The sequence below is a fragment of the Chelon labrosus genome (assembly GCF_963514085.1).
Source record: "Chelon labrosus genome assembly, chromosome: 10".
NCBI classification, from domain to species: domain Eukaryota; kingdom Metazoa; phylum Chordata; class Actinopteri; order Mugiliformes; family Mugilidae; genus Chelon; species Chelon labrosus.
This window is the reverse complement of record NC_140360.1, coordinates 12,185,846-12,246,793: the sequence shown is the minus strand read 5'-3', so window position 1 is coordinate 12,246,793 and position 60,948 is coordinate 12,185,846. Positions and strand designations below refer to the sequence as shown.

At 43.5% G+C, this 60,948-nt stretch overlaps 5 protein-coding genes across 5 annotated transcripts; 3 read left to right on the top strand and 2 right to left on the bottom strand.

Annotated features, from left to right (window-relative positions):
* The first annotated feature begins 1,089 nt into the window (after positions 1–1,089).
* tmem9 (transmembrane protein 9) lies at positions 1,090–5,317 on the top strand. Its single transcript, XM_084552930.1, has 6 exons — positions 1,090–1,305; positions 1,456–1,615; positions 2,255–2,346; positions 2,453–2,561; positions 2,926–3,057; positions 3,169–5,317. The coding sequence occupies exons 2-6, from the start codon at positions 1,526–1,528 to the stop codon at positions 3,307–3,309; spliced, it is 564 nt and encodes a 187-aa protein (XP_084409056.1). The 5' UTR covers positions 1,090–1,305; positions 1,456–1,525; the 3' UTR covers positions 3,310–5,317.
* Positions 3,312–24,009, top strand: LOC311494075 (dihydropyridine-sensitive L-type skeletal muscle calcium channel subunit alpha-1-like). Its single transcript, XM_084552931.1, has 46 exons — positions 3,312–3,330; positions 5,415–6,618; positions 7,902–8,007; positions 10,065–10,204; positions 10,376–10,509; positions 10,608–10,760; positions 10,842–11,047; positions 11,187–11,290; positions 11,378–11,523; positions 11,600–11,681; positions 11,776–11,936; positions 12,028–12,253; positions 12,344–12,551; positions 12,645–12,765; positions 12,863–12,977; positions 13,059–13,158; positions 13,261–13,330; positions 13,655–13,787; positions 13,870–13,999; positions 14,096–14,155; positions 14,665–14,771; positions 14,887–14,974; positions 15,642–15,749; positions 15,873–15,925; positions 16,010–16,156; positions 16,372–16,573; positions 16,692–16,850; positions 17,363–17,473; positions 17,564–17,647; positions 18,304–18,351; positions 18,802–18,828; positions 18,916–19,041; positions 19,155–19,220; positions 19,320–19,411; positions 19,494–19,653; positions 19,769–19,896; positions 20,020–20,116; positions 20,246–20,348; positions 20,451–20,552; positions 20,630–20,763; positions 20,960–21,085; positions 21,303–21,514; positions 21,619–21,683; positions 21,764–21,810; positions 21,909–21,983; positions 22,581–24,009. The coding sequence occupies exons 2-46, from the start codon at positions 6,434–6,436 to the stop codon at positions 22,878–22,880; spliced, it is 5,547 nt and encodes a 1,848-aa protein (XP_084409057.1). The 5' UTR covers positions 3,312–3,330; positions 5,415–6,433; the 3' UTR covers positions 22,881–24,009.
* Positions 24,010–24,447: 438 nt separating this feature from the next.
* Positions 24,448–34,700, bottom strand: smc1a (structural maintenance of chromosomes 1A). The gene is made up of 26 exons (XM_084554327.1): positions 34,285–34,700; positions 33,442–33,630; positions 32,793–32,905; positions 32,334–32,537; positions 31,438–31,676; positions 31,060–31,318; positions 30,781–30,921; positions 30,607–30,689; positions 30,390–30,489; positions 29,919–30,026; positions 29,615–29,800; positions 28,991–29,170; positions 28,724–28,870; positions 28,463–28,600; positions 28,264–28,380; positions 28,078–28,184; positions 27,853–27,994; positions 27,621–27,766; positions 27,378–27,531; positions 27,181–27,288; positions 26,843–26,999; positions 26,571–26,725; positions 26,255–26,406; positions 26,089–26,158; positions 25,883–25,993; positions 24,448–25,340 (listed from the first exon to the last, which is right to left on the bottom strand). The coding sequence occupies exons 1-26, from the start codon at positions 34,391–34,393 to the stop codon at positions 25,260–25,262; spliced, it is 3,696 nt and encodes a 1,231-aa protein (XP_084410453.1). The 5' UTR covers positions 34,394–34,700; the 3' UTR covers positions 24,448–25,259.
* A 375-nt stretch (positions 34,701–35,075) lies between these two features.
* On the top strand, positions 35,076–39,952 carry ribc1 (RIB43A domain with coiled-coils 1). The gene is made up of 7 exons (XM_084553192.1): positions 35,076–35,496; positions 35,864–36,081; positions 36,218–36,332; positions 36,616–36,734; positions 37,326–37,562; positions 37,964–38,130; positions 38,281–39,952. Exons 1-7 carry the CDS (start codon positions 35,163–35,165, stop codon positions 38,360–38,362), a joined length of 1,272 nt encoding a protein of 423 aa, XP_084409318.1. The 5' UTR covers positions 35,076–35,162; the 3' UTR covers positions 38,363–39,952.
* Positions 39,953–40,484: 532 nt separating this feature from the next.
* Positions 40,485–55,572, bottom strand: l1cama (L1 cell adhesion molecule, paralog a). Its single transcript, XM_084552761.1, has 27 exons — positions 55,368–55,572; positions 54,214–54,228; positions 52,645–52,747; positions 51,927–52,129; positions 50,803–50,931; positions 50,319–50,489; positions 49,204–49,318; positions 48,679–48,863; positions 48,182–48,313; positions 47,941–48,087; positions 47,743–47,854; positions 47,261–47,421; positions 46,994–47,153; positions 46,635–46,759; positions 46,435–46,536; positions 46,102–46,299; positions 45,947–46,017; positions 45,632–45,857; positions 45,385–45,500; positions 44,465–44,681; positions 44,231–44,353; positions 43,756–43,926; positions 43,549–43,656; positions 43,254–43,403; positions 42,718–42,849; positions 41,840–41,912; positions 40,485–41,326 (listed from the first exon to the last, which is right to left on the bottom strand). The coding sequence occupies exons 1-27, from the start codon at positions 55,498–55,500 to the stop codon at positions 41,083–41,085; spliced, it is 3,822 nt and encodes a 1,273-aa protein (XP_084408887.1). The 5' UTR covers positions 55,501–55,572; the 3' UTR covers positions 40,485–41,082.
* Positions 55,573–60,948: the final 5,376 nt, after the last annotated feature.

Here is a 60,948-nt window from a genome sequence, read left to right as displayed (position 1 = left end):
CGTTGATATCATTGCTCATTAGAGAAATAACCGTGGTCTCAATTGATGTCTGTGACCACAAGCTCAAGTGGTTCAGGCTGAATTTGTGAGTCATTGATTTCTATTGCTTATTAAAGGTATGGGTATCTTACTACATAGAGAGATGTGGAAGTGGGATTACCAGGAAATAGAGGTATTGATTGGGTCAAGAAGCAGAGGCTTACGTTTCAAATTCCAAGGGGGAGACAGGATTCAAGGCGAGAGCAGTGTTGATTGAGAGATGTGGGAAAATATTCTGATGAGTCATAAATGTATCAGCCACAAAGAATAATGATGCCGTTACGTTAGAGTTATTGTTATTGTTGCAGAGCTGGGCCTTGTTCGTGCAGCCTCAGCAATCACCCACTTTCATAGACAGATTACATTACATAATTTCTGCCACTTTCTGGTACAAAAATGTATTTTTTTTTATCCCCTTTACATAAAACAAGTATGGGAAGTTGTTATATTTGCCATAATAATTAATTCTGTAGCCCAGTTTATTCCTGAAATATAAAAGTCACATAATACAACCAGAGACAGACATACAGGAAGCTCCTGTGTTAAGCTGGTAATGCTCACTCATGACTCTCTGTCTTTTTAAAGTTGAGGTACTGCTGCTAGTTTTCTATCCTGCTCCTGGTTAAATATTGGACCGACAACTTGCGTTATTTGTTTAACTGATCAAGATGGGTTAAATATTCAGTCCAAATGCTGGGTCATATTTAATTACAGTACTGGGTTAATTCTACCAGTTTTTTTCTACCTCACAATAGGCTATTATTATTATTTTCATGTTTCACATTAAATCTGTAAAAAAAAACTACTACTATTAAACAGTAACATTACTTTGATATATGCACTTACATTACAAAGAACATCAACGTTATGCAAATCAGACAAGTATGCAATAATCAACATAGACACAGGTAAGAAATGCTCTGAAGTTCAGCAACATCAACATCATTAATATGCCAGGTTCGCCTTACAAAATCAGCAAATAATTTAAGACAAATTATTTAAAACAATATTGAATGAAACAGAGGAATACAGGTTTAAATGTTTTTTAATCAACATATCGCGGGAGTAACAATAAACGCCACCTGAATGTTGAATCTTTTTTCCAGCAGGGGGCGGTGTCGCTGCATGATTCCTCTGGGCATGCGCGTCACGACAACCCGGAACAAGGAAGTGCCAACTAAAGGTGGCGATCTTCCTTTTAAATGCATCGTTAGTTGTGCGACCTGAATGCACAACAAAGGCAAATACTTGACGTACCGTTACAACGTAAGTCACCTGTGTTGCTAGGCATTTTTAATCATGACTTTGTTTTCAGTTCTTCCGCAGCGATGTGACATCAGTGTCGTTGATTTCCTTAATTGCTAGCTAAGTGCTACATTTGTTTATCTCTCGGGCTGTTGTGTTTTTTTTTTACAGCGCTTTGCTGGTTATTCTCCACCCGTGGCGCAAGTCTTTCCACCTACTGGGTCTTTCCACCTGTGGGGAAATGTCGTCCGGCAGAGAATCCTGGATGTTCGTTGTAGCGGCAGTAGTGACCGTGTTTCTGCTGGATGCTGTTGTTTTTGTACAAGCTAAGGTAATAGATAAATAAATAATGATGTTAAAAACTACATTTACTCTTTTCTTTTGCTTGCAATTAATTATAAATATTGAAAGCGTGTAATACAACGTATTATGAATTTAATCTTATCTATTTAAAATTTATTTTGTGTATGTGTCAGTGTTTAATTCCTACTCTGTGACTTGAACTTCCTGTCAAACATCCTAATATCATAATTATTTTTTTTGATAAAATCGAGCATGATTTCCTGTCATTTTTCAAAGGAGATGTAAATCGAGGGTTAAGGTAATCAGCAAATAATTTCTCCACTGTTGCTGCACCAGGCAAAACCAAGACAAATACCCCAGTGTTTGACCTTTGACCCCCACATAGAGTCCAGTCTTTGATTGGTTACTATCAATAACGATAGACTGGAATAAAACTGTGAAGAATCTTGAAGCGAGTCTGTTTCACCATCCTTCACCTCCAATTTAAAACAGTGTAAACTCTGTATTTCTGTTCCTTTCAAACTGGATCAGCTGGAATTTTTATGAATATGTATACAAGTGTTTATAATGGATTAGTCGGGATAATTCTGTGAGGGCAAAATACAGAGCTGAGCAATAATCCTAAGTAAACACTTTAACCCGATCTTCTTGACAATCATCTTGACAGAACTTTGAAGATGTTCGCTGCAAGTGCATCTGCCCTCCGTACAGAAACTTCACCGGCCACATCTATAACAAAAATGTTACCCAGAAAGATTGGTAAGAGCAACAGTATTTCTGAAAGATATTGAAAGTCTTTTTCCCCCCCCCCAATGTGGTGGTTTGTCTGTGTAGCAATGATGAACACTTTACATGTGTTTTACAGTAACTGCCTCCATGTAGTGGAGCCAATGCCGGTGCCTGGCCGTGATGTGGAAGCTTACTGTTTGTTGTGTGAGTGCAAGTATGAGGAACGGAGCAGCAACACCATCAAGGTACTACTGGCTTTCTTTGGGGATATGGCAGCACATTTCATTTATTTTTTAGTTACAAATCACACATACCAAGAGTAGCAGGTGTAGTGTGAGTCGAGTGTCCCCAGTTTGTCTGCTTAATCAGAGTAAAGTTTGCAATAGTGTCAATGATGATTCATTTATGCAGGCACATATCATCCAGGAAGGAACAGAAAAAGTGACTTTGAATAAACATATTAGGCCCTTTACTGTCTAGAAATTCATCAGCACAATGTCCAAGACGTGGTGTTATGGTCAACAAACAGAACTGCAAGGCCTTGATGGTGGGATGGTGTGTTGTTGGAGGTTTATGCACGCTAACTTCAAATTACGTTACTCTTTCCAGGTGACCATCATCATTTATTTGTCTGTCGTGGGCGCGCTGCTGCTCTACATGTTGTTTCTGCTACTGGTTGATCCACTTATCCGCAAACACGACCCATACACACAGCCACTGCACAACGAGGAGGACTCTGAGGTAACCATTCAAACAAAGAGCATTTCAGTTCAGTTCATCCGTTTATTTCATTAATCTGGAATGTGAAATTCCTGAATTTTAAACTTGCCTGGACTGTGTGTGTGTGTTCAGGAGATGCGTCCACCGGCAGACAGTGCCCAGGCCAGAGGAAACACGGTGCTGGAGCGGGTTGAGGGAGCACAGCAGCGCTGGAAGAAGCAGGTCCAGGAGCAGCGCAAGACTGTTTTTGACCGCCACAAGATGCTCAGTTAAATCCTGACCTCAAACCCGAGAGTAGGTAACCTCCCCGGGCCCGGCGCTATTGCACTGTCACCAGCTGCACTATTAGGAACCTCTTTGTCATTGCTGCACATTGCATCTACTAAATTAGAATTTCCTCACTAAGAAACATTTAAAGGACCAGTGTGTAGGATTTAGAAAATAACATAAATCTAGATAAAATACAGTATTCACAGTTATGTTTCATTTAGTGCTTTGTCACCTGTAACTGTGAAACGTTGCATTTATTTAAAACATGATGAAGCCAAACGGAGGATGAGGGACAAACTTGCTTGTTTCCTACTGGTCGGGTAATTTAACATGAAAGCTATAACCCGTAGCTTTATAGATTTATGACCAAACTTTGGAAATGGCTTTATCGCTTGGAAATGGAGGCGACCTCTGTTGCCATCTTGAGTCTCACTGCTTGATGCCACTGAATCTACACGCTGGTTCTCTAAACAAAATAATCTAAAAAGCAGATATTTAAAATTAAATCTATTCAGTATATGTCACACATTGAGCTACGTTGCAGTTGTGAAAAAAACTGCATGATTTGCGTACTTGTAATGGATTATTTACAGCAATTTGCAATGTTACGGATTTGGAGTGTCATAAAAAAGTACTAACATACTTTTTTATATATCCATTTGCTGTGAATAACTTTTAAGCTTGTGATCCTTTTTGTTAGCTGCTTCTTAATATTAAATATTTTTTTCTTGTAGTAGAACTGTTACCTCAGAAAAGGTAAGCTAAGTTAGCTAGGAGTACTCTGCTCATGTCATTTCACATTCCTAGTTCAGCACCAATAACTTATTGGTATACTTAATTTCCTCAAACAACAGCCAACAACCAGTTGTCAGTTAGAAGCCAGGTCTCTGATAATGGCTCGGGATGTGGTTGACATGAACAAATATAGTCCACAAATACTGTCTGGGAGGGAAAAACAAACAAAAAGTGGATAAACTGTTGGTGCCTGTCCTACAAATTTGCATAAAAATTGAATGTTATGTTCCTTTGTACCACATGAACTTGATAATTCAATATTATAATCATGCTTTTTCAGCACTTGGTTGCTGTGGATTACACATTTTAATAGATTATATTCAGTAAATGTACCCGGTATGTTTTGCACAGTCCGACCTGACAGTGGTGGCGTTTGATACGTTCATCTCAATCCACATTTTCGGTCAATATTTTTAGTATGCAGCTGTTGTTGCATGCAGTATTCCCAGAAAATGTTTCACAATATAAGCACCAGTCAGCTGAAATACTAGAGGGCATTTCATTGGAAATGTTTACAGGAAGTAATAGTAAAAATAAAGGGCCACCGCGAATACAAGCCTGATTGAAATAAAGTCCTGCTACCTTCTGTAGTTAAGGTAAATAAAAGCTAAAAACTGATACGCATTTGAGGAAATACCTGTGTATATCCAGTGTCATTTGCACTAATAGTGTGATTGAATGGGCTTTGTAATTTAACAGCTTTGCTACTGCTGCTTTCCAGAAAGACCCAGTCTGTGCCTTTTTCTGTCTCTCTCTTTGTTTGGGGAAAATGTGTTCCACCAAACTCAGTGATGAAATAGTGGAGCCTGATTGGTAAAGTGATTGGTGTAACATGTTTTCCATTCAAAGAGGGAAATAGCAAATGGGGCTTTTAAACAGAGCTTTAAAGTCATCTCCAAATGAATAAGATAGAGGAGAATGTCCTCAATCATAACATGTCACTGAATTCCTCCTCGCATTCGACTACTGACTCTCCCTTGTTGGGGGATATACGGTAAAGAAGAGTACGCTGACTCACATTACAGCATGCACAGAGTGAACTGCTGAAGCTGAATTGTCTGTAATGGTTTATTTATCACCAAGATGTTTTTGATTCATTTAAGTTTTGTTTCATATCAGTGTTTTGTATGTGTTTCAAATCTCCAGACTAACTGGAGTATCGTTCATGTCTGTACATTTAGCTTGATGAGAAATAAATAAAATACCCTGAGGGAAATATTTCTGTTCATTCTTCCAGGTGTTAGCATGTTTGAAGAGTTCTCTTTGTCTCAGATTTCCCTCTTGGTTTCCTCTCTACTGTTTATTGTCACTAGGGGGCGACAGAGTACACAACATTTGGGCCCTGTCCCTGCGCTGTGCTGAGAGAAGCACTTCTTTGTCATCAAATTACACAGACTTGTCACAACATTAGGTAAAACAGTGAAAAAGAATGCTTTCTAATATAACATGTTCAGTTTACGTTGAAACAGCATCAGAAAGGGGATAATTCAACTGGATGATCATTTACGCGGCTGTAGTTTGGTGCTGTTAAACTGGATTGAATTAAAAACTAAAAAACTTCACCTCCCTCTGGAGCTTTTTAGACATGCATTAATAAATCCATCTGCTTATAACTGCATTATAGTGTATTAGAAACATTTATTAAATATCAGTATAATAATTTATAAGTGCTAAGTAGATGGACATAAGTGAAATGTATCTCTTTGTGTGAAGGATTCACTGCTGATATTTGGGATTGTCAAGCAATAATTGTAATTGTCAATCCTTAGTGAAGGTGGAAGCAACCATGTGCTTTTCTTTCTTCTCACTCTTTTTGTTTTTGTCTACAGTTTAACGTTCAGCTTCAGAATCTGTTTTGAAAGCAAGGGCATGTTCGTGCCCTCCAGAGCCTTCTTTGTGCGTTCGTGTGCCACTGCTGCCCTGCCCCAACCCCCCCTTGATCCCATCTACTCCCTTCTTCCACCTTCCACCCCTCCACCCTCTCTACCGTCCCCAAGCATGGCTTGCCATTGGTTCACAATCTAAATTTAAACTCCAGCAGGGCCAACTGCGCCTTTGGGCTCGTGTTATTTTTCCCTGCCGAGGTGGGCTTTTTCTGTCAGAGGTCCTAAGTCAGGAGGAGAGGCCTGTGGCTCTGTGTCAGGGAGACTGAGCCAGAGGGAGAGTGGAAGAGGGGAGAGAGAGGCCGGCGGGGGAGCCCACGCACTTTCGGCCGATCTGGAACCTAGGAGCCTTCACAAAGGGGAGTTATCCTGTACCTGAGTTTGGGATTTTACCGTGAGAGGTTGCATTTCTCTGGGATTGGGAGCTTGTTTCAGGTGGAGGCTCCAAGATGGCGGCCAACGCAGATGCGGCCAAGCCGGTCATCATGAATGAAGAGGAGCTGAAGAGGAAGCAGAGGGAGAAGCTTAAGAAGCTACAGGCCACTGGGGGAAACCCTCGACCTGCGAGAACTCTCTTCCTCTTCGGCCTCAAAAATCCCTTCCGCAAGGCCTGCACCAACATTGTGGAGTGGAAGTATCCTTTCTAACTCTCACACACCCAGATTATAAACACAATCTCAGATAGTTGTGTTTGTATACTACGAATATATGGCGTGTGAGATACTCGAGGTAATATGCGGTCATTAGTGCTCTGATCAAGAACTTTAACACCTGGGAAATACTGAAGTTATGTATGTGCTGAGAAGAGAATTATCAGCCATGTTGTTCACCTGTAGTCAGCGTGCTCCAGCCATGTCTATGATAAGGCGATCCCTGAGGCATTAAGACTTTTGTTGTGTTTCGGGCTTGTATCAAAGTCAAGTTTGCACCCCTCAGATTTTCACCTGGAGCTGATCGAAACTAATCTGTCCTCCTCAGCAGACAGACGGAAACATTTATCAAAGAGGGTAGTAGCTGATATTCTGCCTTTTCAGTGTGAAACTGAAGTTCAGACCCATAGATGAACACAACACAACAGTCTGTTGAGTGAAGTCTTGGCCCCTATAGGGGGCCTCCTGCTTTTAGCCCGATGTCCATTCCTGCATCGTGCACACTGTGTTTCCCAGCTAGAATAAAATGAGTTGATCGTATATGTTCAGTAACAACAACGTTATATTCGCATCCAAAGCAGTTTATATCTGACATATGAGTTTAAAATATTGTGATGGTGTGAAACTATATAATTTTCACACTTTTATGTTAGGCAAGGTCATGTGTTGTTTCATGCAGCAGTTTGATCACATTGGTATGTCATTCTGTAATATTTGGCTTAGTTTCTGGTTGCAGTGTAAAACTGAGTTAGAGAACTATACTATATTTACTATAAACTTTGAATACTTTAAAAGTATTCTATCAATGTGCACAGGCTTAGTAAAACTAAATATCTAATAGATTAATCAAACATTTTTTCCCCCTGATGAGTGGTGTTTAAATGGTTTGGTCATATTCTTGGGCTGTGCAGCTGTCCCAGGGCATCACGGAGACATGATGCTGACCTGGCAGGGGAATTCTCACGGAGAGCCCCCTGTGGACGAGAATGAGGCAGCACAGCAGACAAGATTACATGAGCTGTGACCGCTTTGCTGGCTGCCCACCGGGGCTGTTTTAGGGATGATGTTTCAGGCAGCATTTAAAGGCACCGATCAGTTGTCACATTACATTACAAAAAGCACAAATTAACTCACACGGGTGGTATTGAATATTTCTTACCCTTCCAGTGTCTTTGTCATTGTTCCAGGTAAATATTATTTCCCTAGCGATATGTTTTCAGGGATTTTACCAGCATGTATTGTTATGATCTTGAGCCTTACCCTCCAGAACCTTTGAGATCATCATCTTACTGACCATCTTTGCAAACTGTATTGCCTTGGCTGTGTTCCTGCCCATGCCTGAAGAAGACAGCAACAACACCAACACAAGTTTGGTCAGTACTAGAAATCGTAGCTAATGAAAATGTTTACTTACTCATAATAATGTTAAATGCAGTAAAGAACCACAATATTTTACTTGTGGTCTATAGCTCATGATCACCAGCGTTGTACTATGACTGTGAGAGGCCTGCTGTGTTCATCAAATTCATACAGTCGTATTAATTTGCTAAACACAGCTGCAGCTTTGAGCTGTTAAAGTCAGACTCTTCGTAGCTCAGGGTTTCAGCTGCTCATCGGTGTGAGTGCCAAGCCGCATTTAAATAACACCAGACACAGCCCAGTTCTTTATTTGGCCTCCCATCTGTGACTGCAGAGGAACGTGCCATCGAACAATTGCGCTGTGTCGTCATCCATCAATCATTTGTATTCCTCTCTGATCGGGAAACTGGATCAGGTCCTGAGAACTGATATGTGCGGCTCAGAGGCGAGGCTTTTTGTGGGCGAACAGATCATTACGGAAACATTTCACATACACTCTAGATGGCTGGTGATTCACAGTGTCTGGCTGTAATGTAAACAAGCTGGCGGCAGGTGTTTGGCCCCTGGATGCTGCTGATGTGTGTCTAAAAATATTTCATCATCATCATCAGAGGTAATGCTGTGAAGCTGCATTAGCAGTGTATTACAGATGAGAGCCTGCACAACCAAAGGATATTCAGTCATGTCAAGGTGTAATTAGATTAGGGTTAACAATAAGAGAAAGTATATGTTTGATCTAACGGTGCATACATTCTTTCCAGTGCCTCTATAAAATATATGATGTTAAAGCAACACTGGTGTTATGGGCTTTATTTGAGGAGGCCTGCTCTGACGGTCTTTATATATATATATATATATATATATATATATATATCACAGTCCCCGAGAGACTTGACATTCAGCACAAATGTCAATATATAGCCACCATCGTCACTTACTATGTGACATTTGGCCGTTAAACTCCACACACCACAAAGTTAATCCCAGATCTTGTTGATGCATCTCACCTGCACCCTGGCCAAATTCATGCGGTTGCCCAAATCTGACACCCTGCTCTTTGATACCTTTGCTTTAGCGCTCTCGCCGCCCTCTTCCCTGAATACTTGTTTCTTCTTGCGATGCCATTCCTCAGAGGTGAAATCTGTAAGAAGAGATGATTGCCCCCCTCCCCTCGTTGCTGTTAGAAGTAGGTCGGAGTAGAGGCTGTCACTCCTCTGACGCAGGTGGATAAAGGGGAAATCTTGCCTCCAAAAAGTATTCAGGGCTGCAATGTTGACAGTGTTGACGCGCAGCTATCATTAAATCTATAAATACATTTATTCTTGTTAGTGGACGCAGAGTTGGCCTTGGTGGTTGGAGGGTTGGAGTATATAATTTGCCTTAAAGTTCATTGTGCATAAAACCAGTGCTTGGATTCTCTTGGATCTCTATCACACTGTTATCATATTACAGCCTCTTGTGTTTAGATCAGTGGCGAGTGTGAGGAAAGCCATGTGCAGCTCTGTGTCTGGCTGCCGTGTGTCGACACTGAAGACAAAAGCACAGATGCAGTGTGCAGACAGATGCTTTCATTCGACCGCCTTGACACGTTATCAGTTCATCATCATCAGCAAAGCCTTATAAAACATTTTGCTTTACATCAGATTGGCACATCACCTACTTGTTTCATCACGGCTCAGACTGTTTCAGTAAACGCTCAGTGAGCCATGTGCCCCCCCATATGTTCATATTTCCTGAGGTTGTGTTCAACAGGCTTGCCAAATGGGATGACTTTATCTAATACCAGCAACTGTTTAGCTGAACGTCTTATGCTGTTCTTCCTCACAAGTGCCTCAAGAGCAACTTAACACTCTCCTAACGCTGACAAGTGTAGTCTACGAGCAGCAATATCACTGCTCTCTGCTGCACAACTAGATACGGCAACAAAACAATGCTTTTCAACCTGGTGTTAAGTTGCTCTTCTAATGCAAAACACAAACTTTACTCTGCTTGTTCTGAGTTTTATTTGAATGTGAGAGTTGTGACCTTTTCTACACTTTAGCGTCCTTGTTTTGTCTTTGTCTTACTGCAGGAGAGTCTGGAGTCTATCTTCCTGATCATCTTCACGCTGGAGTGCTTTTTGAAGATAGTAGCGTACGGGCTCGTGTTCCATGAAGGGGCCTATTTACGGAACTGTTGGAACATATTGGACTTTGTCATCGTCTTCATGGGGTAAGATGAGCTGTGAGCTGAAGGTGGATATATCTCAGCTGCCCAAGGATGCAGCTTCCCTCTGACACGTCACTTTTTTAATGGTTGAAAATGTAAACTGGAATGTGAACTGGAATCAGGCAGCAGTTTTGCAGGTGTGGGCACTTACGTCTGTACTGTCTTTTCCTACAGTCTCTTCACTTTTGCTTTGGACACCATAAATACGATATCAGGTGTGCCACTGGAGAAGGGTGGGGGTTTTGATATGAAGGCACTGAGAGCCTTCAGAGTGCTGCGACCCCTACGTCTTGTTTCTGGAGTTCCCAGTAAGAGCCTGTGCTTTTTTTTCCCCACACATACTGCAGACTGATCCATCTGGAAACTTGTATGTGAAGAAAGCTTACTGAATGGTTGTACCTTTCAGGCCTACAGGTGGTGATGAACTCCATCCTCAAAGCCATGCTGCCTCTGCTGCACATCGCCCTGCTGGTCTTCTTGCTCGTCACCATCTATGCCATCATGGGACTCGAGCTCTTCAAGTGCAAAATGCACAAGACCTGCTATTACACCAGCACAAGTATGAGTCCGAGGGCGCAATCAAACATTGTGACTTTTATTTTAAGTGGCGTTATATTCACGTCTTTTCTTCGACCCACAGAAATCTACGCCACAGCGGAGGGTGAGCTGCCTGCCCCCTGCGCTCAGGCTGGTAATGGACGCCGCTGCCTCATCAACGGCTCTGAGTGTCAGCCGGGCTGGGAGGGTCCTAACAATGGCATCACCCACTTTGACAACATCGGCTTTGCCATGCTTACGGTATACCAGTGTATCACCATGGAGGGATGGACCAAAGTGCTCTACTGGGTCAGTGACGGCTTGAATACGGTCTCAGTTGATGATAGATTGTGATATTTGCACCGACATCTCAGCTTTAATTCACATTTAGATGATAATTTTGACAGAACTCACTGTTTTCGGCTGACCATCTAGAGTTGTCTTTCAGGTTAATGATGCCATCGGAAATGAGTGGCCCTGGCTCTATTTTGTTCCTCTTATTCTGGTGGGTTCCTTCTTTGTGCTCAATCTGGTTCTGGGTGTGCTCAGTGGGTAAGGCAGCTATAAACCTCTATAATCTTTCTTCTTCACATAAACAAATATATAATCGCACTTGTTATTTTTTGTTGCTCCACACAGAGAGTTTACCAAAGAGCGAGAGAAGGCCCGGTCACGTGGAGAGTTCCAGAAGTTGCGAGAGCGTCAGCAGCTGGACGAGGACCTTCACGGCTACATGGAGTGGATCACTCACGCTGAAGTCCTGGATGCCGACCGGGAGGGTAAAGGTGAGCTCTATGAACCCCGTCAGAACCCACCCCATGTGGAGACATGTTCAAATTACAACTGTTATTGTCTTGCCAGGTCTGCTGCCTTTGACCAGCGGAGACTCCGACACAGACAGCCTGTATGACCTGGAAGGCAAGAGTCAAATCATCTACTACTAGTGAGTCTTCTATCTTGTAAATGCGGAAAAGCTGGCACACAACATCCATGGCTATTGCTTGGAACCTTAAGCGAGGGTTATTTTTTGTGTTAAGCCGCCTGGCCCGTCGCTGGAATCGTTTCTTCAGGATGAAGTGCCTGGTGTATGTGAAGACCAAGAGCTTCTACTGGCTGGTGATGATCCTCGTCTTCTTCAACACTCTGACCATAGCCACAGAGCACCACCACCAGTCTGAATCACTGACTTCCCTGCAAGGTCCGTGGTTAATATATTTTCATGACAATTATTTAGACAAATTCCATTCTGGTAAAGTTTTATTCATTTGTCTCTTCTCCTGTCTTGACAGATGTGGCTAGTCGTGTTCTGCTGGTGCTCTTTGTCCTTGAGATGTTTGTGAAGATGTACGCTCTGGGACCCAGAGCATATTTCATGTCTCTCTTTAACCGCTTCGACTTCTTCGTGGTGCTGTGTGGTATCTTGGAGATGATCATGTTGTCTGCAGGGGCCGTGGCTCCCCTGGGTTTCTCTGTACTCAGGTGTATCCGGCTGCTGAGGATCCTCAAAGTCACAAAGTAAGTCCATTCCCTTCAAATTGTCGCGTTGCATCATTTAGGTATAATGTGATTTATTGTCATGTAATACCTCCCCTCTGTTCTTTTCAGGTACTGGACCTCTCTAAGTAACCTTGTAGCCTCTCTCCTCAACTCTGTTCGCTCCATTGCCTCCCTGCTCCTCCTCCTCTTCCTCTTCATCGTCATCTTCTCACTTCTGGGCATGCAGGTGTTTGGGGGGAAATTTAACTTCGACGACCAAAGACCCAAACGGAGTAACTTTGACAACTTCCCTCAGGCCCTGATCAGTGTGTTTCAGGTGAGATGATTCGCTTTGATCTTGTAAAACCATATCATTCATGATCAGTAGTTTAAATTAAAGCTTTTTTTTTTATCTCCAACTATCCCTCAGATCCTCACAGGAGAGGAGTGGACCTCCATCATGTACAATGGCATAATGGCCTACGGAGGGCCTCAGATCCCTGGCATCCTGGTCGCCATCTACTTTATCATCCTCTTCGTCTGTGGAAACTGTATCCTTCACTTAGACTCATGTCCTAATGTCATCTCGGATTCAAGAATATATGGAAATTATGTTAACATATCTTTTTTTCCTGAGCTCCTGAGCAGATATCCTCCTCAATGTCTTCTTGGCCATCGCCGTCGACAACCTGGCAGAGGCTGAGAGTCTGACTTCTGCTCAGAAAGAAAAGGCAGAGGAGAAATTAAGGAGAAAGCTGCTGAGGTGAATAAATAATACCACAACTTAAAGCAAGGTAAGAGGATCAGCTCTGCTCTCTAGCTAATATTACTTCTTACACTCCAGGTCCAAAATGCCTGACAAGACTGATGAGGAGAGGGAGAGGATATCTAAGAAACTGGCAGAGCAAAGGGCCAAGTTGGAGGGCATGCCCACCACAGCCAAGGTAAGTCCCGTTTCTGGCGTCATATAACATCTTTATGATTAACAAGGATTGATTAATTTGCAGCAAAAATATGTATAATACACATTTATCTTCTGTCCCCAGCTCAAAATTGATGAGTTTGAATCCAATGTCAATGAAGTGAAAGATCCGTTCCCACCTGCTGACTTCCCAGGTAAAGCAAAAAAATGTCTTAGCCTCAAAGCCTCCCACATGTAGTTGTGGCAGATGGAGGTCACTAATTGTAGGAGCCCATATTCATTACACCATCTGTTTATCAGTGCTGCTGTCCTGGCTATGTTACAGTACAAGTATAGTAACCCCCGCATCACTCAGCCAGGTCTCTGAGTTGTGTTTATAGCAGAGTGTAAAGCTATTTTCAAACTACCTTTGTGACTACCATATAAAGCCTTCCACATCCTTCAGTTTCTTCTTCATGTTTTAATGTGAATACGTCACTGCGGCATAGAAATTTAAGTTAGTATTTAACACTTGACAGGTGATGACGAGGAGGTCGAGCCTGAAATCCCCATCAGCCCTCGGCCCCGACCTATGGCCGACCTGCAGCTGAAGGAAGAAGCAGTTCCACTGCCTGAAGCCAGCTCCTTTTACATTTTTGGGCCTCAGAACAAGTAGGAATCTGACAATATGTACAATGCTCTAATACAAAAAAAATGTCTGTGCGTGCTCACACGTCTTTTCTTTCACACCCAGGTTCCGCAAGCTGTGCTACAAGATCATCAATGCTTCGTCCTTCACCAACTTAATCCTCCTGTTCATTCTGCTCTCCTCCATCTCGCTGGCAGCTGAGGACCCCATCGATCCCAAGTCCTACAGAAACCAGGTGACATCCAAGTATAGCCCAGCGCACGGGACTCATACCTGTTGAAAGAAGGCGGCATTTGATAACAGCTTCTGTGTTGCTGTGTCTTTCTCTTAGATCTTGGCCTATGCTGACATCGTCTTCACAACTGTGTTCACCATTGAGATTGTACTGAAGGTACAAGCTTTATTTAGGTCGATGTGTTTTTCTCTGAAGCGACGATTAATCCTTTCTTTTAAAATTTGATAGTCTCACGCTGTCTCCCGTTTCTTTAAATAATATTCTCGGCAGAGCGCAGCATTACACTCATCACAGGCCATTAGACTGTTCCCTCATAACACTGAGGAGTTTTTCTTCAGGTTTCACCGTCATTTTCTCTGAGATGGATGGACTGAGATTACATCTTTACTTATGTGATTAAGATGAAAGAATTACCCATAATAACTCATGATGACAGTAGTTAGTAGTAGAGATATGAATCTAAATACTGTTACATTTTCAACATTTAGGCTGCTGCTGACATAATTTGTCATTATCGACTGAATAATTTAGGTTCAGGTTCGTCCAAACTACAACAGCCCATTCGGTTTAATATTACATTAGGTTAAAAGGCAGTTAATGCTCATCTCTGTTTATCGCTTTTTAAACTCTATCATGCGTATAACTGTGCTACATGTCTCTGACAGATGACCGTGTACGGAGCATTCATGCACAAAGGCTCTTTCTGCCGTAACTCTTTCAACATCCTGGATCTGATTGTGGTCGGAGTGTCTCTCCTGTCAATGGGAATGGAGTGAGTGTGCATGTCGGCATCACCCGATCCACCAAATTTCCCTAAATTGACACTGTTTATACAACAATCTAAGACACGTATGTAAAGGTTGCTTTTGGTCACGTGTCGTTTGCAGATCCAGTGCCATCTCCGTGGTGAAGATTCTCAGGGTGCTGAGGGTGCTGAGGCCTCTCAGAGCTATCAACAGAGCCAAAGGGTTAAAGGTACATTAAATGCCTGGATCATTCCTCTGCAGAGATGGCTATGTTTCTGAATGAAATTAATTAGTTAATTTACTTAAATACGAGTAAAAAACATTTTTTTTCAATCTGACTTCAGTGAAAGTACAAAAGTATCATTACTAACATATATTTAAAGTATAAAGAGTGTTTATTCTGCAGAAAGAAATTTATATATTATCACTCTACATGACATCATTTGGTTGGTAATACTGGTGATTTTATTTGTGAATGCAACTTTAGAAGCAGTGGTTCCCAACATAGGGTCCAGCAACTCTTTGAATGGTCACAAGATACATGTTAGGGGTCACAAGCTGGTTATTGGAAAACCTTCTTAGAAGTTGTGAAAACAAGGGGCCCCAAACAGGCACTGCTCACAAGTGTCAAAAACTGAAAAGACTTCTGACCACTGATTTAACGTTAATATATATCTTATCAGATTAACAAATGTTTGCATAATCATGTACAAAAAAATAATCTGTTACAGTGCAGTAAAATCATCTGACATAAATGTAATATTAGTATAAGTACTTGGAGACTACGTCAAATTTGTACACACTGAGTGAATTAAATAATTAAAGTTGACCACCATGTTTCACGCCTGCAGTTTTACACAATATTTATTGGTTATTGTTTGTGTTTCCTTTGACAGCACGTGGTCCAGTGCGTGTTTGTGGCCATCAAAACTATTGGCAACATCGTCCTGGTCACCATGCTGCTGAATTTCATGTTTGCCTGTATAGGAGTCCAACTCTTTAAGGTAAGTTTATTTTTTTTCATTATAGCCATATGTGGTCTTATACTGTAAAGATCATATTGACAAACTAATCTAAAATAATGATAAGAAGCCTCGTTGATATAATTGTGTAACTTTCCATCCCAGGGTAAATTCTACAGCTGCACAGACCCGACCAAAATGACTGAGGAGGAATGCCAGTGAGACAAACCACACATCACAGCTTTCATTTGTCAGAAATGTAATTTCATTCTGGGGTGACCATTCACTGTGTCTGCTCTCAGGGGAAACTTCGTTAAGCACATGGAAAACTCGCTGCAAGACATAGTGGTGGCCAAAAGAGAATGGATCAACAGCGACTTCAACTTTGACAACGTCCTCTACGGGATGCTGGCTCTCTTCACTGTTTCAACATTTGAGGGCTGGCCAAAGTAAAGCACACAATAAATTTAGTTTTGATAAATTGCATCCTTGATAAGATTACTTTGTTCTGTTTGATTGAGTTAGATGTCAGTGTATTGTATTAGGTGGATATTGAGTTGGAAGTAATTCCATTGCCTGGAGCCTGTCCAGATTATCTTTATCCCGCCTGATCTTTGTCTTGCTGTTTCCTCTCTTCTCTCAACATGACTGTATGTGTCCCCAGACTATTATACAGAGCCATAGATTCAGATGAAGAAGATATGGGTCCGGCGTTTAACAAGCGCGTCGACGTGTCCATCTTCTTCATCATCTACATCATCCTCATCGCCTTCTTTATGATGAACATCTTTGTGGGCTTCGTCATTGTCACCTTCCAGGAGCAGGGCGAGCAGGAGTACAAGAACTGTGAGCTGGACAAGAACCAGGTACTCTGAGCACGGGGAAAGTGACGGTCCTCGTAAAATCTAAAACATGTTATTCTAATTTAGGATGCCTCATTATTTTTCCTTGAACGCATCTCCTGTCTGTCCTGCCTCCCTTCAGCGTCAGTGTGTGCAGTACGCCCTAAAGGCTCGTCCTCTGAGGTGTTACATCCCCAAAAACCCTTACCAGTACAGGGTCTGGTACATTGTCACCTCCTGCTACTTTGAGTACCTCATGTTCTTCCTAATTATGCTAAACACCTTGTGTCTGGGGATGCAGGTAAGTCAATTAAGATCATGTGGCAACTTAAAGTGATGACAGATCATATTCAGTAATCCTTATTCAGGTTTAAGTTATTTAGGGGCCCAAATCACATCAAGAGTGATTTTTTGGGCGTAAAATTAGAACATGAAAATCTGACAAGAACAACTTCATAGAAAATCCTAGACTACTAAAATTTGCACAGAAATGTGTCAAATTATTTGCAAAAGTGCATCTTAATTTCAGCAAATGAATGGTTCTTTCAGTCTGCTTTCATGTATCTTTGCTCGTAGAGGACTGAACAACTAATGAGTAGATGAGATTCAGTTTTAAAATGTTTAAAATTGGTCTAAACCTATTTATTCAGACTTTTATCAGTTTATCACAACAGTGATCTTATTTATGCAGGTCTGACCATCTTTCGTGTTACTAAATTCTTGATTTGAACTCAAGTTGCCAACATGCTGCAGAAAAAAATATCCATTCTGTAATTACACTACTTCTGACACGGTTATATTAATCTGTTTCAGCACTGTAACCAGTCGGACCATGTCACAAAGCTGTCCGACATGCTGAACTTGATCTTCACCGTGCTCTTCACCGTGGAGATGATTCTCAAGCTCATGGCCTTCAAAGCCAGGGTAACCTCTCTAATGTCTGCCGCTCCAACAGTCAACCCAGCCCCCTCTCTCATTCCCTAATGGGCCTGCATGCTCCGTCTCTTTGTGCAGGGCTACTTTGGAGACCCCTGGAACGTCTTTGACTTCATCATCGTCATCGGCAGCGTTGTTGACGTCATCCTGAGTGAAGTCGATGTGAGTACATACAGTGAGATCCTGAAGAGTTCCCCAGATTTCAGATTGTCATTGCAGGCGCCGTATTTAAAAGTCCCTTGTGTTGTCTAAATGAGACATTCCCAGGCAGCAGTTGTGCGTTTCAATCTGGAATGACCGAATGTGTAAATATAAGCGTATAATAGTGGCCAGACAGCTGAGTGGTGTCAGGAGAACTAGCTCACAGGACGTGGTCAGTACTGTTGTTTGTTGTTGCTGTTGTTTTCTACCTTACCCCCTCCACTTTTTCACCTGCCTTGTCCAACTTCAGGTGTATTTTCATCACAGAACCACACAATATATTTATATGTATATATTATTCCCACTGTTATTCATTGATTTATACGTGTTGTGTGAGCACTTTAAAAGCACAATATAAAAGAAGGATTTAGTGCTAGTTTATGTTGTAATGCTACACAAACTCTGCGTTTCCTTCACTTCAGTCACAGTTGTTTCTTGTCACTGCGTTGTGCTCATTTGTGCATCCACAAACACAAGCTTGTAGCCATTTGTTTTCTCCATCCCAAACCTGTTTTACATCTTTCTCCTCTTCCTCCACCTTCTCTTCTTCTTTCTTTTCCCTCATCCACCCCTCTGCCCTCCGTGCACCTCACTCCTCACCTGTCTATCCTCCACAGACTGCCCTGGCCTCCAGTGGAGGACTGTACTGTCTCCATGGCTGCGCTGTAAATATCTGATCTGCACTGCACTGCTGCATGAGCCTTGCTGTGTGAGCACTCCACTATGTTCTCTACTAAACCGTAGCGCTACTTTAATGAATCGTGTGCTGCTCAACCTGCTGGTGAGACATCTGCGTTTCAGTGAGATGGGACCTCAGGGGGTTTGTTACACTGGATAAACAGCACTACATCTCAACAGTGTATTAGTGGCTGTTTAACTGAATGAAAACTGTTAATATTGTGACAGCAAAGCATGTGTATGAGTTACGAACTGCAACTGCTGCAGCAGCAAAGACGCTCTAGTAACTCATCAAAAGTGGTTAAAAAAAAGTAGTCTAATATTAACCCTAGTTTGAGATTGTAAATAATAAAATATTCAACAGTTGTGATGGGTTTATGATATTAAATACAACGCTTGCAACTACAGCTTGTCATTTCCTCATCTGTTCTTTGCAGGAGACGAACCCCATGCAAGTAATTGCGGTAAGCCTCCCAACATTAAAACCCAGCCACGTTTTGATGTTTTACTTTTTTTTTGTTGTTTAGAAAACTTTGTCTTTTTGTCCATAGGCCTCTGAAAACGCCTCCGTTTCCATCACCTTCTTCCGACTCTTCCGTGTCATGCGTCTGGTCAAACTTCTGAACCGTTCAGAGGGCATTCGTAACCTGCTGTGGACCTTCATCAAGTCTTTCCAGGTCATTATTATCAACATTTTTTTAAAATTTATTTCCATTCTCTGCTGTTCTGCTTCGTATGTTCTTCTGTGGAGATTTTTTTTTTCAATGAGCTGATTATTTTCTGTCTGCAGGCTCTCCCTCATGTGGCTCTGCTCATTGTGATGCTCTTCTTTATCTACGCTGTCATCGGGATGCAGGTACAGTCTTTAGTGTTAATATTTTTGGTTAAATACGGTCAAAACAAGTTCTTACATAAGTCACTGGTGACTGACACTTCGTTTGACTCGGACCCTCAGATCTTCGGTAAGGTGTCCTTGGTGGACGGCACCCAAATCAACCGCAACAACAACTTCCAGACATTCCCTCAGGCTGTTCTGATGTTATTCCGGTGAGTCCTTTGGACAGAATCTGGAGTTCAAACCTCGACATTTAGGAAGTTGAAAGGATCTCACTGTTTGGTCTGGGTGCAGATGTGCTACTGGAGAGGCTTGGCAGGAGGTCATGATGGCCTCAATGTACGGGAAGAAGTGTGACCCCAAGTCCGACTTCCTGCCAGGAGAAGAGTACACTTGCGGGTCCAACTTTGCCGTCTTCTACTTCCTCAGCTTCTACTGTCTCTGTGCCTTCCTGGTGAGAAGCAGCCACGTGTTCATAAGTCATCTTTCTGCTAAAGGAATATTCATATTTAAGCCATTATCAAAGAGAATCCTATTTCCTCACATATGCCTTTCTTTTCCCACTCCAGATCCTCAACCTGTTTGTGGCCGTCATCATGGACAACTTCGATTACCTGACCCGTGATTGGTCTCTGCTCGGTCCACACCATCTGGATGAGTTTAAGAAGATCTGGGCTGAATATGACCCTGAAGCCACGTGAGCCCAGACACCACAATGAGATCCACTCTAACGTCTCTGTTATTTACATTGAGTTAACCCTTAGGATGAGGTAAGACTTTAGTATCACTCCAGGTGTGTATTAAATGTTTGATCTAACAGGGGGAGAATCAAACATCTGGACGTGGTGACACTGCTGCGACGTATCCAGCCTCCACTGGGATTTGGCAAGTTCTGTCCTCATCGTGCTGCATGCAAGGTACATGCAGTCATAAAGCAGAGGCTATGTGGTGCTTACATTTACAGTGAATAATTTATGTTGGTTAAACAAACATGTATAGAGACATAAATATAGAGAGTTTGATTGTTCTCTTCCTCTTGTCTGTAGCGCTTGGTTGGTATGAACATGCCTCTCAACAGTGATGGCACCGTCACCTTCAATGCTACGCTGTTCGCTCTGGTTAGGACTGCACTCAAAATCAAAACGGAGGGTACTGTTCTCTATCATCACAGCATAAACGTTATATAATACATGCATTTCCTTTAACTTGAAGTGTGCGTTTTAACTGAGTTAAATGTTAAATTCCTAACAGGTAACTTTGAGCAGGCCAACGAGGAGCTGAGAGCCATTATAAAGCAAATCTGGAAACGCACCAGTATGAAACTGTTAGACCAGGTCATCCCACCTATAGGAGGTCAGTCTATAGACACACTTACACGTCATCTTTACAAAGTCCACTGCTTCTCACACAGACAATGCTTTAACTTACAGATGATGAGGTGACTGTGGGGAAATTCTACGCCACCTTCCTGCTCCAAGATCACTTCCGCAAGTTCTTGAAGCGCCAGGAGGAGTACTACGGCTATCGGCCAACTAAGAAGAGCGCCTCAGGCCCAGAAATCCAGGTGAGTCTGTCTATTAAATAATAAAGCTCAATAAAATGTTGTATCCCTACATATTTATGCACTTCATGTTACTTGATTACAGCGCGAGCTTGCTTTTATGCACGTCTTGTGGTTTTCTAACACTGGTGCTCAACTTTTGTCTCCTTCCAGTCATTGTGAACATCTTCATTTATCTACATGCTTCATGTTTTTCTAGGCGGGTCTGAGGAGTATAGAGGAAGAGGCAGTTCCAGAGATGCACAGGGCCATTTCAGGAGACCTGCAAAATGAGGAAGAAATGGACAGAGCTATGGAGGAGGCTGGAGAAGAAGGCATTTACCAGGTACAACAGAGAGAGCCAACCATTCACACTCACATGCACACCTACGGAGTACCCGGAGAGAACCCATGCAGACACAGGGAGAACATGCAAACCCCACACAGATGCTTGTTAGATGCCTAACCACCACACCACTGATTGACATTACCTTACATAATATAAATTACAATTAATGTGGGCTTATACCTGCATGTCGGCTTGTCTTGCTTGGTGTTTGCAGCGCTCACACGGTCTGTTTGGTAACCGGGTGGACTCGTTCTCTGCTGAGGCCGACAATGCCCAGTCGGCGCAGCAGATGACCAACCAACGGCCCCTCAAGTTCTCTGAGAGCCAGCCCGAGTCTCCACCAAACTCCTCCGGCTTGGTGTCCAGCACTGAATTCTTCCCTACGTCCACACAGAGAAACAACACGAACAACAACGCTTTTGCAGAGTGAGAACAGACAACACACTCCGAATTAGTTTGATGGCATACCATGTGATATGTGCTCAAGGTGGCGCCATGTCTGATGGGTGGCGATTTTTGTTGTCTTTCAGATTTTCATTTGAAAGAGAAGGCAGTCCAGTGGAGTTTTACCATCCCAGCGAGGATGCAGAGCCAGGTATTGCTCAAGAACAGGATTCAAATTAAAAGTTTTTCCAATTAACACATTTTGACATTGTCCATTTACTCTTTTATTAGACAACATACGCTCCTGGAACTTCACAGTGAGAACGGATAAAACACAGGTAATATTATGTTCAAAGGCTCACCCATCCAGTGTGCTCTATGACGGACAGAACATGTGGGAAATGCATGATTGTTGTAAATACCTTTTCATCTGCAGTTCCCTTATGACCCTTACTACGGTGACGGGCAGAGTCAGAGCTCCCACACTGCAGCCGACCAGCTCGTCCAGGAGGTACTACACGGTTTTATTAAAACACTATGCAATTATCAACACTGTCGGTTGGAAAAGTCTTGGTGCACTGTCAGATCTGTCTGAGGCAGGTGATAATAACCTAAGTCCATCTTGGAGGCCGATGCTAGTCATGGATTGCAACAAGCTCTTGTGGAAATGGAAAGTCATCTGGGGGACCCAGTAGATGGAAGAATCACTCGTTGCACTTTATGCATCCAAATGAGTTTTACAGAATAATAGGAGAGTTTATGTAAAGAAACACAACTCTAAAACGCTTTTAAATTACCTCATCAATAGTCTTTGCCTTTGAGTATTACAAGAGCTGAAGTCTCCAATGGAGAAATGCTCTAACATGCCAATTAAGGCCTGACAAGTCAATGCAGTGAAGTATTTATGTTAGATAAAGGACTATCTTATATTATTGTTGAACTCACAAAATGAACAGTGTAGTTGAAGAATGGCTTGTTTTAGTGTTTGATTGTGCTTATATTAATCCAGCTGGAGCAGCATTCACACCATTAAAGCTTTACAACTAATAATATACAAAATTATGTCACTATATGTAATTGAGAACCCTGCACATTGTTTTTCCTCTAGGCTCTGGCTGAGGGCGGTCTAGCGTCCCAGGCCAGAGACCCGGGCTTCGTCTCTGTAACTAAGAAGGAGATGGCTGACGCCATGCACATCCCCATCAATGAGATGGAGGGCGTGGCTCGGGGCATCCTCAACGAGCGCTCCGGCAGCGTCGCCTCCGTCAAAAAGAGACGCCCCATCCCCGTTCCTCCTTCTGGCCCTGCCGTGGCACAGGAAACCCGCCAGCCAGATCCGGCTGTGAGGAGAAAGAGACGCCCAATTCCCTTGATTCCCTCCCGACAGGAGGCCGACTCGGAAGTTTAGAGGCTGTCAGTTGAGTTTATATGGTTAAGCATATGGTTTTTACACACTATTGATGGCTCCAACTCACATCACGTTACCAAACTTGTTGCCCCTTTGGCAGTATGTATTTAATATATTGTCAATTGTGGCTGAAACGTAATCAACGAGAATCTGATACTGAAACATCTTATTCTTCAGATTTATTGAACCAATAAAAACACTAACTTATCTCAGAGTGGACAGATTGACGCACTTTCTTTGTAGTGTGTGTTGAGGTTATCCATTCCACAGACTTATGGGACAACCATGTGAGTGAGCTGAGTGTCTTACTGAAGCCTCACTGAAGGAGGTAGGATTGTGACTGAAATGTCTAAAGTGACTCGGTGAATACAGAAAGGAAGGCGGCGTCTTTATTGTGCTGCTCATCACCGAGGACGGAGGGAAAAGACTTTGTGGAACCAATGAGTGACTTCGCATCCAGGCCCAGAAAAGTTTAACTGCTTCTTAAAGGGGCTCTGGTGCTGACAGTGAAAGTTGCAGGATTGTTATTTTATTTATTTACAAAAGCGGTGTCCATCACTGTCTTTTAATACTGAAGTTATCCAAGTCTTCTTCTGCTCACAGCCGTTGTATGGACTTGGTATCAGCAGTTTGTTTTTTAGAGAGGAAATCTTGTTTTTGGGACGTGGAGGAACATTTAGCCGTTACAGTAATTATCTTGCTGTAATAAATTATTTGTTCCATTTAAAGGCATACTGTAGTAAAGCAGACGATGCATATGGTCTTTAAAACCATTGCTGCAGGTTTTATGTTTTTATTTCATTTACATGTACTTGTAATCCCTGAGCACTGGGAGTAGTTCAATACAGACAAGGTTTCTTCAGCATACCTGGAGTATGGTTTATTTAGCTTGAAAGCTCAGAGACTTAGAATAATTTTTGCACTTGTTTCATGTTTTGCGCCTAAATGCCGACACCGACGGGCCTTACAGAGGATCATTATTCTTTTTTTTTTTACATTTGTCCTTTGGTCAGCCTGCGTCCTGTTGTCACGCATACTTTATGTTTTGAGGTTTTGGAGACATTGATATTTTAAATGAACTTCAGTTATGAATCTGTGCCGTTACGGTTGATGTTTCTCTGGAGTTTTCACCACTGACAAACAGAAATAAATCATCCAAAACATTTACCTCTGTGTTAGTTTTTTTCCCCCTCTACAAACAAGCCAGTAAGTTGACAGGACACTTGACAAAGCATTAATTGGGATTTGGAAAAGGAACAAAACTGGTGCGTGTGCTCAAACTCAACTACTGACAGAAACATAGTTTCAGGAGGTTATTGCAGACGGAGCACTGAAGAGACGACGGGGGCATGCTTAGCTGCTGTCCCTGCAGAGGTTCATGTGGGTTTAATATGGAGACTCCATAAATAGTCTCGCCTAGCCAAGTACAGACTCCCCCCTTATGGAATGGAAACTAACGCTGCAAGATTTGTGCTGCATTGTGGGTTCAAACAGATTCACACACGGTAAGAAAGTTTCTTAAAACCGTCGTCGCAGGACATGAAATAAAGAAGCTAAATGAGCTGCATTACAGTGTTTTACAATGTTTATTTATTAAAGCAAATCAATCAACAAAACACCTGACAGAATGATCTCATTCATGCTGAGTTTTCCGTGTACCTAAAGCCTGTTTAGAATACTACTGAAAAGAGTTGTAATAACCTCAGCATGTTTCCTTTGAAATTATTTTCTAATGCAAATGCTCACAAAGATCCATGAGCTCATAATAGCACTGCCAGCTGCTGCTAACTATAGGTTTTTATTTAGCTATCACACACGGGAATGTATCCACCATACGGTAACAACAATTTCCTGATTAAGTTTTTTTTGTTTTGTTTTTTTAAAAACGTTGCACATATGAAATTGCATGGTCATCACAACAGAGGACAGGCAAGGGCTTTAAAGCACACACGGGGCCATAAACAGTATAAAAGTCCTGAACACAAAATCTTGTTTCAGGTGTCTTCAACACATTTTACCATGATACAAATTCTACAGTTTGTTAAAAAGGGTCGGTTTCCATACACGTTCACGTTCTTGGTTATAATGAAGCTTCATCACTTATAATAATGTATTATAATGGCCAAATTGAGAAACGGTTAGCTTGTATAAATGTACATACATCCTGGTTGTCACTGTCTATAAAGAACAACCCCCCTCAGCTTAAAAAAAAAAAAAAGCTAATTCACTACACTATTTGAAAAATACATTAAAACAATAAGAAAAAAAAAACATGTGAGAGAGCTAAAGGATACATGATCTGTGACTACATGATACAAGAGCAATCCAGAAAAAGAAGCAAATGAAGCAACCGACTTAGCAGTGTCGGGGGTGCTCATCTTATTCATTCGGATTCGGGTTTGCATCAGGATACTGCGAGAGGTCAAAGGTGAGCACTTTGCTGATTACACAATCTCCTTGCTGTGGATGGAAGAGAAGAAAAATCAGTTTGTTGCATCTTACCAAATGAGCTTGAGGCGATTTTTTATTCTTTGCCAGTTTCTGCTGGATTCAAGACAGGATGCAAAGTTTGAAACCAGGCCAACAGTGATTCAGTATGATGGCTGTTTCTGCTGTATTCACCAAATAACGTCTTAAGATTTCTCATTTTAATACCCAAATCGTTCCCTAAGGTTTGTGTTGACAGGTTGTTTGTTGACATTTGCGATATCTACACTGAGTTACACTATCTGCATCTGCTTTTGTCACACTTTCCAGCCAATTGCAACTTGAGTGACAATCATTTTGCGTACACAACTTCCCAAGTCATAACCACTAGCTCACAAGTTCAATTTGAAGGCAGCACATAAGCCTCATTGCTACTGTGGCTACCAGTAGTTTTCCAGACAGGCCTGATGATAATAATTCATACCAGGAAACACATTCAATATATAACATCTGTTTATGATTATCAACTTCATTGCAAATTAAATATTTAAAAGTCCCTAAAAAGAGATACCCACCTCTGGATAAACGCCGATGAGCGAGTCCGCCTTGGTGTAGAATTCCTCTTTTAGAGAGATGACAATAGCCTGGAAGTTCTGCACCGACTGATCTTTGATGTAATTGGCCACCTTTAATATACAGAGAGAAATGAAGCGTTGATGATGAGCAGCTTAAATCCCAAGCCGCAGTGATGATAAACTAAATTCACTAAATCAGAACTAACCTTGCCGATGTTAGTGTTGTCCAGAGCTGCGTCGATCTCATCCAAGACAAAGAAAGGGGCGGGTTTGTAGCTACAGAGAAGAAGGGGAGAGATGATGTTAATATATCAACATTCAAGCACGTCAGACATGTATTAAGAGAGCGTCTGTATCCCTCCTTTGTTTCACCTGTGAATAGCAAAGAGCAGAGCCAGAGCAGCGACAGTCTTCTCTCCTCCAGAGAGGTTGTCCATTGGTCTGAACCTCTTTCCTGGAGCCACACAGTTATAGTTGATGCCATCCAGATATGGCTCCTCAGGGTTTTCTGGGCCCAGAAAAGCCTACAGACAAACGATGGACTCACAGTTAAAGCACTGATTTCCAAACATAACTAGTGCACATGCATAGAGTCATAACAGAGAATTATCTTTTATCATTTATCATCATAATGTACCAAAATTAAAAGTTCATGCACATGATCTGTGGCTTGGGTATTTAAGCATACCTGGGCACTGCTGTTGCGTGAGAGGGCCTTGTAGATCTCATCAATATTTGTGGCCACAGACTCAAAGCAGGTGTTAAACCGATCAAACCTTTCCTTCTTGATCTGCTCGAAGGCTTGCTTGGCCTTCTTTGCTCTCTTACGCGCTGCCTCGAACTCTGAAATCCAGAAAAATAAAACCATGAGATCACACATCTTCTTTGAAGAGCTCTGGAACGGTGCTATTAACTTCCTTTACTCCTGCTCATTTAACTGCTCAGCCTCTGCCATCTCACCGTCACTGGTCTCTTGGAACTTGTCCCTGACGCTCTCGAGCTTCTCCATGGCCTTCATGTTGGGCGCGCTGATCCTCTGCAGGATGCTCTGCTGCTCGTTCAGACGCTGCTGCAGCGTGTTCGTCTCTGCCTTGATCTCCTCCTCTGACAGTGTATCCTGTGGGAAGTCAAAGACGATTAAATAACTTCACAAGTGTAGCTACATCTTTCCTGCGAATCGCTCATTTGCCTCTTTTTAATCTTGGTAGGAACTTTACAACTGTGTTTTTAATAAAACATTACAACTACCTAGAACATGCTGCTCTGTTTAAATAAAAAGTCTTTTTGGGACTAGCTACCTTAAGGTCTTCAGAAAGGTTGCTGTAGTCGATCTCTATAAGAGCCTCTTTAGCCAGGACACTGCTGGATGTCCTCTGGCTGCTTGACTCCTCCGTCTGGGAGCTCCCCTGGAACAGCAAAACAAAAGAAGGGTGTCATTTTCTGTATCAGTCTCAATTAACTAAAAGTTAGAGCACTTGTGACTGTGTGTACATACCTCTCCCTGGCTGATGTCGTCCATTGTTCCAGAGCGAAGAGGCAACCTGATATCCTGCATTTTGCAGGCTTGCAGCAGGTTGTGACGGTCGCTGCGCTTCTGCTCCAGCTTAGTCTCAATGGCGGTCACCTCCTTCTGGAGTTGAGTCAGCTCCCTGGAATAATAATAAAACAATTATAGAACAAACGGTAACATCTAAATGAACATAAGAAGTATTAAACGTGTGCGTCTGCAGCCACTGACTTGTTGGCGCCTCCCAGTTTTTTGCGGATTTCCTCCATCTCGTGATTTTTATCATTGACTTCAGATTTCTTGGTGAGGTGTTGGTTCTTCAGGTCCTGCAGCTGGGCCATCGTCTCATCAATGATCTTCATGTGTCTATGCTCCTCCTAACAAAAGACACACAAGTGAGTTTGAAGTGGATGTCATAACTGAGGAAAGACTAAATCAACAGAAGATTTGATCCAGTTTTTACCTTTTTAAGTCTTTCTATTTCAGCCTCGTCCTTCTTGACAGTCTGCTCCCACATCATGACCTTCTCCTGGTCCTCCTTCAGCTGGTTCTTCTCGTAGTCTACCTGGATACCCAGACGGGTCTTTTGGGTCTCAAACTCAAGACTGAAATGAAGGGACATAACCGTCAGACAACATAACAACAAAGAACTAACCAATATTGGAACTGAATGAGTTACTAAGCTCACCGCTTCTTTGCAATCTCATTCTGCCTCTTCACTTTCTCCTCCTCAAACTCTCTGATGTTCCTAACTCCAATCTCCTTACAGAATTCCACAAACACTTCATCCTCCACCTGAAAAACAGAAACCCTGACGTCACAGCAATGCCGCGCATTCACAAACGGAATAGTCCTCGGTTAGTGTGAGTCTCACCAGGTTCATGCGGTCCCGCAGGTCCGTGATTTCCCGCTCACGAGACTGAATGATCCTCTTGATGTCGTTGATGCGAGGCCCAAAGTTTGCCAGTTCACTTTCTAGTTTAGACTTTTCCTGCATTACGTAAGAAAACAGGTTTTAATAAAACAATGTGCGAATACTAAGAGAAAAACACTAAGATACCACCGGTCTGTACCTGCATGTTGAGGGAGAGGTGGCGGGTTTTTGTCTGTTCCAGATCACTCTGGGAGTACTTGAGTCTCATCTGCAGACCATGGGCCTGAGACTGCACCTGACGCAGCTCTGCCTCCTTCCTCTTGGCCTTCATTTGCTCCTACAAAGTCGAACATTAAGTGGAAAATGAAGCAAATTTACTCGTGTCAAATCCATTAAACTGCATTTTCAGGAATACGGCAACTGATGAAGGTTAACAACTGTTCTAGTTAAATCAAATCACCTTGAGCTCTTCAGTGAGTTTCTCCTTCTTCTCCTTGAGTTTGTCCACTGCCTTCTCATCCCACCGTCTGGCTTTAGCCTTCAGGTCACTGGCTCCTCCAGAGATGACTCCAGACTTCTGGAACAAAGTACCGTCCAGGGCTACCGTCTGGACACAGGCGGACAAGGAGATATTAGACAGAAGAACAGACAACGCGCACATCTGCCACTTCATCAAATGGACGTTTGCACGTGCTAGCATTCAATCGTTCCACCTAAAATGAAGTACCTTGTGTCTGTACGGCCCTCCGAAAGCAATCTTTCGTGCATCCTCTACATTCTCGCAGACCAGGGCATTGCCACAAGCGTACTGGAGGGCTTTCTTGATGTGGGGCGGCTCATAGCGGATGACATCAATCACCAGCTTGGCTCCTCGCAGTTCTCTCAGTTTCTCATCTGTTGGTTTCACCTTTGACGAAACAAAATTAAATTGTAAGGGAACACTTTTCCACCAGTATAGAAATTCAAAATTCCTATTGATGAGCTTTTTGTAAGCGATGTTTTCATTAGCGACACTAACCAGGAAATGAATAATACAAGACGCCTTGCTGTGAAATAGCTTGGATACAAATTAAATTTTAATAAGCAGCTCTGAATAAGAATGGTTCAAATTGTCACTGGTTGGGTGGTTAGCACTGATGCCTTAACAGCCGACTGGGGCCTTTCTGTGTGAATATAGTTGTCTGTCTCTATGTGTTAGCACTGCGATAGATTAGTGACCTGTCCAGGGTCGCCCCGCCTCTCGCCCAATGACGGCTGGGATAGGCTCCAGCCCCCCCCGTGACCCTCCAGACGACAAGAGGTTACAGAAAATGAATGAATGAATGTATCATCTGTAATTTTGAGTATTCACCTCGAGGTAGTCAAGAGGAAGGAAGGTCTCAGGCTCTCCTCTCTGCTCCTTGATGTACTGAATACAGTCTCTGCCAGTCTTCTCTGAGTCAACAATGATGGCATCCATGTTCTTTCCCAACACTTTGGTCACAGCGATCTGATACTTCTTCTGAGTGGGCTGACACAGGTCGATCAGACGGCCATACTGGAAACAGAGTGGCACATTTTTACCATTTTTTGTTCTAAATCCAGTCAACAAAACGGAAGGAACAAAGGGGGGATTTTCAAGCGTACAAAACTGAATTCTGTCACAATTGCCTTACCACAGAGCCAGGGTAGAGTCTTTTGATACTCTCCATGATCTCTGCCTTACGCTGCTGGCGACTGTTCTCCTGCCTGTCGATTCTGGCGTCTCCCAGCTGCTCCATTACCTACAGCAAAATCCAATAATAATGAGATTCGTCATGGGGTTTTTTCCACGGTTGACATTTTCACTTGCCAACACAGGTGTAAGTAATATGTACTATGGATGCTAGCAGCTAGTATGGATTAGTGGTCACACTTGTGCTTTTTTCCCCCAATATGTGAAATGTCAGAAGCGAGAAAGGACTATTGATTCACATGCTGCCTCTTGCATACATTCAGGGACCTGTTCAGCTATAGAAAACACCTGAGGCCTGGCTTAAGGACAGTAACATGCAAACATGAACTCAATGACCTACAACACATTTAAACACAACTATGACAATTATTTGAAGTCATCTACTTTTCTATCTCTCCTGTGTATAAAGTACCTGGTTGAGCTCCATGTTGATCTCATCAATCCTCCTCTTGGCCATCTCCACCTCCTCAGTCAGTTCCTCCTCCATGCGCTTCTGCTCATCTAGTGACTGCCTGAGGGGCGACGGGACAAAGGTGTGTAAATGAAGCAGCACAGTGGAGAAACATGAACCTGAAATCAATAAGCTCAACATAGCACTGTTCAAAACAATAATAATAACAGCAGCATACCTGCTGGTGGTGATATAGTCCTCTAATTTCTCAATACGTTTCTGGTTTTCCTCAATCTCACGGATCTTCTGTTTGATTTTGGCCTGGAGAGAAACAACAAAACACATTTGAATTAAATCAGCACAAATCCATTTGTTTTGGTACAGGAAAAGCTGCCGATATTCTCTTCTTTACCTCTGTCTCCACTTTCTTCCTCTCTTCCAAGTCAAGGCGGTCCTGGTCGGCCTTCTGGTCGCGGTTGAACTTCTCCAGCTCCTGTGCCAGAGTGGCAGCACGTTTACTGGCCTCTTCCTTCAAACGATGGTACTGCTTGACCTGGGAGAACCGGGAAAAAAAGGAGAAATTTAATAATAATAATAATATTTTAATCAACAAATAGAATCCTGTAGGTCATTTATATATCTATCCCAAATTAAATAGAGGCCTCAATTGTGTCAGTCTAACATGTCAGACCTGATTTTCCTCCAGGGTGAGGTCCTGTCCCTGACTCTGCGCCTCCTCCTCCATTCTCTCCTCAAACTCTTGCTTGGCCAACTCCACTGCTTTCATCTCCTTATCCAGCTCATCCATGTCCCCCTTGCGCTTCTTGTACATCTTCTGGGCATTTTGCAATGATTTGCGTGCCGCTTCAAGCTTCTTGATTTTATGCGAGGTGTTCTCTTTGGCCTTGATGTACTGAGGCCTCTTTTGGTTCAACTCAGAGTCCTTCTCTCTGTGGGCAGAGTAAAATAATGAACAACGCATTAAGAATTATAAGAATTAAATGGATCAGGATTTACGTATGCGCATCAAAAAGGCTGTAAGATGTCCGTCATGGCCATTCTCACTTACTTGATTTCTTTCTCAATAGTCTGCTGCTCCCTCATCAGTCGGCCCAGCTCCTTCTTCTTGTCCTTCAGCTCCTCCTCCACGTGGTCCATCCTTTTACGGTCCTTGTCAATCTCCTTGTTCCGCTGGCCAAGCTCTTTGTTTAGCTTCTCGATCTCAGTCTCGTTATGATACAGCTTGAAGAGTTGTAACTGTACACTGGCCCTGGCCACTTCGTCCTTAAGACGCTGGTAACGCTCAGCCTGGCAAAATGATGACAGGAGAGAGACACATATGATTAGAGATGGACAGATTTGATATTTTGGGACCAGTAAAAGTTAATGTCACATTCGATAACTGACTGATACTGATTATATTGACTGCAAATTGATGACTGTGGTGCACTCACAAGCAAAGTCATCATCAACTGGAATATAACATACACTAAACTCAGTTTCTCTGTCTCGGTTGTATCCGTAGGTCTGGGTGGGTGTGTCTGAGGTGCAAACCTCTTGTGAACATGCAGCAACAAGCAAAAATTCCCCACTCTGCACCACCGGTTTTGAGTGGATTCCTAGTTGGCAGCACGTGTTGTATTTTTAGACGTAATCATATGCGTATCAGCCACCGATTCATCCACAAATGTGAAGTAGTAGTAAATGTGTTTTGTATAACGACGGCCTTTGGCTGAATAGGAGCACTTAGATCAAATATATCTTTGTCAATAACATCCTAATCAAAACAGGCAATACTAATAGCCGATAGGTAACCAAAATGTCCCATAAATTGTACAAACACAAGAATTTGAAAATCTGGGACATAAAGTTTAAATCCACACCATACACAGATAAAATAAAGACTATAGTAAACATATATATCAACACTATATGAACAATATAGTCTGAACACCAAGGACATACCTCCTCCTTCTCTTGCTTGGCTTCTTTGCGCTCCGCAGCAATATTTTTCTTTCTGTGATAATTGAACTGGGTGTCCTCCTCTGCTTTCACCATCTCCTTCTTTCTGCGGTCATACTCCTGAGCCAGCTCTCCAGAACGGGAGATCTCCTCAAACAGCGCAGTACGCTCTTTGGGATTCTTCATGGCAATAGACTCCACAGCACCCTTGAGAGAACATAAGAGCAAGTTAACAAAAGCAGCTGAGAAGCACATGTTAATAAATGTCAAATTAACAACAGCACATTTATATTTTGGACATCTGGTCTGTGTCAAAGTAGTGATAGCCAGTGATTGCAAACGCAACACTTCCTAACTGTACTAATCAACAAGAATCAAATTAAATGACAGCAAACTGGAGCACTGTCAAAATAATAACTGTGTATAGATTTTTATTGCAAATATTAAATATTTTAGATTCACCTGAAAGACCAGGAAGTTTCTAGCCTTGATCAGAATGCCAAGTTTTTCCAGTTCTTCACTGTATTCAGGCAGGCCCACCACCTTATTGTTGATGCGGTACTCAGAGGAAGCACCTGTTGCACATGGCAAAAACATTGAAAGCATTAGTAAGTCATAAACACAAGCAAGATGGCTACAAAGTTGTTTCACTAAACATATTCATGTCCAATTAGTGTAAGTAAATGAAACATTATCCTCCAAAGCTACTGGTTCTGCTCAGTTTCAGACAATGTTTCATTCACAAAAATGTAATACACGCTATGGAGCTTCAAGTTCTGCTGTCAGAAGCCAGCAGATGATAACATACCATATTTAGATGATATGCTGAACAAGCACAGATTCATGATTTATTATTTTTTTTTAAGACTGGGCAAAATAAATTAATGTCTACAGAAAATCAGACTGTTAGACCCAAAAAATACAGAGAGAATTTTATGGTAATCAGTTTCCAATAATACTCATGTTTTTGCAGTTTACAGATGCAGTGATGTAACACGTGTTTATAGTGCTTTACTATGAATTTCTTCAACTGGAACCTATTACACATAAGCAACACACATGAAGCAACTAACCCGTACATTTTAACATAAATATCAGTGGAGTTTCATACCAATAATGACCCTCGTGAAGGAGCGTTCCTCTCCATTATCTTCCTGGTACACCATGCTGACAAAGGCTCTGTTGGCAGCTGGCTTCCCTACGGGCGCTCCATGGATTAGATCCTTCAGAGTCTTTACACGCAGGTTACTGGTCTTCTCTGCCAACACGAAGCTGATGGCATCCATAAGGTTGGACTTTCCTGCAACAACGGCCATGAGATATTTGATTTAGAAATCAAAATACAAACTGGGTGAAGGGTAACTGTTGCTTATTTGATACATGCATACAACCTGAAGCAATCTGACAATCTGAGTGCTAAGATAAGTTTTTCCTCATGACTTTTTTAATGCATTGTTTTTGCTTGATTCAGTTTACAACTGTTTACTCTGCCTCAAAGTTAGTAAGTAGCACAGTTAGCAGTTTTATTGCATGGTGCTGCAAGATAAGAATGAATGAAATTTTTGCCCTACTTCTGCACGATGATGTGCAAAACATCAGTGTGTGCAAATATAGTTATAACTTAGTCAATTATAACTAAAAACGTGATATCTAATGCTTAAAAAGTCAAAGACAAAGTTTGATTATGTCAGTGACATATTAATTAAAGATACACAACATTCTACATTGATTGTCATAACCTATAAGAAAATAAATGAACTTCAAACAAAAATGCACAATGTTAACATTAGATAACATACGTAATATGAGTATAAAAGTGTTGTCTAGCAAACCACAATATATTCTATGCATTAACTGTAAGCTCTGACATCCAAAAACAGACGTGTTTACCGACAGGCAATGCTAGTAAGCGCTTTGCATTAGCCGCGAGTTAATACTGGCTATCATAACATACCAGATCCATTGGGTCCGATGATTGCAGTGAACTTGTGAAACGGTCCAATGATCTGTCTTCCTTTATACGACTTAAAGTTCTCGATCTCTATAAGTTTTAAATACCCCATTTTCTTTTATTTGTGTGCTGCTGTTCTGCAAAAACTGCACAGCGAATATTAGCTTAGTACAACGTTAGCTAGCGAGCTAATGCTAACGACTCAAGTATAGCGAATAAGCAACCTCAAACACGAAGTATGCGCGCAAATGAATGAACTTCTCCGTACACTCTCTTACTCCTGCATGCACAAGTCACATTATGATGTGCAAGTTCAGCTTAATAACCTAAACCGCGCCATAATCTTTGTCAAATAGCCTCGGTAAAGTGGTAACAACAATGCGCCATTTTACAATCCAACAGGAAGACCCTTGAGCGCGCGAGACATGAAACCTCACGGTTTCTCGCGAGACTGGATTGGAGTCGTATGGACTAGTTTGTTCAGCTCATGGCCTCAGGATTGAAATCAATGAAACCCTAACACCGTTACCAAATGATCCAAGTCACTGAATAAATCGTTGTGGAGTCAGAAAACCTTTATGTTTTGTCCGTACAATTTTATCTTGTGCGTACGTAAATGGTGTGTTTATAACATGGGGACTGCGTGCAGTTGTTGCCATGGTTACCAAGGGCATTCGAAACAGCAACAGCAAGACTCAAGCAGCGAAGCAGAGCAGCTTCTTCCTTTAGATAATTTGCACTTTACTCTTGTAACGTGAAGGGTAAGTGTTGCTTTTCATCAGTGATTAGATTCTTTTTAAGGTAAACGCATCTAAACCGAAGAACTTGCTTTCACAATTTGTGAAGCCTCTCCAGGTTTTAGAGTGTGATGTTATCAAGTAATGACAAGAGAAAATGGTCTGAACTCCACCAGGGAGGCACAGTGTTTTATTTATTTATTTATTTATTTTACAGCAAGATCTTCAGACATAATAATCAGTGTTGTCATGCTGTCTCACTCACTAGAAACTGGGAACATGTACAAAGTGGATGTGCCCTTAGACCAGTCCATAGAAAAGGCAGTGGAGAGGCGAAGGTCTGCAGAAACAGCACGCAAGGCCCGCATCTACAACACCAGGCTTCGGGTGATGGGCCTCGACCTAGATGCTCTGAACCAACAGGTCCAGGAGAAAAAACATCAGCAGAACATGGAGAAACAGCGGGACAAAGCCTTTGGTAAAGTGTGCATAATTAGACACAGATGGGTTGCATGAGAAGCGATGAGATGAGATGAGATGAGATGAGAAGAGATGAGATGAGAAATTGGACATTGTACATTGCACTACTCATAAATAAATTCCAGTAGTGTTGCAAAATGATATTGCACATGATTCTTAAAATATATTACATGTGATATTGAGGAAAAGAAAAACCATTGCACATAATGTTTATGGTCAGCGTTCCAAGTTTCAGAATCACTACCATTTACCCAGGGCTCTAGAAATACTGAGCCAACGAGCAGACTATTGTTTCAGGCCCTCTCCCTCCATCTTTCACCACTACTAGTCATCGATCACATGTGTATTTCTCTAACACATTACAGAGACGCTGAGAAAATGTCAAGATGAAGCGCTGCTGCACCAAGACACTGGTGAAAAAGAGAAGCGAGAAGCTTTGCGTGCTGACTTGACCCAGTACTGGGCCACTCACCAGCGTGTGGAGGACTCTCGCGACGCTGATCTCAAATGTGGCCTGAAGGGGGCATTCAAGATCACCCTTCCAGAGAGTGAGCTGGGGCCTGCCAGCATGCACATCTTTCAGGTAGGCTGTCAGTGACGAGTGGGTGCTTTTTGTGCAGCAAAGAGCGGTGAAAGGAAATCCAGTGAAATAAATAAGTACAAATGTAAATAAATAAAAACAGCACCTCTTAAACATTGTGTCCTCGTTTCACGTACAGGGAGAGGATATTGAAGAGAAGCAAAAGAGAAGAGAACAAATGAAAAAGACAGCGAGAGATCTGCAACGCCAGATGGAAGACAATGAAAGAAGGCACATGGGAGACAAGCACAGAGGTGAAAAATCACAAGCACACACTCACAGGGATTACTGATGAGCTTACACACTGTACGCTATAGCGTCTGTAAATCACACACATGCTTCATGCTTTCCTGCGCAAACAATCCCACACTCCCACGCACAGCCCTTACTGCCAGGTGACAGTGATAGATGCTCATCCCCGAGAGCCGTAATGTATGTGTGAGTGTGTCACTGAGGAGCTTTGCACAATGGGTAATAGCTAATGCAGGTGGGAAAAACACACATCCAATGATTTCCGAGAACTCATGTGTGTCACAGAGATGCTCGGGAGCAGAGAGCTGGTGCATCAAGACCTAAGGGGGGTTGAGCAAGCCGCAATGGAGGAGGAGTGTAAGAGAGCAGCCCGCGTCGCTCTCAACAACTACAACCAAGCTCAGGTACAGTACATACAGTACACGTGCACACACAGATGGACACACAGCTGCTCACACACCACCCACTGATGTGAATGCTCGCAGCAAAATCCAGGGGGGAGGATTGGACTGTGACATGGTGTTCCCAGGTGGGATTTTGAAATTAAAATTGCTAAGTGAAAATGTTAAGTGAGGCATACACACACTTGGTGCAGGAAGGCGGCAATCATATTATTTAGCGCCAAGCAGCATGGATGGTTAAACTGCTCTGATGTATGCGTGGGCCCTGTCTGTTTTTAAAAGCCCCCAATTGGCTCTTTTCTCATTTGCCTGAATGCACTTGGCTGAATTCTCCATTGGGAGGCATCATTGTAAATCATTCAGGGCATGGTGTTTTTTTCATGTCACTTATGTGGTTTCTCTAATAAACGTTCACATGCATGAAGCTCGGGCAAATACAAATGACTGAGTGGATCTCTCAGGAGGACATTAACCATGTGGTTAGCTCTATGCTGCAAATAAGCAAAATTTTGAAGTTGGGTTTTGTAAGACCTTTATTTTAATCATTAGCTCCATGAATTAGTGGAAAGAACTGACCACTTCCCGTTCCCACAGGCTGCAGAGCAAACTCAGAAACTGGAGGAGCAACGCAGGAGAGAGGAAAGCGAGAATCTTGCAGAGATCTGGCATACGATGACTTCTGACCTGATGACAGAGTGTGCAGAGGCAGCAGGCGGCCAGGTGGGAGGAGGGAGGCCGGAACAAGTTCTGCCAGACAGGTGGAAGGGGATGAGCCCTGAGCAGCTGAGCGCCATCCACAGAGAGAGAGAAGAACAGCGCCTTCAGAGACAGGTACTAGACGTAACTCCTATGAGTATGTCATGGTCACGTCACATATACAAACTTTATGATCTGTGCCAGTTTAGTATGTGATTCAGAACATTTTAACGCATATTCATGCAACCTTTTTATTTATTTGAAATTATTCAGGTACAAATCTAATCTATTTTTTCTGCTGTTTCATCATCTGTGTCTACTTCTTTACAAATATTGCATGTGTGGTCTATCAAGGGAGATACTTTTTAAAGAAAGCATTGCAATTTCCCAGTACTCCAAACAAAAATACGCTGCTTTCTTATCTTAAAATGCGTCTTGCAACCCTTCTGATTGGTCTCTCGGGTTGGAAACCACACCTTTACAAGAACAGTCCAGTTTTAGACAGAGTATCCCGCTTTATTTCTCTCCGTCTTCAGAGACAACGTGATGCTCAAAAGATTCAAGACGCCGCTTGGGACCTCCACCTGCTGAAGCTGTCCAGGGAACAAGAGGAGGAAGAGAGGAGAGCAGCAGAGCTGAGGAGAGCGCAGAGAGTTCAGATGGACCAGTACAACAGGCAGCTGGCCGGAGAGCAGCAGGCACAGTGAGCACCGCACAAACACACATGCTTAACTCTCACTATTCGGGCTCTAGTCAGCATATATATTTTGGCTGTAGATGATGAAATAGTGTGATATAGAACCATTTTTGGAGGAAGTCACTTACTGTGTGTTAATTTGTGTTTCTGCCCCAGTCAGGAGTACCTGAATAAGAAGCTGTACACCAACAAACCCACCAAGGACTACTTTTATCAGTTCAATACCGGCTCCCGTTGACCTCCTCACTCCATGTGCTAATAAATCGACTGATTTTCATATTCTTAATCAGTGTGAATGGAATGTAATCAAGGTTAGTCAATATTTGCTCCTCATCTTTAGTGATATATATTGCCTGCTATGAGATACTGACAAAAAAGGGACTGTTTTTTTGATACAGATTGTTCCACGTACTTTATTTTTTCAGTCATATATCCAGTTACAGTGGTAGATTCATTATGCAGTTACAGTTATACTGGCCCCACGTGTGGCACAAGTCCACCCAGCTCCTATTGTTCATCCATGATACATAGAGGCATCGTCATTGTGCTAATACTGCACCCCCACAAACCACAAACAGTAGCAAACGCTCCCTACCCCTCCTTGCCTCCCTTATCTTCTCTCACTCCCACTCGGGCCTTGTAATTTAATCTGTCTGCTTTTGAGTTCTGGAGCTCGCCTTAAACATACTGATTCATTTTTATTTCGATTTTTATCTTTTAACTATAAAAAAAAAAGAACGAAAAAACAACAACAGCGGAAAGGCAAAGGCCAGTGTCCCTCATGAAACATGAAAAGCAAAGAGTGAGTGGCAGTCGAGTGAGTATCTGTGTGTGTACACTCATTCCTCATTCAGAGCTAACATTTGCCCCCAAACACTGACAAACACAGATGTTTAGCAGCAGATAGTTGAGTTAGAATATTGGCATATTTTGTCATTCATCACTCCTGTATGAAAATAGATTTTTTTAAAAGCTTTATTTGTCCTGAGTGTGTCTGTTTTACCAACAACAGGGAGCTTACACACACCTCCTTCAACACCACTAGCCTCTTTTGAGATCCCATATACTACCTCAGTGACTGTCAGGTGATGTTTGACCAAGCTTTTGTTTTAGTTAGGGAGAGCATTGCATATAGGTACTCCCTGTCTCATCGTATTCCTGCCCGGCACAACTGCATCAGACAAAAACTCCACAGATATTCACTGCACTGCAACGCATGGCTGGATGATTATGAGCATGAACGCAACCTTTCACTAAATGACACTAATGTACAATTTTTTGATTTTCAAATTCTTGATATGTTTGCAAACACCTACAGAACAATGTGGATATTTTTTTTTTTCTTTTTAAATTTTTTTCCCCCCCTCCAACTATGAACTATTTTTGCTACACCCAGATCTCACTGCAATCGTTAGCCAAAAAACGGGAAGTCTGAATAGTAGTACAGAAGAAGAAAAATTACAACATTTCAAAATTAGTGGTTTTAAACCTGCACATTTTTCACATTTTTATATCAAACGTGGTTCTTTAAGGATTGTATTTACATTCAGTGGAAAACAAAATGTCTGTCTTATAACAACTCTTTATGCCTCCGGTGCCTTGTAGCTCAGATTTTTTTTTTAATCAGTAACATGTAAAAACAACGTCTTCCTCGCCCTGAAAAGAATACATTCTCTGTGTTTGATATAAATACCAACCGTTTACCTTTATCATACATCCTTACGCCTGTCTACAATGTCATCTTGCATTGATGAAGGTCTGAAAATAAAACTTGAGAGAGTGTTCGCCTACGACACCCCACTCCCTAATCTGTAAATATACATAAATACTGCTCCTCAATCAGTACGTGTTGGATGAGATGGACAGGTATGAAAAGATTGTTAAATAGAGACAACAATGTTTTAATACAGTGTAGAAAGAGACAAAGACAGATACAGAAAGCTACACATAGGTCTCGACACAAAAAATTACAATATCGTTTCCAATAATGACATTACACTTCTGGTGGGAAGGCGAGAGAGTAATGACATCAGTCTGGTGCTTTATGCAGACCCAGCAGGCACAGGAACCCATAAGGAGCATGTACATATCTATAATACTGTATTATGGCTAAATAGATAGATGTAGATGCAGCTATATACACCAGATGCTACTCAGCATTTCACAGCAAGTTCCCCTTAATGCATCCAATATTATTTATAGTAAGAAACTTGGCTTAGCTTGATTTCCATGAAAACACCGTGATATATGAAATATGTCAATAAAGAGGGTTTTAATAAGTAATGTATAAAACAATATATAACAAAAGATGATATAAATAAAATAAAAAATGGCAGCTAACAAAAAATATGTTTTGTATTTAAACAGTTGTAAAATAAAATATGATAATAATAAAAAATGTCACTGGCAGGCCCAGTCTGAGTCATAAAATGGCATGGGACAAAATCATGTGCGAGATTCTATCAGACATGACAAATACCTACGATTCAAGATTAGTTGCAGCAGCATTAGTTACAACGCGCTGTCTGTTTAGCTCCGTCATACTCCCCCTCTTTCAATGCACTACTCTGCATCTCTAAACGATCGCAACCCTGATATTTCTAAATGTACAGTATTCCATCTATATGCGTCTGCACTGTCGTTTGCTGAGCGAGAAAAAGAGAAGAAAGGGAGCGAAATTAATGTTAGTCGTTCATATTTGTTGTAAACTGCCACGGGTTAGTGGGGTCAAAGGACATATTCACGTTAGTCAGACTTGTATCACATTGTCCACTACTCTGGACACTCCTTTGGTCAAAATAGTCCAGTCAATCAGATGACTGTCGGGGTCATCTGAATAGTCAATATATGATTGTGTGCTAGTCGTCAAAATACAGATCAGCAAGGGAACGGGAGCGTATGGGCACATACGTGTTGATATATTTTGGTCTGGCGATTCACCCAATGGATATGTGGAGGTTAATCGAGGAAGCTGACTGAGTTGGCCTTGCCATTGGTAGCTGGGGGGACGTCACTTTGATTCAACAGGGAGGTATCTGGCAGCACCTCACTGGGACGGCTGATCTGGCTGGCCAGAGACTCATCCATGTTGAGCTCAGTGGTTATGGCACTGCTGCCATTGAAGTCCAGGTTGTCCTGGCTGCACAGCTTGCTCTCCTCACACAGGGATGGCTGACTGGCTGTCCGCTTCTCCTCGAGATCGCTGCAGCGAGTGAGAGCACAGAAGGAAAAACACATAAGAACAGAACAATGCAACACTGATTACATCTTTGTCCAGCAATCTCAAAACACAGTCTACTATTAGCCACAATGAAAGGTGGAGAATACATAAAACTAGAACTGCCTTGATAAGACAACTCAGTTTTTATTTTATAAACTAAATGATTAATCAAGAAAACAACCTGCAAACTAATCAGTAAAGAAAATGACCATTAGTTGCAGCCCTACATGATATATTAACAAAATGTTGCAGGGAAGTCAGTAGGTAAGTAGGGCAATGGAAGAGGACTATAAATAAGTGGGTTGGGGATATATCAACATCCCAGCATACCTTTCTAGAGATCTGCAAAGCGGGAGCAGGCATAAGGGAGAAGAGGGACAATGAAAGGAACACAAGGGGTTAGGAAAACCAAACAGTGCCGAGGGAATCAGGATTGTGTTAGGAATTTAAACGGTCCAGTGAAACAATAAATCACTGTGCATTCAGATGGCGAACCTGTACTCTCCGAAAGTTTCATCCTTCATGGGTCGTGCCTCCGAGTCCATTGGACCCTCTTCTTTGTCTTTCACTGAGAGGGAAACAGATGATTGGATTTCAAATAAGATAACATCAAGATAACATCCAGGTGGTTTATGTGAAGCAAAAAGGTTTGGCCCATTTGTAGACAATCGTTTTCCTCCTTTCTGAAGTTCAGAATATATATCACCACTGTTTACTGTGGATACTTCAATTCCAAACTATTTAAATAGATTTTTTCATAAAGCCAGTGGGTATAGTCAGATTGATTATTCAGTTTTAGTGCAGACATAGCTGGCCTCTTGCCTCTCTTATGAGGTAAATGTTGAAAGGCTAGTGTGTTTCTCCGAGGCCTGCAGGTCAAAGCCAGTTACTGTAGTGGTTTCAGATTATTACTTTACAGTTCTTTTCAAGGCAGAGCCTTTTCCTCGCCAATGCAGCGAGGAATAGCAAGCTCAGAAGCCTGTCTCACTACATGTTTGATGTGAAGGGAGCGAGAGAGAGAGACGGGACAATTATTTGGAACCACTATGAGGATTACAGAGTTTGTAAAACTGTTTGGGGAGCACTTTCAAAATGGTGCAGTCGTATTTTACGGTCCTTCTTTCCAGTTAGAATAATCTTGTTTGCTGTGGTGTATTCCAGAAGTGCTTGGCCTTTTTTTTGTACTGCAGCGTCCGACCGGCCAGTTTTACCCACACTAAGCTTGTGTTGACTTTGAAGAAGAGACGACTACAGTAAATTCTACATAAAAAAGGTCACTCCGGCCCTCAGTCGTTCTGCATTTTTCATCCCCAAGCACATTCTCTCAGTCAGATGAGCTCTATGAGACACTTATCGCGGTGGGCTGAACTTGCCTGAGTACTTCCCTCCTTTACTCCTCTTGATGAAGCAAAGGATGAGCAGAATCAACAACAGCAGGACGAGGGCGCTCACAACGCCGATAAACCAGCCCTGTGTTGCGAAGCTCGGCTGCACCTCCGTCACTCCTTGAGAGGGAGGGGAAAAAAAGAGAGTTTTGTATTGGGGAAGTAGGATGAAAGTAGTGGAAAGTATAAAAAGGTATGTGACGAATGGGGGACGAGATAAAAGAGGGAGTAGAATCTAGAGCAAAAGAGACAGAGCATTATGCATTCTGACAGGGTGGCATTTCACCGGGGAACCAAGGAATACAGCAACATTCACCAAACAAACACAAGTAATGGATCATTTCATACGGCTAACCAAGCTTTCTTTTCACAACAGCCTTTGAAAGTACTTCACAAGCAGAGGGAGAGAACTGCAAGACGCTCTCTGTAGGATCAGACTGTATATTTAGACGTGGGAAGCCCAGAGGAGAGAGCAGAGGAGATGAAAGGAAAGAAAATGAACGAAGGGAGAGTCCTCGCGATACCTCTTCCTTCCGTCTTGATGTCAGTCTCCCAGAAGGTGGTGTTGCTGTAGGTGAAGCGTACCCGGTAACGAGAGCCAGGTGTCAAGCCCTGGAGCTGGTAGAAAGACTGAGAGGAGTTCACCTTCTCTGTCTTTTTCCATTTACCGCCATCTGCAGAAGCACATGAACCTCAGTTTCCTTTTTCTTTGCTATTCAGGATTGTGACACTATTCCCACAAGATGACAATTCTATTAAAAGGCTGAACGCAGCAAGGTTTAACTTATCAGTAATTAGTTTGATTTTTTTTTTTTTTACCGTTGAGGTAATGGATCTGGAAGTCAACATTTCTGTGTCTCTTCTTGGCCACCCAGCTGAAGTTGACTGAGTTTCCCCCCACAGACTGGCTGATGTTGACAGGAGGTGCTGCAATGCAAAAAATAAATAAATAAACAAATCAGTGATCTAATACGACCCTGTATGTGTCAAATAGGTGACTTGGAAAAGTATGAAACGGCTTTATACCTCCGTCTAGTGTGGTGGCCCCATTCCTCATGACGGGCTCTCCGTCCCCAGCAGCGGTGCGGCCCCTCAGGTAGAAGCGGTAGTGGCTGTGACGGTCCAGGCCCCTTAGGGTGAGGTGGGAGACTGTGGGGTCATCTATACTCTCGACCTGCATGGGGCTGTCATCAGTCACTGAAATTGACCGCAGCGAAGCCAAAAAAAAAACATTCAATCACTGTTCGATCGTCGGCACATTGTTATGGGTGACACATTGTTGCGGGTGACACGAGACTGACTGATGATCATGGTTAGGACGCTGCGCTTTTGACATTTTTCAAGTGTTATTGATTTAGCCGGTGACGTATTGCGTGGAATAATTCACGCTACTAATGTCTTCACCGACGTCTTAGATGACGAATAGAAACATTTCTCGAACCGGTATGAATCTGTGTGCGCTGGGTGGACGAATGAAGGATGAAATTAAAACAATGCTCACTCCGTTGGTACTGCAGCAGATATCCAATAAGGACTCCATTGGGCTCACTGGGAGGTGTCCAGCGAAGGGTCATTTCTGTCTCTGATGGGCTGTCTAGCGTCAGGGACGTGGGAGGACCGGGAACTAACAACACAAATAGGCCTTATTAAAATGCACTTGGGATCTATGCATTTCCCAAAACACAATAATATCTATCTTTACACCAGTGAGTCCACAGTCCCCTCCATGTCTCACCTCCCTCTTCGGTACTGAAGGGCAGCGGCTCAGAGGGAGGTCCCTCTCCCTTTTTGTTGTACACAGTGACGGCCAGGTTGTAGTGGGAGTATGGTCTGAGATCAGTGATCAACTTCCTCTCCTCATTGGGACCCGTCTCCACCACCATATTGTTTGTTGACTCGGTGGTCCTCCGGCCTCGGTGGTTGCCCCTGGGGCCTTTCCAAGTCAAGTGGATCTGGAGCCACGAAATCAGTCAGAGTTACAACTGAAGGTTTTAACATTTCATGCAGTTCTAAATCATAACTCAACTCGGACCTCAGGAAGCTGCGTATGCAAGTACCATCTACGTAAAACAAAAGCAGGAAACAAGCGCAAATCTAGATGAAATATAGTGAATTTCAACGGAAAATAACAAGCAAGAAAGAGTTCCGCTGGAAGACTCTGAATAGACATTTTATCACTCTTGTCCAGAAATCTCACCACTCAGGGTCCTCTAGCTGCTGGAAGAATTGCAGCTCCCAGAACGCCAATCACTACCCACTTGTTCTGGGCCATCCCAGGAGCAAATGATTTCTGGCACAAGATTTGTACAGAACTGGTAATCATGCTTGGGCCAAAATTACTTTTAAATTGGAAAAACTCCTCTTTGGGATTATGCATTTAACATCTACAAATATGAAAACAAAATACTTATTTGGAAGGCCAAGTGTAGTCAAGAGTTGAAGCTCAAAATAAAGTAAACTGAGCATGCATCAGTGACTGAAAGGAAAGTCAAATCTTTCATCTGAAACAAGAAAAAATCTTTACTCTTCACAACCTTGAAACTACAAAGAATCCTCTGCTAAGCCAAGATCTGGAGGCCTCTGCTGTTGTAGCCAAGTACGTATTATTCATGAATACGTTAAGTCAAACAACAGAGGAGGTACAGGAGCATGTACCTTGTATCCCAGCAGGTGTCCTCTGACCGTCTCTCTGTCTACCGCTGCCCAGGACACTTTGATTGCAGTGCTGTTCATTAGTATGACGCCCACATCCATCGGAGGCTCTAATGGAACTGAGGGACAATGGCACAAAAGAGAGGAGAGCGCTCGATGAGAAAATCAAGTGGAGCTACTCACAGTAAAAGAAAAGTGTATTACAGAAAAGCTGTTTAGTAAAATTATTATTTTTTTTTCAATATTTTACCATCCTCTCCCGAGTAGCCGATGACAGGGTCTGGCTCAGGTCCCTCCCCTAAGTCGTTCACGGCCTGAACTTTAATATCAAAGGGAGAGAAGGTGCCAACGTCTCTAACAATAACCGGGGGTGCCGTTGTCTCGTTCATGTGCCAGTTCGGCCCACTGCCCACCGCTCGCCTCCAAAACACCCGGTACTTGAAGTCAGGTCCGTTGAAGTAGCGTTTGTCCATTTTCTGCAATGACGGGAACAGCGTCCGGTAAGACACGGGCACTTTTCAAATATTATTTGGAGGTGGTTCAGATAATTAGGTAATAAAAGTACCTCCCAGGTGATGACAAGAGTGTCTGGCTCGACGGACTCGCTCCTAATATATTCAGGGTTATTGTCTGGAGCTGTGATTGGCAAAAAGAAACAGCTTAGTTTCAGAATTTACAGTGGCAGTGAAAACAAAATTGCAAGAAAACACTGGATTTTACCTTCAGCTTGTGTGTTGTGGATTTCAGATGGCTCGCTGGGGTCGCTCTTGCCCACCTCATTGATGGCTATGACCCGGAAACGGAAGGACATGTACGGCCATAGGGGGAGGTTGGCACGCTCCTTGTTTCCCCTCACTCTCTTCAGCTCTTCCCAACCCCTCTCCTTGGAGCCTTGGTCTTCAAACTCTACCACATATTCTGCAGAGACAGATTCGAGGGTTTACGAGGGGAAGTAAAAGGAATATAAAACAAACATTAATTTGGAGACGTGGACATGCTGAGAGACTCTGAGCTTCCATCAGTGTATGTATTCGTGTTATTTATGAACTAAACCTAGAACAGGGCTGTTGTGGTCATCTCCAGGAGTCCAGCTGAGAGTGACTGCACGGTGCTTAGGATCAGAGATCTGCAGGAGGGAAGGGCGATCTGGACGATCTAAGGGTGACACAACACGTTTTTGAAATTATATTAGACGATAATTCATATTTTTTGTCTATTATTGTTATGTGCTTCGTCCCAGAAACTGATCTTACCACATAAAGTGAGGGTGCCTCTGGCTTCAGCCATGTCCAGCTTAGTGATGACCTGACAGGTGTACACGCCCTCGTCATCAGGCTGCACATTAGCTATTATGAGGTCCGATCCATCAAATGTGTATCTAAGAAAACGCAGTCATGATTGTTAATTGTTGTGATTATGGATATCATTTATTATCAGCTTTCCCCCTCGCCTCGCCATCTCAGCAACATCCTTAACAGTCTTGCCACGACAAAAATGCACGTGTTTTCAAAACAAATAAAAAGAGATCATTTGTAACCTACTCCTGGTTTGCAGTGAAATTACAAGAAGAAGAAACTACAATTAGCAAAGAAATGACTATTGTCAGTCTCACTTTTCGTCGCTGTGGGACTCAAACAGCTTCTTATCGTTCTTCCTCCACTGAATGAGTGGGGAGCTGAGATTGGAGTCAACGACGGCCAGACAAGTGAAGGTTGCCTTGCTTCCAGGCTGCAGCTTCAGAGCCTGTGGGGGTGACACGATCACTGTCCTGTCTGGAGGAGAAAGCAAGGAGAAGTTGGTGCGACAGGCTGCAGGAGGTGCAAATAACATCAGTCGCTCTGGGACACAGTGTGGGTGCGTATGTGCGAGTGTCACTCACTGAAAACTTGGAGCTCGGCATTGACTGACAAGTTGCTGTTTAGTACAGAGCAGGTGTAGAAGCCCTCATCATCGTGCGTGACATTCAAGATCTCAAGCCCCCCGTTGGTGAGGGGGTTTGCTCTGGGATCTGCCAGAAGGGACGGGATGCCGCCTTTCTCCCTAGAAAAGACACACACAAACACCCATCAGAAACTTGGCAAGAATAGTATAAAATAAACCTTTTCAGCGACTGCAGCGAGTGATAAATTCCCCAGCTCAAACGCCGCTTTGAGTATTTAACTAAAAAAAGAACAAAGCCTGGTTGGATATGCGCCACAGTGACAGAATTCCCATTCACAGCCCAGATGTAACAGCATTCGAGTGTTAATTTATACATACGCGGAGCAACCTACGCAAGAACATCACATTTTGGGAAATTTGTCAAAATTTGCCAAGCAACACTAGAACCAGTAACACAAAGCAATAGCTGTGTTTCCTCACCATATGACTTTAGGTTTAGGAGAGCCAAAGGTCTCACAGTCCAGCAAAGCCGTCCGGCCCTCTGTAAACGTGTACGTGTTCCCGTCTTCAGTAAGGATCTGAGGCGGCAGCTCTGGAACAACCCACACAGAAAAAATGAGATACACAGAGATACACACACGCACATGCTATTCAGCCAAATAAGTGACAAACCCTCACCAATGACATAGACATTGGTGTTGGTGAGAACTGCTCCATGCTTGTTGGAGGCCCGGCACTGGTAGATGGCAGTGTCTCCAAAGTTGACATCCTCCAGGATCAGAGAGCCGCTTGCTGTCAGAGTACGCCTGGGGTCCTTATCAGTTTCTGTTAAAGAGTACACACTATCAGTACTTCTCAAGTGCCCAAGGATGGATGTTGAGATATGGTCAGGTGTGTGTGTGTGTGTGTGTGTGCTGACCTGAGAGGGGTATCCCATTGATGGTCCAGGTGATGGTAGGAGAAGGGACGCCATCTGCCTGACAGTCGAGTCTGACAGTCTCACCTGGGGCGTATAACTGACTGACTGGCTCCTTGGTCCAGTAAGGAGCAGCTACAAGGGAGAGAATATAACAAGCACATACAGTGTGAGTTACAAAATAATGGCTGACAGGGTACAAGCTGCAAGTGGCTGAAAAAAAAGAAGCAACTGATCACTAAAGTATTTACCTGAAAGGATACAACCCTATTTTTACAACATTTCTTAACTTGTGAAAGCTTGTGCAGCGACAGTCCTAGGGAAGGTACTGTGGAGGTGCATTGTGGGACATGTAGGATTCCTTGTAACTAATGTTCTAATACTGCTCTTCTACTACTCTACCTAGTGTCTGCGTACAAACACATTTCAACATCCGCCAGCTTTTGCAACAAGAACAGGATTTGTTGCCAACAGTTGCCGTGTCTGTGTGCATCACATACCTTCCACGGTCAGCGTGTAAATGTGCGTAGCCTTCCCCTGGGAGTTTTCGGCTATGCACTGGTATTCGCCCCCGTCGCTTTCAGAGACATTAGTGAAGTGCAGGCGGCGGTCAAACATGTCTTTAAAGATCCGAGATTCTGGCATCTCACCGTCCTTCCTCAGCCACGACACTTCGGGAGTTGGACTGAAGAGGAGGAGGAGAGAGAAGGTAGGATGAGGTCCAGCAGGACAACAAGAGAAACAACGAGAAAGACAAGTGGCTAAGAGTGAGAGAGAGTGGACATAAAGTGAATCAGGCAGGCACGGAGAGAAAGAGACATGCGGAAAGAAGAGATGAGAATCATCTCAAGAGGAGAAGGCAGCAAGAACTCAGGGTTGGCATGTGGCAGCAAATATATAATGGAGTAAAGAGTATGGGGAAAGAGTGGTGGACGAGAGGCAGGTAAGATTGATTAAAAGGAGCGACTCAAGTTTTCTGACTGATGGGGGCAGACGCACACATATATGTGCACACAGACACTCACAGGCCTTGGGCGATGCACTCAAGCTCTACCGTCTGGCCCCTGAGGGCGTGGTACGTGCTGTGGCTTCCAGCAGGTCTCATCATGTGGGGTCTCCGGTTCCGCAGCACCGAGTTGGCTGGACAAAGAGAGGTGGAAACACAAAGACAAACAGAAAAGCTCATACATATGTACGGGGAATTTTCAGACTGCCGCGCTGCTGACACAGCAGCCACTTGAGAGACTCTGACGCACACACACACACACACACACACACACACACACACACCGATTCTCAGTATGGAATCATGTGGAGAGGGCTTCAGCTTTTCTAACAAAACATCATCATACGGGCTTTCTCCACAAGAGAGAGGTCTCATGTTAACATGTGCTCATCTTTCTGACCTCTAGTTGGGACACAGATGCTGGCAGCCTCTTCTCAGTGTGTGAGCTGCATCTCATTACAACTGGGCTGAGAAGGCGATGGGCCCCCCCCCCGCTGGTAATGGGACTTCTAATGGATACGGTCATTGCTTTGGTCAGCACAACAGGCCACCACATGCTGGTGAGTTGACTTTGGTGTAACTATGAGACCTCCTCTGTGGTTCTCCAAAAATATTATGCTGCAAGTATCAATTTGATAATCACAGCATTTTACTTTAACAAATGGAAACAGGACAGATTTTTAAGGGATGGTAACTGTTGACCTGTATAGGCTATCTAAGTATTTCTATACAGTGTGGCTCTTGGCTGTGTTGGTCTGCCTTCCACTTTGGTTCAGTCCAAACCATCGGAAGTGTTGTAGGAAGCATTGCTATGAAATCTGATACAGACATCCCTGGTTCAGTGGCTAATATCAATGTCAAACTCCATTTAGCTCCATTTCTCAGAGATGCCAAACCAAAAATAATCTATCTGATGTCTATTACTGCTTGAAGTAAACCTCAATATATTATCTCTGGTGGACATACCCCTTGGCATTTTAGAAAGATTAACTAAGAGAACTAGGACTTAACATTTTTAATGCCACATTAGTGCAATTTTTGTTATTAGAAAAGTTTAAATAAAGGTATCAGAAACACACGCCACTTCAGGTTAGATCAGTTCAGTCTTTCCGGTTGATCCAGATCGACACTCACATTGGGTGACGCTCAGACTGATGGGTTCTTTAGGCAGAATCATGCGGGTCGCCAAGTACTGGACGTTGCAGGTGTAGTCGTCCCTGTTGTCCTCAGCTGTCAAATGGGCAAAGTATAGGTTGCCGTCCTTCCCCACCACCACCCGCTTACTCAGCTGGATATGGCGCAGCTCTGAAGAAAGAAGATAAAGAAAATTACGATTGAGGGAGCTGAAATAAATCTGAAACACAGGAGAGAGGCAGGGGAGCTAAAATAAATACGATAAGAGGAATAGAAAAATTATAGCAAAGAGACATTGGTGGAAAAACAACAAATGGAAGACTGTAAACAATAATGATGGCATTGTTTCAGAAATAATATATGAGCTATATGTGAGCTTTGATGGTCATGGGAGGGATGTACATACAGCCTTAAGTGGCCAATTTACTGAAGAGACAGGAAGAGGCATGTAATGGAAGGAGACATGGGAAGGTAATGTACTCACTTGAGTCCATCCAGTGAATGATAGGCTCCATAGAGCTCTGTGGGGGGTTACACTTCAGAACAATACTGCTCCCCTCTTCAGACTTCAGATGAACCTCTTTATCTTTCTCTTTCTGCTGGGAGGGAGGGACTGAAGGGAGGCAAGCAAGGAAAAAAAAAAAAGAAACACACAACGCACACCTGTGAGTCAGCGTGGTAACATATGGGCGATAAACAAACACATGTTGAGATTACCTGAGGCAATCCACATCCAAACTCAACTCAAGCACACGATACAGTGGCTAAGGAGTATTATTTGTACATTTCCGTCGGAGGAACGTTAAGGATGTGAGGACGAGGATCCTCACAGAAGACGGCAGGTTATTTTTTTTTATTATTATTTGTCTTGCAGAAGTAGAATGACGTTCTATGCAAGTCATATATGTTTGCTCTCCCTCCCTCCCTCCCTCCCCTCCTCCCCTCCTCCCCTCTGCCCATTGTTGATAACCCCACAGGAGCTACTGAAGAGCGCTTCACATGACATCAACTCAAGAGCGTTTCTGGGGTAACCGTTGTCAGGGAAACTGTGAAGGAAGGAGGTCGCCCAGGAGAGAGCCAGTCGCACAGGTGGATGCAAACACAGAGGTGCTCTTTGCTCCTGCCCAGAGGCCCTCGCGAGCGTGCGTGCTCGTGCGTTCGAGTATATGCCGATTAAATTGTTATTGCATGTAATTATGTTCTGGGTGGCAACAGCCTGAGCTCTCAGTGTGAACCCCTTCCTCTCTATAAAACAGGACGGGGAGGGAAAAAGGTTTACAGGCTGGCTGCGCTCACAGCTTTGTAAACCGGCAGCAAAGCTCACTTCTAATCTGGACCTTGAAGGCGTTTACAGGAGAACTAACACCGAAACTGACATTTATAGAAGACGTGTAATTCCTCTGCTGTGATGCGGTTTGTTTGAAAACACATCAGAGAACGCCTGATTACTATTTCAAAGAATGGGGTTCTTTTCTCAAGGCTAAAATGATTCAGATTCAGCGAACACAGCATTGAATATTTAAACCATTAACCATACTCAAAATTTAACAAATCTGTCTTCCAACAAGCAGACAGCGGCTGCTTTAAAAGCTGTTCTTGTGCTCTTACCCTCAGTGTTGATTATGGCCTCGTTAGACACGGCTGTTCCCAGCTCATTGGATGCGTAGCAGACATATTTGCCTTGGTACTGCTTCAGGCCTTCGATAGTATTACCGTTCGTGTAGAATGCGAATGAGCCGGTGCGCTCAGTAACCTTCAGCCCCGGGTCACTGCCTGGGTCAAAGCTCTCGGCATCCTTTTCCCACCGAATACTTGAAGAAAAAAAAAGAAAAGAGTAAGTAACAGAGGCGGGAGACTGTTAATTCAAATATCAAAGGCACGCAGCCATTTCCATGCCACTGGGGACACTGTTTAACACAGACAAGATGTCCTTATATGTCGCCGAATTTGAGGGCACAAATGAACCGCTGCAAAATTCACATAAGACGGCCCAGCGCGACTCAGAAGCTTGCGCCGTGTAATTGCGATATTCATCTTTTCCCTGGCACTTTTCCACTTCAGAGCAGCTAAGACACTCCAAAAAGGTTGCTCGGGGGCTTAATGACATTTATCCCTTGTTGAAACAAGAACTCTGACTGGAAGAAGCTGTGCTCTCATGTAATACTAATAAGGACATGTCAGCAGAACAAGGAGAGGGAAGGTCACAGTTAACCGAAGATAACCGACGGCTTGGATCCTCTATGACTAATATGGCAGAGTCGGACTTAGACTAACTATGTTTGTTGTGTTTGTGGGCGTGTGTGTGTGTGTGTGTGTGCTGACTAACATGGGTGGAGGGTTGCCAGAGGCTTCGCAGTTTATGACGAAGTCCTCAACGCTAAAGGCGGTGACAGACCCCGGCTGTGTGGTGATCACTGGAGGCCTCTTCACTGCGTGGACGACCAAAAGTCAGAGTTAGAGCAGGCGATCATAAAGAAGACATGTACTGGACGTGCACACATATGCAGGTGGAGAGACATGCACATACTATAGCCTACTTCATGCTGCTGTAACACCAGCTAGACACATAAATCCCCCTACTGTATCACAAGTCTTAACAAACAGAATAATCAGAGACACAGCTTCACAGACGGTGATAAGTATATTCAGTCAATATCACTTAAAAAGACTCCCCAGAGAAAGAGATGAAATGTAGGGCGAGGAAGAAAAGAGTAAGAGAAAATGGGTTGAGATGAGAGGAAATTGATACAGCATAATGTAAAAGGGAGAGTTCATGGAAAAGAGGTATATGGCACAGGCAGAGAGACGGAGAGGGGGAGGGAAACGGTCTGTGGGGAAATAAAGACCGGATTTTAAAGGGAAAAGTAATGACCACCAGAAAAGGTTTTCTTCTTCTGTTATCACTGTCCATAAAAAGAATTGTCGCTATAACCGAATGGGATGCCGTGTGACTTTTTTACTTAAAAGCAGAAACTGAAATCATTTGCTCTAAAATAGCTTTGGCAAAGCACAAAGGCTGTTTGCAATAGAAATCACAGCTTGATACTTGTGGTTGGAGTCTTAAATTTGACTTTAAGGGAAAGAGACGGACCCCCGAGTCAGAGATGAATTTACATTAAGTAGGTAAATGGGCAAAGGAGGGCACAGGACAGAGGAGGGACGATGAAGGCGATGGAGATGGAGAGCCGAGCGGACAGGGGAGGCGGATAAAAGTGCAGCAAAGAGAGAGAGAGCACGTGCGGAGCAACAGAAAAAAAAAAAGAAACTGTGCAAAGAGAGAGAGAGAGAGGTAGAGAGAATAAAACAAACAACGGGTGAATTCACAGAGATTCAGAAAGAGACGGATCAGGAGAGTGAGGGAATTTAATGAAAGAATTCCCAGTGATAGGAGAAATAAGCCCATTTCCTCAGCTGATCAAATTGAAGTTTGGGCTGCGGGCGCCGCTCCGTTATTAGCAGAGGAGGAGGAGAGTAGCTGGTGCTTAGTGCTTTAACTCCCCTTTATTTCCCCGTGTCTTTGATCTGACAGCCCTGCTGCCTCCTTACAGACAGCAGCTCCTCACACTTCCTCCTCCTCCTCCTCCTCCCTGCTCCTACAGGGACCTCACCTATTGGGAGCCAGGGAGGCTAAACACAAACCCCAAACACAGAAGCAGGCGCATGTTCGCAATAAACCCGCACACGTACCGTCGAGCATGCACAACAAAACACGAACACACAAGCGTGTCCTTGCAAATGCACGGACAGGCAATGAGAGATTCATTAAAGTGCAGCACTATTTTTCTGATTGCAGGATGGAAAATAGGATCACTGGCATAATGAAAGTGTTTACAATACGCTTTGCCAGCAACTGCATTAAGACAAGACAGATATGAACAAAGTTGAAACCACTTACGATCACTTATATGGTCTGTTTGTCCACAGGGTAGCAAGAGTGAATGATTGAAAAATTTGTTAACGTAGATAGATAGATAGATAGATAGATAGACAGATAGATAGATAGATAGATAGATAGATAGATAGATAGATAGATATAGAACAACATATATGATGCATAGACGATAAAACCATGTAATACCTCCTGTAATTGAGCGTAGCTTTTAACCCCCAAGCTTCCTTCACATAGATTCTAAGTCATCTCATTTATTGATCCTGATCAATGCCTCAATGACTCTCATTGACAGGGCAGAGGCTCCCTAATTGAAAGGCAGGGGACACCTTGACCTTTTACATCTTTGACCTGCTCCGCCCTCTCCCTCCTCATCATCCTCCCTTCATCCTCCTCGGCCCTCTCACCTCCCTGACGCCTCGGCCCCTTCGGGAATTAAACGGGTAGATTTACTGCATTTCATCAGCGTTTCCAGGATGCGGTTTTTGTAGTGCACACACATACTTGGCTCGTTTGTGTGCACACACGTTGGAAATTTGCGTAGGCGGTGAAGGACTGTGAATCATTGCAAGTAGTCTTAAATAAAGAGTTAACAGCGCAACCAGCAGTGGAAACAATATTCTCTATCTCCACTGGAGCTCTGTGGGCAGGCCGGCGGCAGTAGAGGAGATGAAGATCAATTTCCCTGCAGGGCCAGAAACTCAGCTTTATTCCTAATGCCCACATATTGCATCGAGGAGGTGGAAGAAATGAGAGTGAGTGAGGAATAAGCCTCACCGGATTTCGGTTTTTATAGCCCCGCTGTTGATTGAATTACTCCCCAATCAGATTCTGGTGTGCACCAAGGAAACCAGATCAATAGAGAGACTAATCAATGCAGTATGAGGGGATCAATTACAAAGTAATTAGACACAACGCCGGCACAGATGAGGGTTAACCAAAGAAGCCTCAGACAATAGTATTCTGAGCATAACAGGGTTTACTGAAAGAGAAACACGTGTTCATTCCGCTCATTTGCACTAATTAATCGCGATAAAAGATCATGATTAAAGTGCTTTGATGACTCAACAATGTAATTAACACAACAAACAGATCTTTGAACCTCATGGAAGTGTTCATCTACCATTGTTGTGAATATTAGGATTCGAATCGCTACTCACAGTTGGATGGTATGTGTATGGCTGCTTGACTGGGCTGGGCAGCCAGAGAGAGGAGGACGAGGACAAGGGGGAGGAGGAGGCGGGAGGAGCACCGCCCCCTACTGCCAACCGGCTGTTGCTGCGTGTGAGGCATTGCTCACTGTCCCATCAAAGTCCAACCTGCTCGCGCTCGTACAGTAAGACGCGCACAGAGGGCAAGTGTGAGGTTATGTTTCTGGTGCAAGAGGCCTTGGCTATGCCTCGTACGCCTTTGATCCCAAGCTTGTCTTCTTTTCCTCACTCTTTTGGTTTTTTCCCCTTTAAGTCAGGTCCACGCCCTCCTGCTGTTCTCCTTTCTGAAAGATGAAAAAAAAAAAAAAGGAGAAAGGGGGAGGACAGGAGGAGGAGAGAGAAGGGAGGGGCAGAGAGGGGCCATGTGTCAGAACGGGAGAAAAATTACCCTGAACCATGTGGTCAGACCAAAAAGACAGACCGGCACATGGAGTTAACACACCAATGAAGAGTCGACAATACACATCGCAACATAATACACTAATAATGCGTTTCGCTGAAAAGAAATGTTTTAATTACATGACCAGTGGTGGCCCATATGGAGAGGCCAGCCAGCAGGACAGATGGGCAGAATACCACAACAAGAATCTGATCAGAGCCTCCCAGCACCCAGATGGGCAGTGGACGGACAAATGCAAAAATGATGAAGTGTCTGATAATACCAGGATAGAAAAACAAATAGCTGATAATTAGTTCGACTGTGTTGCACGAGCTGAACAGTTCGGGGTGTACTTGGGCGACAGCGCTGCGATAAGTATGCGATAAAGATGCTATCAGTCGTGGTGAGCGAGGCGAGCCATCCCTCCTAGGAGACTATCCATTCTCCATCTGTACCCTTGGAGTCGGTCCCCGCTACAACATGCAGGCTGTCCTCCCCCGCGGCACCACACGGCGCAGCCCGCTGACTGTTTACACTACTCAATATCACACACAAAGAGCTGTTATAGCACACCGTGATTAAGATGTACATGCGAGACAAAGGGAGACGCCGATGATAGAGACAGAGGCTTATTTGGCAGCTCTGCAGCCCGACTGAAGGAGTTTTGGCTCGGCTCACCGCTATCTGTTGGCGATGCCGCAACAGAGTGATGGGTGACCTTGGGTGGGGAGGGAAGGTCAGAGAGGAGAGGAGATGAAGATGACGAAGGAGCTCGGAGGGTGGGTAGAGAATAGAGAGTGGTGATTATCATTCATTTTCTCTCATCCAGTGGGTGGCCGGTTAATTACTGCTGATATTTCACGTCACTCAGGGGAGAATGCATTGAACAATATCTGGGAAAAAGGAATGCGGGATTTGTCTACATCTAAAGAGACAAATTAGATTAAAATTAAAGACCAAACAAGAGCTAAGTCCTTAATAAGGCAGTTTAAACTAACAGCATTAGGATTAAATGAGCCATTACACACACTTGCTTGCCTTGTCAGAAGAATAGAAGGCATGCAGGGAGCGAGGAGCAGGAGGGGGCGGCGTGGGTGGAGGAGTTTAGAAAAGATAAAAAAGTGCAAAGGAGGGATTGAGGAGGGGAGGAGTGGAGAGGGAGAGGTGAAGCTAAAGGTGGCGGAGAGAGGCAGAGGGAAAGAGGGAGGGTGAGGGGTGATGGGAGGAGTGGAGAGACAAGAAGGGAGGGGAGGAGGGATGACAGAGGGTGACAGCTGTGACGCTAATCCTATACATCCACTTGCACACATACACACACACACATGTGCAAGCTCTTCCAATCAGTGTTCATCATTCACTGCGTTTTTGGGTCGCTTCTTCTACTTCTTCTTTTCCGGACTGAAGCCACTTCAGTCGTTGTTGTTGTTGTTCGCAGACAGCGATCCAATTACAGTGATCCGGTCTTAAACAGGCCCCTCGAAGACGCCATTAGAAGCAGATGAATGAAGCGGGGCTAGTCGGGGTATTAGCGCTGAGTCTTAGTGCGATCTTAGGTGAGAGCTCGCCCATCAGTTCACCATCCGAAGAAATGGTGAGGGACCGCTGTGTGGAGCAGAGCAAGACGCTGGCACACTTTACCTTGTCATGCCGCCAATCACAATTCACAAAGAGAGCGTGCACAAGCTGGCACACACATATTTATGAGGGGTAAAAAAAAGAAGAAGCTTGAAATGCATGAACTCACAGACAGAAAGGAAAGAGGACAGACAGACACACACCTCGAGTGGTCTGACAGAGGAGATCAAACAGATAAAAGGGCATGGTCCAGTGGGCTCTGGGCAGGGAGCAGACCTTGCCAGAAAATATTCCAGTCATGTTGAGTCGGAGCAGTAAAGGGGAACACTATAATGGGATGGGAAGGGTGGAGAAAGGATTCTGACGTGAGCGAGGGGCTGAGAGGGTTGCCACGTAACGAGGCCACCCAAACATGCAGAGTGATGTCGCCTCGGACACGAACACACGCACGACTTCCAAGCTGTGCGCACAGCATGGAGCCTCGCCGTCGCTCCATTATCACAGGGGCGAGACACTGACATTAAAGCAGATGCCCGATTTCACTTCTCCAGCGTGTCCGCTGTGCAGCTGACAGCGATCATTCCAGCCCTGTTACCTGCTTCACTGGACAGGGTCAGAGGTCACTTCTTCGGGATGGCAGCTTGAAGCGGGGCTGAGATGACCCGTTACAGCATTTTCGGGAGAGCTTTTAAAACCTATTATCGCCGCTTGGATGTCAACGGACGCCATCAGAATTCGTTCAATCACGAGGGAATTGCAGGGCGAGCCGAGGCGTGTTGAGATTTGAGGGCGTGGTCGTCTCTTTTTTTTTTTTTTTTTTTTTCCAGAAAGCCTGACTGCTCAAAATTAGCCGCCGACAGGCCATGTATCAAACAAGCCAAATCGACCAAGTCAATTTTGCTGCTCCTTCAATTATTCATGAATTTCTGCTTTGAGGCATTTTGCTTAGGAAAACGCAAATAACACGAACATTTTAGTGTTTAGTGTTGCTATCATTGGTAAAAGTTTAACGGCTGCAATGCACTGCCACTGCGGTGTGTGTGTTCCCCCACTCGTCACCCATTAGACAGAAAATTGCACCCTTCCTTCCCCTGCAAAATGTTGCAATTAGCATTAAGTAGACATGTTGGGCGTCGCCGAGCACTTCCAATGTTTAGCAGGCTCTCTTGTCTGCGGAGAAGGTGGGGCAAAAAACACAAGATCAAACCTCAAGAGTCTAATCATGTCCTGAGCTTCACACACATCGCGCCAGCCACCCACACACACACGGGAGACTCTTGCTGTTTGATTCACACACCTCACATCTATGGAGTCGGGGATATTTTTCTCTCATTCAAATATAAATTTCCAAAATGTCTTCGTACTCTTTGGTGAGACGTGCTGCCCGTCTGGATTTATGGATGAGTGTGTGTGTTTGTGTGTTCAAACATGTGTGCAGGTCTCGTGTCCTGTCATGCCTTGCTTTTAAATATTAACTACCTCCAGCTGCGAAGATGTGTAGAGGGAGAGGATGCAGGACAGGAGGAGGGGTGGTGGGGGGAGAAAAATAAATGAATACATGCCCCCCTTTACCCCCTCCTCTATCCCCAGGGTTCGTCTGTCTGAAGAAACATCAGAGAAAAAGGAGACGGACGGCAGGACGGGATGAAAGATGGAAGCGATTCGGACTTAGACAAAGAGAGGAGTCGCTCAAGAAATGAAGGGACGGAGTTATTGGCATTAGAGACGAAGGTCAGAGAGAAACTGTGCGGGTCAATGGGGAGTCAACGTGAGGAGGTGTGTCTGAGAAGCAAGGTGATGCTGGCGGGGGGTAGATGATGAGGCACCCTACAGAGTGAATTATTCATAGAAATCTCCTTCCTGTCGGCACAATTTGCCCTAAATTCACCCACGTTCATAATTCATTTACTCCCCTTACCATACATCGGGTCTGGCCCCAGATTGATGCTGACCCTCCATACCTGGTGTCTATGGCGTGGCTGTCTGAGCCTCTCCTCCTCACCCGCCCCTCTTCCTCTCTCTGGCAGGGTCATACTTAATGCATGAGCCTGTTGCAGTGAGACAAGTCTCAGACCCACTTTGTCGCTACAGCAGAACAATACCACAAATCATGTGAAATAATACGAGCTACCTGTTTCCGCACTGCTCCACAATTCACTTTGGAACACAGTCATTTGTCATTCATCATTCGCCGCAGTGAAGATTGCCTTTCTTACAAGTCTTTCTCACATTTTCTGAAAGTGCTTCTGCATAGGAGCCCATCCTCATAACAGGCGCCGGCCAAGAGCGACGAGCGCCCATTTTCCTGTCACCTTTTTATCAGTCTTCTCCTCTCTCAGCCCCCCTCGGTAGATGACACTAAAAGCTTTCTTCAATTCCCCCTCCGACTGCTTTTTACAACACATTCCCCGGCCCCTCATCCTCTCCTTTTGTGTCTACATCCAGCCCCTTTTCTCTCCATCACTTCAACAAACTGCTGTGGTAGCACTCTCCCATCGGACAATGGGCGGCGTGGTCCGTTAATTTAATATTTTGCAACTTTAATGGAAGAGGGGCTTTATAGCACAGCGGGAAACCAATATCTCCCTCATGCCGGTACTCTTTGTTTAAAAGGCCAAGTAACGTGTGTTTGAAGACTGATGAGGCATGGTCAACGGCAAATGGAAATTTACCAGCGAGGGGGGAAAAAAAATAAAAAATAAGCTGCAGAGCTACAGCTTATCAGGAATCAGGCTACACACACACACACGGCACATTTATCAATACCACTATTAGCATAAGCTCACCGTTAGGCACCGCGCTTCTCCCACTGGGGTCAAATGCAGCGAAAGGATGCACGACTAACAGTATTTACCTCACTTTCTGAAGCCCTGCAGGCCTTTCCAAGACCCCCGCCTTACTGCAACCCCCCCCCCTGTTGCTTAGACATGGGTAAGGGGTTAATATCATAGTGGCACAGAGCTGGAGAAAATAAAGGTTGTCAGAGGAGCCGTGAGGGCAACCGCCCACTCCTTCTCCATCCTGGTTGCCGTGACAACGCGGTCTCCACACAGCATCCCCCCCTTGTACATACAAATTCAGTTATTCACACACATGGACACTAAACTAAACGCGGTTTGCGGTATCACTTACATATGCGCACGCACGCATGCACCCACTCATTTGCCGGTGCAAACGGACTGACCCTGCCCTCAGACACACCCACAATTACACACATCCAAGTGCAAAGATTGGGCGTTTAACAATCAATACCGCTCACATAAACTAACACAAGGGTTTTTAAGGATTTGTAAGGATAAAAAATAAAAAATGCACAGACTCATCTAACTAAAGGTTAATATGCTAAACACAAGTACAAGATTCTTAAGGTCCTCTCTAATCTTTTACTCTCTCCCTCTTCTCATTCTACACCTCTGAGCACAGTCATCCAGCCTATACTGCCAAGACTGCGAAAGAAGCTACCTCTGGTGTGATTTATTTATTGATGTTTTTCCCCTTAAGACACAATGAGAATGGTGGAAATAAAGAAGTGGTGAATAATTCAAGGGGAAGGGAGTGGACTCATTAAGATATCAA

What these genes read in the sequence shown, in the direction of transcription:
- ribc1 (XM_084553192.1), top strand. Translation starts at nt 35,163, where the DNA reads ATGACAAGAGAAAATGGTCTGAACTCCACCAGGGAGGCACAGTGTTTT. An exon ending in CCAGCATGCACATCTTTCAG is followed by an intron (nt 36,082 to 36,217) that starts GTAGGCTGTCAG and finishes TTTCACGTACAG; the next exon opens with GGAGAGGATATTGAAGAGAA. An exon ending in ACAACTACAACCAAGCTCAG is followed by an intron (nt 36,735 to 37,325) that starts GTACAGTACATA and finishes CCGTTCCCACAG; the next exon opens with GCTGCAGAGCAAACTCAGAA.
- tmem9 (XM_084552930.1), top strand. Translation starts at nt 1,526, where the DNA reads ATGTCGTCCGGCAGAGAATCCTGGATGTTCGTTGTAGCGGCAGTAGTG. An exon ending in AATGTTACCCAGAAAGATTG is followed by an intron (nt 2,347 to 2,452) that starts GTAAGAGCAACA and finishes TGTGTTTTACAG; the next exon opens with TAACTGCCTCCATGTAGTGG. An exon ending in GGAGCAGCAACACCATCAAG is followed by an intron (nt 2,562 to 2,925) that starts GTACTACTGGCT and finishes TACTCTTTCCAG; the next exon opens with GTGACCATCATCATTTATTT.
- smc1a (XM_084554327.1), bottom strand. Translation starts at nt 34,393, where the DNA reads ATGGGGTATTTAAAACTTATAGAGATCGAGAACTTTAAGTCGTATAAA. An exon ending in ACCTCTCCCTCAACATGCAG is followed by an intron (nt 28,381 to 28,462) that starts GTACAGACCGGT and finishes TACGTAATGCAG; the next exon opens with GAAAAGTCTAAACTAGAAAG. An exon ending in CACGCAACAGCAGTGCCCAG is followed by an intron (nt 26,407 to 26,570) that starts GTATGCTTAAAT and finishes GTTTGTCTGTAG; the next exon opens with GCTTTTCTGGGCCCAGAAAA.
- l1cama (XM_084552761.1), bottom strand. Translation starts at nt 55,500, where the DNA reads ATGCCTCACACGCAGCAACAGCCGGTTGGCAGTAGGGGGCGGTGCTCC. An exon ending in TCTGGCAACCCTCCACCCAT is followed by an intron (nt 52,130 to 52,644) that starts GTTAGTCAGCAC and finishes TTTTTCTTCAAG; the next exon opens with TATTCGGTGGGAAAAGGATG. An exon ending in TTACACGCTGACCGTGGAAG is followed by an intron (nt 48,314 to 48,678) that starts GTATGTGATGCA and finishes TCTCCCTTGTAG; the next exon opens with CTGCTCCTTACTGGACCAAG.
- LOC311494075 (XM_084552931.1), top strand. Translation starts at nt 6,434, where the DNA reads ATGGCGGCCAACGCAGATGCGGCCAAGCCGGTCATCATGAATGAAGAG. An exon ending in GGACCAAAGTGCTCTACTGG is followed by an intron (nt 11,048 to 11,186) that starts GTCAGTGACGGC and finishes GTTGTCTTTCAG; the next exon opens with GTTAATGATGCCATCGGAAA. An exon ending in GTGAGCTGGACAAGAACCAG is followed by an intron (nt 16,574 to 16,691) that starts GTACTCTGAGCA and finishes GCCTCCCTTCAG; the next exon opens with CGTCAGTGTGTGCAGTACGC.